Here is a 64,605-nt window from a genome sequence, read left to right as displayed (position 1 = left end):
AAAAAAAAAAAAAGAAAGAAAAAGCTCAGAGTATCAAACAAGTTTACTTCAAATAACTTTATTCACACTAAGACAAGACTATAGCCAAAGAATTATACAAAACACAAAACAAAAGGGATTTTTACAACTTGATTGAAGACTATTTCACGCCAATCCAATTCTTGTATATCTATAACCAACAAAAAGTTTTGGAGAACAATATTACTTAACATTACTCATTGGATGCTTTCAGATACAAAAATGTATCAGGAGAATAACAATAAYCCACAGGCTCCTTTTACTCATACAGAAATGTTACAACTGACCTTTAAAAATTTTGTCCTTTGGGTTGGTCCCACTGATGCTTTCTCGCTTAGAAAATTCTCTGACTAGATAGACAAATCACAGATAAACTTCTAGTGCTCAGAGCAAAAGGACTGTTTTTTATCATAGAAACAGATAGCAACATCATTCCCCCCCCCAAAAAAAAGACATTTCAGCTSTGCATTTCCAGACCAAAAAGGCAGTGTTGTAGAAACCCAAAACAATAAGCTTGCTTTAGTCATGATTTCACCAGGTATTGCTTTATGCTTTCCTACTGCATCCTAATGTAGACTATTAAGCCAATAAAGAAATTTAAAATAGCAGTAAATAAAGCAGCAAGAGAGATGAGYGTATACTTGTTCCTGCGACCCGGTGGATACAGCCTTCTGAGGCCCGCTGAAGTCAGTGGGAATATGCCCACACGTGTCAATGCTCTTTCAAACAGTCTTTTGTAGAAATACTAGAAATGGGGATGTGCAGTTGAGCTGAGACCTGCACCTGCACTTTCCTGCAGTTTGGGTGAGCGCAAAGTTAAAGTTGCTTCACCAGCCACCTCCCAGAGCCTATCCACAGTTAGAGAGGAGATTTCAGTAGTCTTTGCACCAAAGCATCCTATGGCTCTGCTATTGCAAAAGTGCCTCTAGCCATTCACGGGTACCATCAGGAAGGGGATAGTGGCTGGAGACTTAACACAGGATCACTCTCACTGCAYAGTACCAGTGCCCCTGGGTCCATGCTTTCTGTGGCTATAGACCGTCTATGTAGGAGCAGGTATTCCCTGTAATTTATAGCCCAGCTTGCAGTGGGCTTCACATTAACATCCAAATAATAATGCCTTTGATTGTGCAGAACAATTTATACTTTGCTATAAACTGTTCTCATATACTGAACCACACAGCAGGACAAGAGATYGTGCAGAAGAGATGTGATATTTTCTGGAACGCCCTTTTTGGTGTTCGCTCTGTGTGTGTTACTTGCTGGAGATTAAAGCTGAGCTAGTAACAAGATGTCATGGGACAAAAAAACCTTTTGGATCAAGCAAAAAGATTACATTGTTAAAATCAAAATGGTCCCTTCTGAGGTTAGAGAGGAATGCAAGTTTCACAATTTCTTTTTTTTTTAAGTCAGCAGACAGCCAGCTAAATCATACTCATAAAATATCACTCCAGTTTGGATTTGTCACAAAAATGAAGCATTTAATTGCTGCTAGAAGTAACAAAGATAAGCTATTCTCATTCCCACAGTGAGGAATGAGGCATCTGTTGGAAGAGACAGATCTTTTTTTCTGATTCTGTGTGCTATGAGGGTGAATGCAGGTAAAAACTGAAACAACTGACATAGAAAGTAAAAACCTAAGTAAGAATCCAAACTCCTGCAACTGCAGGTTGAAAAACAGGTAGCRGAAGGCTGATTTAAGAGATATTACTTCCTAGCAGGATCCCCCATACATAGCACACGTTCTGTTTTACTTCCATATGGAATCTGTAAAAAAAAAAAAAAAAGAACGGTGACCTTTAAAAGTAAAACAACTGTGCACTGTTACACTGCTTTTAAAAGGCCACTATTGGAAAAGCCCCCATCTCCCCTCTCTCACTCATGTTGCACAGTGTCTTCTAGAGGCTTATTGCTTCTTGGGCAAATACACAGGGTACATCTCAGGGCAGCACACCTGGCTGCTGTTGTGTATAACAAAAAATTGTGTAGTGAGGTTCCTGCCTACGCGCATGGGCAAATTTGTGAGATGGAGGGGCATTTCCTAAAGAATAAATGTTTGCTGGGCACCTATTTGCCCCTGCAAGTTAACAGAAGTTAGTTGCCTAATAGCTACCAGTGCCTTTGGAAAAGTTCCCTCTAATTCTTCGTCCCAGACACATTGCCCTGAAAGTGTCCTGCTGTCTGTCTGCACAAATTAGTCAGTCTCTACATTCTTGTTCTCTACAGGACTTCTGGAGTTGGCTGCAGCAAAAYCTTTCTAATATTTCATCTCTGGTTATGACTCTTAGCTTTTTAGGGAGGCTGCACTTAGATAAGATACCAAATCAAATACCACATACTTCAGAAAGGGATTCATTTAGCCACTTGAGTTCAGCTGGCAGCATTTTTTTTTGACTTTTTTGCAATGTAAAGAAACAGTCATTTTTGTTTACATAGCAGTTATTTATAGTTTTTGTTTCTTTCACAATGTTTATTTAAGATAGTTTAATGATTTTATTTTCCTTAGATTCACTTGCCTRCAATTAGTTACTTCATTTTCACTGAAAGTAAAATTAGGAAGGTACATAATTAAAAAGGGGACTAATTTGGTCATCTTTACACTGGCGAAATTCCCATGAACTTTGATTACGCACTAGGAATTTTGCCTGAAGAAGGATCATATAATCAAGCATTTCATTGCTGCAGATTATATTAAAGCCAAATGAGCACACACACAATTCCTACACACAGAGTCTAAAAATGAATGGCAAGACACTCAGCTTTTAGCAATTCCAAGATTTACTATTTGTTATTGCTCCCACTCCAGCCCAGGTAAGAGCATTTAGCTGGATAAAAATCACTTTTTCTTGATATCTGGCTTCATGTCACTCTAGCTTTCAGTTTCTAGTATGAATTTAAGGACCTAAGAACAGAAAAGCAGTCCAAAATCTGATTTAGCTCAATATTCAAGCTCCAATACTACGGAAGAGTGGAGAATGGATCATGCATTTTTGTGGTACTTCCTGTGACAGCATCTCAGATCTCGAAGATCTGTGGCTTGGGGAATGCTTGATCTAGTGGTGGAGTGCAAATTCCTACATACTTCCCCTATGAGGCAGGGATTTGCTACTAATGGCCATGGTTGTCTGGGGGTGGCAGAGCAGTGGGATGTCCTCCTCCAGGCCTGCAACTCTCCTGCATGCCAATGTCAGCCGGAGGGTCAGCCACAGCACTGAGAGCTCTCTACSACTTCTCCAGCTTCACCTTCCCTTGGACTCACTCAAAGGAATCATCAACTAAGCCACACTATTTATCTATTTCAGGCCATTTTTGGAAGTAACCTAAATTCAGATGTTGATATTTTGGCAAGCAACATGAAATACCTAGGATTTAATTTTCAGAGGTGTCAATCTCATTATGCTAAGCTGAGGTCCATGAGAGACATGAGACTGTGACTTCTCTTGAAAAGCAGCTCCTATGCCTCTGAATTTGGACCTTAGAAACAAAAAATCATGAAATTAACGCACCTTTCTGAAACTTCTGGAATTTGTTGTCAAATCAAGATAAAATTGGACATTTTTAAGAGTGACTATGTGAATGTTTTCCTGAAAGTATGGCTGAAATCACTGTTTAAATGGGAGACATTTTAACAGCAATCCRTAGGGAGCTATTGATGGTAATAAAAAATACTGTGAGAAGAAAACAGCAGCAAGTGAAACTGCCCTCTCGGAAAGGCCAGGTCTGCTTTGAAGGAAGTGTTGATATTCATCATAAGCCTCAGTCATTTCCCAGGGGGCTGTACGGTGCCTTGTAATGACATAATCAAAAAGTAATGGTGTTCTGCACTTAAAAATACAGGGCCTGATCCATCTCCYGGTGAAATCAAAGAGGATTTTGCTATTGACTTCGGTGAGAACAGAGTTCTGGATACAATCTGTGTGCAGTTTATTTGCACATTTGTTTATCCAAACGAGTCTAACTTTAACCAATAGTGTGTCTAGATACATGCCTGCACACATGCATGAGTGTGAGTTTATAATGTGGTTAAACTCAAATTATTCTGGCATTTTAAAAGCATTTCTAGCTACAAAGGACAGCTTTAGCTGATTTCCACCCCAGAATACAAACTTTAATTGGTAAAGTTTGTAACTCACATCTCAAGCTGCAATTCATGTTCAATTTCACGCAAGCTAAAAGACATAAATAGATTTTGCATTTGTGGAGTTAATTTTAAACTGATCCTACTATGCAGCCAATTAAAATATTGCAGTCATTATTTCAAAATATGAAAAGCTTTACAAATTCCCCAACTCATCAGCTATGGTCCTTAGTTTCCTTGAAGGGAAGCTTCTTTGATGACCACAAGAAAAATGCAGTAAATGGCAAGCAAGATTGCCGTCACAGGTTTCCTGAAAATACACAATGAACTCCTGATTGCTTTAGTCATGTGAACAGCCCAAATTCAGGCAAGGTGATTTACACCAGGAGTTAATTTAGCCTGCTAAGACTCTGCATTACTAAAATGAGCTACATTTTTTCTTGTAAATGGTGGGTAGAATTTTATTTTATTTTCTAACTGAGGGGCATACATTCATTTTAGAGCAAGCCTTTCAGAATAAAAGCTTACTTTACATTATAGGAAATGACATTCCTTTTTTAGATTTCCCTTTTCAAAGCATGCCTCAGATTTCTAACTTGTAGCAGAGAGCTTTTGTATAAGTAATAAAAGTCTTTAAAATTAAAATGCTAATCGTAAACAAACCCAAATGCATGAAAGATATACTCTGACTGCATAACAAAAGAGAATTATATAATTCTATTTGAGTGAAATCTTTCATCTTTGATTTACAGGTTTGAGTCTGTCTATAACTGAAACCATATTGTTCCATATCTTTCATATCATGCCCTTTCCCAAAATCTTGTTTTAATTAAGGTTTCTTTCAGATTTCAGAATAAAAAGCATGACAGTCTTCACTTATGGCTTTAATATATCCTTTGAGCTTGGAAAATATGTAAAAGATGAACATCACTTGCTTTTAAAAGCTAAGCGAGCTATCAAATACTGCAAGTGTTCACTTTTAGGTAAAGTAAGACACCTCCCAGGGTTCATTAGGTGAGAAAGCTGTAAACAAAATAAGAATTGCTGTAGCACAATTTTGTTCATTTGGAGTATGCTAAATACATGCCCTATCTCTTTCTCTGACGGTAAGGCAACATGTGTAATAGTTTAAGCGTTCATTATCAGCTAAAGGCACAACTCTATGCTACGTTCTCAAACATGGATTTAAACAGCTAATATCACATTGCAGGGAAATTTGCTGCATTTGGGGGGATACAAAATAAAGCCAAACCCTCTGAAACTTTTTAAGCAACATCAACTTTCTTGGTGCAGGACTACATAAAAGAATCAGTTTGTACTCCTGTGACGACCTGCAAAAAAATCTTCGAGCACAACCTCCACAGAAACACCTGAGCTTCAAATGAGCTGCACGCAGGATACTTAAGATTGCTGTTCTTAGAGTCAGGACACAGCAACATTTCAGAACAAACTAAAAACACATTTGAAAAGCCATCCATTTCTCAGAAACTACTTGATCTCTGCTGCACATCTGTTGAGAGCTACTGTCAACTACGGAGGGTACCGCACTTTTTTTTTTAAAGGCAGAAGATCGCTTATTTTAGAGAATCGTAAATGTATTTTTATGATAAAAGATTACATTAAATGGAGAGGATCTTCAGGAAAATGAAAAATAAAATAAAGCACCATCAAGCACAGTACTTTGGGGGATTTATAGTACAATAAGAAATGCTTCCCCTTTAGCTAAAATCCCTCATCTTAACTTGCACACCCTTCACTTATCCAACCAAGAACTCATTACAGGGCCTAAAAAATGGCACAGAAAATAAGAAGATTTTTTTTTTTTTCATTACACAAAGCAAAGAAAACAAATTCTATTAACAGTTTAACACGGTATGAAAAGAATTACTCAGTAAAAAGTGTCAAAGTGATTCATAGAGTTTACCGAGTATTTTGCTGGCTATTGCAATTCTCGTATCTATAATCTATCATGTAGAATTTTGTAATATTCTATTTCACAATTTATGTTGGTGAGTGGTCAAACAGCATATAAAAAGCATGCTCTGGGCTCTTTCTCCCAAGCCTGTTTTACTGTAACTTTAGAATTGTAGCGGTTACATTTAAGGAATCTTTAGGGCCCTTTCAAGTCCATCCAAGGAACAAGTGAAGCTGCTATTCAGAGTTTTGTGCCCAGTGTTTATGTTCCATCTGATCTGTGCCACCCAAGCAGCAGACAAGACATGTCTGAGGGTGCTTTGGGGGGATACACAATGATGTCACCCACAGGAAATATCAGGGAGGACTTGGCACTTCACAAGGCTGGCTCTTCTTCCATGGGCTCGCCAGCAGCTCTGTAAAAATAAACAGGCAATCAGAATACGGCACAAGAGTACACAATGACATTGTAGATTTTCATGCATAATCAAAGCTGATTTTTCAGCTCTCTCTGATGTTTATTTGTGTTATTCAGTTATCCATAAATAGAGTTTCTTTCCTAGGAAGTATAAACAAATGTCAAGTGGAAAAACATTTTAGATCCAAGCAATCACTGAAAATGTTCCTGTTTATATTAAAATATGTCAGAATATTTTATAACTTTTGGTCCAGAAATGTACATGCTTTGTGTCAACAGAGTCAAATAATTTCATGAAAAAAATAGCTGTGATAGTTCTATTTTACAACCATTTGCAACTAAAAATACATGCACTTAGTTTTTCAAATGGGTCTTTAAAACATTGGAACCATTAAAACAAAATAGTTCTCTAGAATTCAAGTAGTTAGCAACATTTCTTCTGTGTTTGTCATACCAGACCTCCGATTTTTGATTTTGTGCTTTCATAAAGGCATTGACTGGCTGCTTGTCTGCCTGCAACTTCTGACACCCAATTCTGAATTTGCCTTGCAGATCACTGCCATGGAAAGGGTGTCTATTAATAAGGTCTAATTAGATTATATATATTCTTTAGTAGAAAGCTTCTGGTAAATATTCAGCCCAGGTAAGATAAGCTTTCAAAAACATCCAGTGAGAAAATGATGGGGAATTATGCCGAACTGGTGTAAAGTGCCATCATTCTTTGTAGCTAACAAGTTATTGCACCTGAGGATTATATCAGTAACTATAAAATTGAAAGCTTCTGAGAACACGATGAGACCTCACTGTTGAAGGGCATGAGAATTTGGACATAATCATTTTTCACCTCAGCCCTGCAGAATACCATATGAAAAAATGAGCTTAAAATCTCCTTAAAAGTAATCACTTCAAGCAACTTTGAAATGAAAGGAGAACAAAAGGTAAATACAAATAAATAAATAAAACAGACATTTACCAGTTAAATCTCACTTAATGATTGACTTCAGTAAAATATCCCCCAGAAGGTACATGTTCATGAAATCCCGTAGAAAGAAAGAAAGAAAAAAAAAAGTAATTAACGGGGGCTTGCATGGGCTTTGGTGGTTTATTCAGCAAGGAAGCCAGGAATTTTAACTGAATCTGGACTTTATTAAAGTCTTTCCCAATGAAAAATTCAGCAGTGTCTCTTTAAGTGATTTTATACAGATTATTCCTTTATGATTTGGAATGATCTTAGCTAGCATGATGAAAAATAAGTCAGATGAACGCTATATGAAAAAAGTTTTTCAGACTACTCACTTTCCAAAGGGTTATTGACCTCAAAAGATTATTAATCTATAAATCTCAAATCCTTTGTCCCTGCCCACACCAGGGAGAATTTTCCACGCGCGCGATACCCGCTGCAGGCTTGCTGCTGCTGCGCCGAGGTGAAGTCAGATTTGCGCGCCGGCTGCAGCGGGGGCCGCCCCGGCTGGGCAGAGCTGGGGTGGGAGCACCCCACTGCCCGCACACAGCTGCAGCAGATCGCTGCTTCCCCCTGCATCCCCCCAAAAAAGGCAGAGCAGGCCAGGAGGGCTGAGCAAAACACACATGAAAATATTTATCGAAATCTCTTTCAAAAAATGACTGTCATCACTGTCTTCTCTCCTCTTCTTTTTTTTTTCTTTTTTCTTTTGTTGTTTCGACTTGCAGCAGAGACCACGCATTGGCAGCGGGGCGGAAAGGAGCCCAGCTTGCCGCCGCCGTGATCGTGCATCGGTGCATCGCTCTGGTTACCAGTGGTCGAGGTGGGCGCGCAAGTCACTCGCCACCAACCTGCACCCGCTACAGCTCCTTGCAAAGTCATTCCTTGGAAAGAGGGTAGCAGGTAAAAAAAAAAAAAAAATTGGGCATTTGTGTTATGCGGAAAATTCATAATTATGTTGTATTCTTGCCACTTTGTTGACCATAAGCTCTTGGTTTCTCCGGTCACTTTTGGAAGACCTGAATGTTTTCTGGCAAAATGCAAAAGTACAACAAGCCCTTGTTAAACATCCAGGACCTTATGGGACTGTCTGAGAAGAGAATAGCCTGGAAGCACATAACAKTTCAGGTTTTTTAGGTTCTGCTCTAAGTGAATGAGAAGAAACAATTGTCAACAGATTTCAGTTAGAGATTGTCAGAGTAGAAGGAAGGGGAGCTCTGGAAAGCTCCTGGAAGTGAAAGGGGCAGTTATTTATAAGGAGGTTGGGAAGCAGCACGTGCAGCACTATGTTTATACGCATTTGGCTTCCGGCTGTGACACTCCCATGCACAAAATCTGGCTGAGAGATAATATCTTGTTCRGGATTTGAGACCTGGGTAATTTTTCACTGAGGAAGGAAGACTCACCCTGGGTGCTGTCCCACTCTTCTGAGGCAGAAGCGACACACAAGTTTTCATGTGTAAGTGCAAGATGCAAGGTCCTTTATGGGATCCTGGAGGAGGTTACAGCACCCTGGCTGTAACCATCATGTCTCACCCAGCCATCATGTCTCCATGCGGTACTCCAAAAGCCTTCTCCAGGCCTTTGAAGACTTATGCAGTACATGCTTTAACTGCAGATTATTAGTGGCACAGATGTCACTGGATCTATCCAATGGCTTATCATTAAATCATACRTTTTTATAGAATAATGTCTTAGCCCAGAATTTTCTGAGAGAGCTAGTAAAATTTTAGGGCATTTCATACAGAAAGAAAAACACTGTAGTCACGTAACACTGAATGGTATATCAATATATACCCATTCCACTGAAATCAAAATTTCCCCCACAGAAAAACTGAGGGGGCAGAGTTTGACAAGCCAAATACATGGTGCCTCAATTATGTCATTGTTAGTTACATCAGTTCAGTCAGTCTTCCTGTAGTTGACAAGAAGCTGGCACAAAAACATAAAACAGGCAAAAATATCATATTGTATGCTCTGACTAATTCCTCAGAAATGTGACTCTGAGTTTGGGTCTGATCCGGATTGATTCTGTGCGGCTGGCAGATCCAGGAGAACCCAGATTGGGACTGTGATCACTGTAGAACCACAACTGTAATTTTTCATTATATCTTCACTGTGGCTCATTTAAACTGCACCTTCCTATGAGCAGAGCCCTCTTGCATTTGGTGTGTTGTAAAGAGCTCGCATCTGTAGATCTATGCAAATACAATTCATACTATTGCACATTGAAATAATATAATCTCTCTGCAGTTACTGCTAAATGAAATTATTCTAATTACACCTTAAAATGAAAGAAATAGTTGAGATAAAATGCTGCCATATGGATCAAATCTGACAAAACTTGTGACAMTTTATGTATTGCTCTATGGCAATTGTGAATAAAAGGCTACCATATTTTGTAATGAGAATATTATTAAATGATTCAGTATTTAGTTTTTTTTTATCAACTTTTAAGAATACAGATAAAATCCTTTGCATCATCCAAAAAAGTAAATGCTTCTCTTACCTTGTTTTATAAATTAGAATTACAGAGATTCCTCATATCTATATCATCAAACTTGTAAAAATAAAAATTCAAGTTGTGTTTCCAAGTCACAGAAACTGCTGAACAGAAGATAGATTTTCTGATGTGCTAGAGCTCTTTTATGCCATAATCTGTTCCTAATTTAACTCAGCTGTCTCAGGAAAGATCATTGTAATTGAAAAGTGATCCTCTGGTAGCAGAGAAAAAAGGCACATTTCTGTACTATGGAGATGATTTGGACAGTGTCTGAAGACATCATATTAGAGATCCTGAGTAAGTGTATATCCTAGTAAAAATGGACCTTTTATGGATCAAAGGAAAAAGGAACTAAAAGCAAGMGCTATCGTAGTTTAACAGCAGCATAAAACTGCAGAAGGTAAATACGCACACAGGCTCRAAAGAGGAAGTCATGTCCAAATATGGCAAACAGAATAAAGTATAAACTCTGGCGAGTTCAATGTAAACCCACAATGAGGAAGGCCAAAGGAGATTCTGAGGAGCAATATGTTAAAGGCATAAAAACTACTAATAAAAATATCTTTCAAAAACATCAGAAGAAATGATCAAAGCATAAAAGGAGCATCAAGGAAGGTAGACCACAAGAGCAAAATGAACTATTTCTATCTGGGTTCACTAGAAGAGTGTCAGGGAGATTTTATTATTTGCAGATGAACTGTCTTAAACTGAATCAGCCCTAGAACAAACTGATATATTAAACATTACCAAATTGCTAAAAGCAGAAGACATTTGTCCACTGAGTTTTGAAGAGCTGTGATCAGGATGTTTCTAAAGAAATAAGTGTATTCTGCTGTTTAAATCAGCCTCCATGGCAGAAGCAGAGAAGGTAAGAAATGCAATCCCTCTGCTGGAAACTACAGGAGACACAGAAAGTCTGCACCAGGCAAATTAACAGCAACTAGAATCAATGAGATAATTAGTAGTCATTTAGACAATAATAATTTGGTGAAGAGTTAAGTTTTAACTCTTACAGAGAAGTCAAGCCTTACAATTTTCTTTGATGTTTCTGAAGGAATTGAATTGAGAGAGATAAAGGGATACCACCRTGCAAAGAAAATTTTCCAACAATTTTATCCAAATGCTTGAAGAACTTGGGTTATAAGAGAAGATCTCATAAATTAACAATCCATCAAAAAATAGGAAATAGGTAACAATACTGTTCAGTTTTTTACCACAGAGGGATGCTCCCCAGCATCTCCAAAAAATGTGGTGGTGTACCAGCACATTTTGTGATAAGCATGAAAGCCTAACACCATTTCTGACTGGAAGACTAAAGGGGAAAAGAAGGTAAATAAACACAAATTAATACACTAAATGGTGTGTATTGGGGACAGCTTTAGTTATTTATATACAGCGATGGTCTATGACTAAGAGTTTGGAGTTACYGGGAGCGGAATAGAGAGCAACAAAAAAAAMCCCAACAAAATACCCATATCATTAAGCTACTTTATAAATCCATAGTGTGCACAACATCTTGAATCCTGCATGCAGTTCATGGCCCATCTCAGAGAGAACTGTAAAAGGCATACCAAGGGGCAAGAAGAATGATCAGAGGCAAGAAATGATTTTCCTACCAGGAGGAATAAAGTAGGAGTCTTGAGAGAGCTGAGGCCTTTAACGCCAGAAATGGAGCAGASAGTGTGAATAAGGAATGAACTACTTTTATTTCTCATGGTATAAGAACTAAAGGGCACCCAGTCAATTTATCATGTTTAAGACAAAGAAAAACAAAGCACAGTGCCTGATTGTATTGTGGAATCCATTACCTGATGACCAAAAGTGCAAAAGCTGGTTCAGTAACAGCCTTGAAAAGCTTATGCCTGGATAGGTATCCTGGTCATTTTTACGTAGGATGTGCCAGAAGCGGCTACTGAGATCTAAGAACTAATCAGGACAAAGTAGGATCCAAAATTCCTCTGTTTCTGGTTCTTTTTCCCACACATGCACTACCAGGGGATGAGATGAAGCTGAACTAGGTAAGGCTACAGTCTGATCTAACATGGCCCTCTTCAGTTCTTGAGCCTGGTGGTGATTTCAGATCATGTGAGTTACAGCCAGGTAGATGCAGGTTATTCAGCCCAGCTGAGGTAGATACCTAAAAGAGTGAAATGCTAAGTGAAGCTGTATGAATTGACACAGAAACACAAAAGATGGACCCTAGGTAATGGCTAGCTGTACCCCATAATCTAACCAGTCATTCTAGTATACAATATGTGACTGAAACTACAAGTGGTAGCTCAGAAACACTAAGAGAAATATCTAAAAAAAAAATCACACTTTGTTTTCATTTCCATCTATGCCAAGCTGAATGAGAGCTATAAAGTCAAATTCTGTTAAATGTTATTCTCAAGATTTACTGTTTGCTGTAAAAATAGTAAGTGCCAGAGACCTCCCTCCACACCCTTTTATTTTTCCATTTTAAGAAGAAATGTACAGAAGCTCCAATGTTTCATGGACAGCACTGTACTGAACATTTTCACAACAAGATTTCTGAAGCAGACGTCTGGCCCAAGCAAAATTCTAATCAGCTAAATCTGCATCTCACTTAGAGAATAAGCAGTTACCAATACACAAAAGTTATGGTAATTAGAAATGTTTTGTAGGGCATACTTGTTCCTTTAATTGCATCTGTATTTAAATCTCTGTTAGCATCATGCATGTTTTCTTTCCTATCCATGAAGTCTTTTYTCTATCTCTGTTTTCTTCTGAAGTCTGTAATCAAGTTTCAATTGGATCTTAAAACACAGAGTTGTGCTTTGGTAAAATAAAATACTAAAAGCATAGCAGCTTTTCACAGTCTTCTTCATTTAGCATGTCAGAGGAAAACAAATTAAAATTATAATCTGCATTGTCACTTGAAGAAAAGAAAGAAAAAGAGAAGTAAGAAACAGAAATACTTAAAATGGGCCTTAGCCAGGAGCATTTTATCCTTTATTCACCAGTGGTAAATGAGTCAGATATGCGTTGGCCAGGAAAAGAGCTGCTTTACCCAAAATCAGAGTTTAAAATGAGTCATCTCACTCTAAACACCAACATATCCTCCAACACAACTGGCAAGAGTTTCCTGCAAAGTGACTCTTGCTGCTGCTCTCTTCATCTGSAGACCTGACCATCCAAAGCTGAAGTCAATGGGATCACTACCATCAGTTTAGCGAAACAGGGTCAGACAGGCAGACCAAAATTATTAGCCTGGCTGACTGTGGTGCGAAGTAAGAGAAACTAAATTGGCTCTTGGCGTAATGCAGGCACTGGCAGGAGCCTCTCTTGTTCAAGGAAGCCTCTTCAAGCTGCCCTGCCAGCCACAGCAGTTTCTGCTCTGATCTTGCCCTACCAGCCAATTAAATACTCAGTGCAAGAGCTTGCAACACGTCTTCTGAAGGCTATATGGCYTCCTTTTACAATGGCCCTTAGCAAGAGGACTGAGAAGCCCTGATGTTGCTACAACCTGGTCATTTGTCATAGAAAGGGGCTGGAGAAGGAGTATGGCCTACTTGGTCTTTAGTCATAACCAGTGTAACAAATGTAAAAAAGTTATGACTCATCACTACATTACTCCGGTTTGTGTTGGTACGTRTCTATGAAATGAATAGTATGTTTCTATGAAACAAAAGAAATTATACTGGCATGAAGCTGGAGTATGCAATCRTGAAACTGTCCTTGGACTCGTAATTTCATACAGGAGTTTCACTCGTGCAAAGTGCAGTCAGCTCCTCTCAGGAGACTTCCCACAGCTCAGAGGACTGTGCCCCAAAAATCAGACCTTGCAGGTGAGTGTTTTTGATTCCCTAACAAACTTTTCATTCAACAGAAAGAAAACAGAGAGGGTGATGTCTCAGAAAATCTAGCTCTCAGTTTTGGCCCACTGGCATAACACTTATGTTGTCCCGTTGCTCCCTGACGGCAATCTGGTTCCGTGTACTTCTTTGTGGGTTATGAATGTGGAAACAGAATTAGGAGTGCATGCATGTAAAGGTTTTTCGTGCTGCTGAAAAAACCCTACAGCACCACAAAAAATTTTCAAACGAAGCCATTTTTCCAGAGAACAATTCATCATGATGGATTCATCCCTCTAAGAGTTCAGAACTGATGAAGTGTAATGAATCTGGCAGCCACATGAATTCCAGTTGTGTACATTTCAGCACATCCGTTCCCCCCCRCCACCACCATTTCTCTCAGCTCGACTTTGAAATTCTGTTTACAGAATGGGTGGAAACTGTCATAGGTTATCAGTAGGTAGGTAATAAATACAGTAATTAAGTACAGCATTAATCATAGTGTTCTTTTGTCAAGTCACATAGGGTCACACTCAATGACTGTAGTTTTAGATGAGTGGAGCTCATAACAAATACAATTCCTGTTATTCTAAGCAATAAGTAAGTAAGCAAAAATTAACTGTACCCTTCTCCAGACAATTTAAAACTTAGCTTTGACTATATTAATGAAAAMTTCTTTATATTAATGAAAACTTCTTTATATTCCAGAATTACGCATGCAGGAAAAAACACCCAACTTTTCTGTCACTGGCTAACAAAAGTATCTTACAACTCTCACAGATTTATGTGACAAACCTTTACATTGTTCCTTAGCTGAGTACTGATTAACAATCTTACAAATTTAAAATATATGACCTGTTYATCACTGGCTTCTTCCCTAGGCATTTATGAATTTTGTTTGTAATAATATTGGCATAACAATAGCCATATCATTTTAAAATGTAATTATAATACAAAAGGTAATTATGCAAATATAGAAAACTTTACTAGTTAGCTCTGCTCCCTTTTTGTCCTTTTGAGCCACATCTGCTAATTTATTGACAGATCAATGTTCTTACTATTGTGAGAGACACACACTTCCAAAGGTGTCTATGGTTTTTCACTGGCACTAAACTATTCCCCTGGATGCTCTCAGCTGGCCATCAGTTAATTTCTGATTAAAAGAGACAAGGCAGAAGAGGAGAACCAAATCAAACAAGTAGTTCTCATGACACACAAGCCATGGACCCTTTKGCTCCAATCCCACCTCTTTGCCTACCCACAGCTCCCTCCTTTCTCTCCTGTTGTGCTGCCATTCAGCTTCACAGCATGCAGGGAACTGATGAGTCTCCTTAAAAGGTTTTGTTCTCCTTTCCTCTTCTCTCCTCTGTTTTCTTAGGACAATGGAAACTGATTGGTTTCACTAAATTTTGGGTCTTCCTCCAATGGAACAAGCCAGGAACGTTTATCCTTAAAATGAGTAAATAGGAAACTCCCAAAAATTCTGCAGTAACTTACCTCACTCCTAACAACTCCTTGAGGAAATACTGTTTTGTAGATGGCATTATTCAGTGGCCATCAWTTTTTTCATATCTATTTGGCAAAAACACAACAGGAGTTTCCATGTCATTTTAACAAACTGTGAAATTGAGAGCAATCAGAAACAGTCGACAAGTTACGGAGAACAATATTTTCTTCGTTGRGTGGTATACCATCATCATGGTACATAGAAAACATTGGTCCAGATTCTGTTCAGTATTGCTCTGAGTTTTATACTGGCAGTTTCATAGCTTCCAGGGAAGTAATTTTAATGCTTATTTAATATCATTTAATAATGGTTTAAGTCYATCATTTTTAAATTTATCTGACCCTCTGCTTAATGCCTTCGTAGAAAGTTAAAATTATGACAGGTTTGAACATCTTCCTATAAAAAGCATGTGGTTATTGAACTTACCAGGTCTATTTTTTTCTCATATCAATATTGTACTTTTTATATAACAGGGAGCTTTAGAGATGTGSAGAAAATAAGGCTCATGTGCCATCATGAATCTTAGTAAAGAACTACACATTCTGAAAATATCTGTTAGCATAGAATGCCTCCATTTCAGGTGGTCACCTAGAAATAACACAAATTCAGGGACCACAAATTCCAGGTAACCCAATCATCAGATAATTTTGAAAACAATCTTAATCTAGAAGACCTGTGCATTTCACATCACTGGAACAGAAAGCCTTGCTCTCTGCAGTGGTGGTGTGCACTTACCTGCTGCCTCCCTGAGGGAAGCACTGCTCAACATCCACTGAAAGAGAAGCCATAGCAGATACAGTTTCTGTCTCCTCCCTCTCTCGTTTCTGGGTCTCAGCCAGAGCACAATCCACTGGCACAGAGTATGGTTCCACTGACTTCCAGTACTTGCCTAAGGAAAACACACATAATAATTTACGGGAATTTYAGCTAGCATGGTGGTACAAGCACAGTAATCACTTAGTCCATCCCTGGCTGATTATAAGTTAAAATCACTGCACTGTAAGCAGTGCAATTGGAATTTCAAACAGCAGTGAAGAAGTATATTTCTGGACCAAAGAATGCCAAGTTGGAAAGTGTTTTCATTCCAAAGGGCTGTGTCACACCCTTCCCCAGAAGGTAATAAACTGGAGGAGTAACATGAAGTCTAATGAACTCATATTGTCAGACAGACTGTTGGCTTTATCTACACTAGGTGAAGGGAGTTCAGGTCAGGGTTAATACCTAGAAGCTCTGATATTGCAGGCAGTAAATGCATGTACAACAAAAAAAAGACTAGAAAAATGAACATTATTGTACAAAGTGCTCACACGGCACTGTCTTGAAAAGGAAAAGAGTCAGAAATGCCAGCTTGGACTGAAGTGATGTTGCCAGAACAATCAGATTTGTTAGTCCTGGACGTTCTTTCTCCTCCAACCTCAGGGCGTACACTAGAACAGTAATTTATTTAAAACTTGCATATATGACCTGGCTGTTGCTGGAAAACTGCCAGATATCATAAGGAAGTGAGCTTTCTGGTTTGATGTGTAAAAACACAGCAGTGAAATGGAAGAATGAGCATTCTCAGCTTTTTKCTTGCAACAGAAAGAGTAGGAAGCTTCACCAGTAAAATAAACAGTAATGCACAGGTGAGTCATAACAAGCACATCAAATGGTCTACGATTAGTGGCAACCAGGTAAACAACTAAGAATTTGCATACATACTTTTATAGTTCAATAATCCACGGAGTGCGCACTAATTGCCAGGTGGATGACACCTGGAAATTAGAAGCATTAGGGAGGCTGAGAGCTCTGGACCAGGGCTTATGCAGCGTTTAGCAAGAAGCTTCCAGCAGCTGCTGCAGAGGCTGGGTCAGGGTATTTATCTGGGAATTAGAGGGAGGGTTTCAGCAGCTGTGAAAGAGAAGGGATCAAGTAGGGGACTTTTCCAAGGACTAAAAGGACAATTTTGGCAGCTGGGCAGTGGGCTGAGTCGAGGTGCTTATCCAGTGGGTAGCTGGAGGCTTTGACAGCTGGGAGGCAGGGCCAGTGGTGGTGCTGTCTGTTCAGCCAAAAGGCTGCTGAAAACTCCCTCTTTGGTAACACAGCTCTCAACACAGTCTCAGACTTTTCGAAAGACGAATTTTTTCCTCCAGTGAGAGAGCAGCTGTCAATAAAGACTGAAAATGTCTTTATTGAAAAATATCATTGCAAGATGAAAGCCCAAGTTAGTCTGCAAGAACAACCAGCAAGCGTGGCTGGTGTCTTTCTTTGAACTGTAATAGTGTGCACGTTTGAGTAGTTAGCAGAATCTTTAAATAGCGGGGACCTTCTGGGGACAAAATGTGAAATGTATTAAGTATCCTACAAGGTTGAGATTAAGTGTTAGAAGGCTGGCTTCACTCCAAAAGCATGAAAGCCACAGCTAAAAAGATATCTACATAACAGTAGGTTCAATGATTGGAGCCTGGCAAATTTTATAAAAACAAGAGAAAAATATTCTCTATTATTACTGTGTTAGAGACTAAATTCTCTATTCATTAAAAATATGCTAAAACCAAACAAAAACTTATATGGGCATTTCACAATGTTCTCACAGATCATATGTGCAAAAGTCAGCCCTTGCAATATACACCCAATTCAAACCCTATAATTTATGGACTAAATGTTCACAGAGTGGGTGGGGTTTGTGTTGCAGAAACAGATGTGCAAGAAAATCAGATCTGTTGGCATGGGAATAATACCCCCTCTTGCCTATAAAAGAAATGAACCCATGTTCACTGCTGGTGTTTTCAAGGGCTCTTATTCATAAAATAAAATATTAGTAACCAGCTACCACTGTGTTGCTCTCCTGTAGAAATAATAAAACAGCATCAGTGAAGATTGCTACATCGCATTCATTCATTCACACACTCACGCACCAGCTGCCCTCTGAATCCTGACTTTCTTGTAACATTAAAACTCGGGGCCAACTCAAGCACAGTAGTGAGCCCTTTGTGCCCACTTAATCGCCCTTCACTCCTCAGTGATCAGTGATTTTTCTTGTTTCCTTGAACTGAGAATTCTACTATAAGAGGGGCTTCAGTGATAAAGAGGGGTACCACTGTAAGGCCAGGAAGCAGGTGGCAGCAACTACGCTGCTGCTGCAGAAGGGTCTTGGAGAAGGGGAACATGAGGCAGGGTGTCTGTGGTTTGTGGGAGGAAATTTTAAAGCAATCTAAAGTAGGAATAGATCAGGTAGGAGTGGGCACCTCACGCAAAGAGGGCTTTCTGATTCTTGTGAAAAAATAATGGTAGATTTTTTTCGTTAAAACCAGAAAGCTGTACCTTACAAACACCTGTTAGAAGCAGAACAGCTGTGCAAGCCTCTTTTTATGGAGAGCAGCGTTGATATGTTGTTGTGCACAAAGCATACAGGGCTTGCATGTGTTTTCAACTGGAGGTTTTTTCCAGGCAAAATCTTGCGGAATGGGCATACAAGGCACTGCATGAAGTTGCACAGCAGCTTTGGTAGAAACACAAGGTATGTTATGGATTAACAATGAGATTAGCATCTTAAACTGCTGTGTCTCTGAAAATGGCATTTCTACTGCATTATACTGGAATGTGAAATACTRCTAGTCCTGTTAACATTCATTGAGAAGAACGTTGTGGAGCTCATGGAAAWGAATGAACCATACTGCTGGTTTCATTCATACAAAACTTGAAGTGCAATCACTGCTTGCAAGAACAAACTGTGAAACCAAAYCAGTCTTCTAGGTATGCTTTTCCTTTCAGTGTGAAAATACGCTTAAGTCTCTCTCAAAGATTTGTGGGAGCACTGAATATTTACAGGAAATAAAAAAAGCAAATGTTTCTGTTACTGTTGCAGGATTTTGTAATTGCCTTTCACTGACGGATTTGGATATGTTGTACATCGCTTGCTTGAAAAAATCCGTTTGGGAGTGGCGTACAGTCTAGTGAACAGGATTTGTTTAGAAATAGCATATTACATGGGCGTAGGAACTACTCCTTTCAAATGTATTATCTTTCCAATAGAGCTTTAGATCACTATCACAAACAAAGTATTTATACAAATTCCATTCTTCTTAGAAAAAAGTTATTTTCTCTTACTGTTTAAGCACCRTATCTTCCTTTCTTTGAAGCAAACACAGAGGAGGGACCTTTTTTCCCCCCAAATTATTACCAATATTCATTATCAAAGCTGGATCATGGAAACACAGACACAACATAAATGTGATCAGTCATCTCAGCAAAGCAGGCTGTCTCAGTATTTCATGAGGTGCTACTCTACAGCCTAACACTCCTCCGTCTGCATAATTCTCCATTATGTCGAGCACATACTGGCCTCACTTACTTCCACCCTCTACAAAAATGCATTAAACTTCCTCAATGTTGTTTTCCATCACTCACTCCTTTCTAGTACTTGGAGACTTGTAGGGCCTCTCTCTCATCCCAGTGATTTCTTAGGTAGAACGATATGTGCATAACATTTTAGGCAACAACTACAAGAAAAGACAGAATGCTATAAATAGCTCCAAGCCCTGAGCAGCCTAACTTAGGCGCCAGAAGTACAGCCAATTTGACTGCCATAACTGTACTGGTTCTGCTCAAACTGAAGCTTGTTCTGAACAAACTAAATTAAGCTGCTCTGCAGAGCTCTGGGTTTGATTTTGTAGGCATATGTTGTGTCTTTCTTCCTGAATCTATTYCTTCTCTCTGAACTTCTGTCATTTGTGTGTATTTCTAGCAAGACACTATGCGTTAGTGTCTAAATCCACTATTTTTTCCCTCCAGTTCACTTTTTTGGGTGTTTTGGATTCATTTTTCTTCAAATGTGTGCTTTATTCCAGCTGAATTGTATATTCTCTCCCCATGTTTATCATCTCTTTGGTGCCCTGTGTATTAGTTTTCTGTCCTTATTGTCATTTGTGAATCAGTTTTACCTTGTATATTTGCATAGTATGTGAATTTCCTTAATTTCTGTTTCCTTCTAGATCATTAACAGGGTATTTTAAGGAAGAAATCAGTTCATGAGGTACCCTAGACACATCACTCATCAGAAACGACATAGTAGAATTTATCATATTCAGCTAATTTACTTAGAGCTTGTCTCTATCTGAGTGMGTATCTGATATGAAGGATGAGTTATAAACCTACAATGAGTTTTTGTTGTCTCTTTACAACTGAAATCAGGTTGAGAACAAACTACTAATAACGCATGATGCTCCTTTTAAAACTTCACATATTTTATAAAGATGAATCCCTATTATTTGTGATGTATCTGGTAAGTAAAATGTTTATTATCCATCTGCCGTTGTTAAAAAGTAAGCAAACAGTAAGAGTCAGGAAGCTACATTTTACCACCTAGGTAAAATAGCAGAGAGTAAAAAATTAGAAAAATTAAGGGAAGTCTCCTCAGCTGGATTAAAGTAAAGAGAAAATTCTTCACTGAGGTCAGGGCGAATGCCCTAAAGTATTTGATTAGGGGCCAGGGTACACAAGTGAAGCAGTCAAGTACTCTTTGCACCAGAAATAGAATAGAATCACAACATATATGTTAATGATGTTCCATGGATCAATGTCCATTTTAAGCTTCTTGATTTTTCTCATACTCCTATACATCTTGAAGTGAGTGACTTATAAAGGCCTACATAAGCAGAATCTAAAGAAACTATTTGTTATTATCTTAAATTTACCTCTTTTTGTCCCTCACTGATAAACAACTATTTTGCTCAAGCTTCTCTGGAATGGAAAGATTAGGGAATATTCAGGAAAGAGCTCTAAATAATTTCAAACACTTAATTTTTCAGTGATAAGTTTTTAGCAGAAATGAAGAGATGTCAAAGAACCAAAAGCAAAAACACACATATTTGACATAGCATGTGGAATTACATATAACACGTTTGCCCATATTTTTCACTGAAACAATAGTATAATGTCTACAACATTAATGATATTAAAAATAAAACTCTCAGAACACAAATTCAGAAACATACTTTGAATTTCAGTGGTCTTTTTTAAAGAAGCTATTGCATTCGTATTGGGGATTTGGTGCACAATATCTTCTGGGAGAGGCTCCAGCTGCAAGAATAGAATAGAATAATATAAATTTTCAATAAGCCACAGGGAAGTAAAGCAATCTGAAACAATCTAATCCTCAGGAAAAGCTTAGCCCAAGAACTGGTTAACATTTTGCTGGTATCAGTTCTAAAAGTATAGCAATGATTTTGTTTTCTGTTTTTCAGCCATGTAATTGAATTCCAAGGGGCTTTTCTATTGGCTGCAAGACTAATCTATGGAGTCTCTGAAGCAGGTGCATGTCTGTGTATTATTCATTAAAAAAATGCTAGTTATTTGTGTAATTTTTGTAGGTTCCTCACAAACCAAATTCCACTGCGTCTGTATACGCAGCTGGGTACTCCAAATAAAACCTTACTGAAGCCACACTGGAACCAAAGTGTGCACTCTATTATCTTTTTTCCCCCCAGTTTTATTACTTCTAACCATCTTACACATTTTAAGATTTACAGAGGAAAACCATAAAACACAGCTGCTTGTAGTAGCTTTGCATTAATTTCAAATAAAGTAGTAGATAAAAAACTGCTTATGCAGATCAGCAGTAACAGTTCTCTCTACGCAAGAATTTTTAAGGTTCAGCTGCATTTGTATTAGCCAAATGTACTTCTATATTTTTTGAGTAGGGCTGCATCACAACAAAGTCAAAGAAGGAAGACTGAGTGCAGAGTTACTGCACAAACTTATTTCTGCCCTGTTGTAAATATGAGCTACCCTTTCCAACTCTTCGTGAAGGAAGATTAGGTACCTAAATATCTTAAGAAATCTGATCTCTAGACACTTGACACATGCACATTTTTTAACCTCCAATTTGCCATATAAGTGTCTCCCTCTTTGTTTCAAATCCCCATCTATAATCTGAGAATAATAGTATTTTTTTTCTATTTTGCAGTGACACTTCAGTAAATGGGGACATATTAGTATTTTTGTTCTGATCCTTGAACATGAATTAGTCCTAATTTGGATACTGAAATTCATGAAATATAAACATATCATTGTAATGAACATCAGACGTGACTGTATCCTATCAATTCACGAGGATTATAACCAAGCAAAATAGTACTTATTTTGAAATTCATCCACTTGTGCTTTTTTGTCCACCTTTCACACATATCAGAGGCAAAAAAAAGTTGCTAATTCTCAAGGGTTACTGAATTCTCAAGATAAATGAATTTAAAATTGACATACAGAATTCATAGAAAAATGTAGTAGACCTGTAATTTTCTATATATGCTCCCCAGAAACATCTGTACATAAATTCAATACAAGTTCAGAAATAATTATGCAAACAGCTCTTTGAATATTTATGGAAAAGTAAATTATTGGAATATATTTATTGAAAACATCAGAATACATTAAGTGGGATTTCAAAAAGATTATAGATATTGGGGGATAGGGAGGAAAAAGTGAGGTAAATTGCTCAATCTGTTCAGTATCAATCATTGGATTAGACCTAGTCTTGACCTCCTGAGACAGAATGTATTATACAGGATGGTATGATCCAGCTGGGGGTGTGTGGGTTGAATGTGACCCACAAAACACTTCTATCCAGTATGGAAGGGTTTTTTCCTAGAAAAAGAGTAAAACATTTTTTGGGGCAGCATTCACCCTAATAGTTAAGTATCTTTTTGTGTGGTAATAATGTAATTCTCCTCTAACTCTGCTTAGATATCAGCCAGCTTTTCCCCTTCTCCACACAAGATGCTAAAGCTGGGCATGGAGGCATGCTTTCTCCAGAGCCAGGAGTAGCAGCTGTGTCAAGGTGGACATGGAAGAGTGATATCAAAACCAATCTTTCTTTTCTAAAGCCAACCATCTTTGATAGAAGGCACCTATACTGCAGACAAAATTCCTTACTTAAACATTCATCAGCCTCCTCTAGACCAAGTCAGGTGAAGCYCACCTGGGAAGCTTCTCCTGTGAAGCAAAAACTTTGGTTGTCATCACAGAATCACAGAATGATTGAGGTTGAAAAGGACCTTTGGAGATCACTTAGTCCAACCACCCTGCTCAACCAGAGTCACCTACAGCATGTTGCCCAGCACCCTACACAGATGATTTTTTAATATCTCCAAGGATGGAGACTCCACAACCTCTTGGGGAAACCTTTTCTCAGTCACCCGCACAGTAAAAAAAAARGGGGGGGTTCTTTATGTTTGGTTCGAACTTATTTTGTTTGAGTTTGTGCCTGCTGCCTCTCATCCTGTCAGTGGACACTGCTGAAAAAAGTTGGGCACCATCCTCTTTACATTCTCCCTTCAGCTATTTATGCACACTGCTAAGATCCCTCCTCCTTCTTCTTTCCTCCATGCTGAACAGTCTCAGCTCTCTCTGCTGCTGCTCATATGAGAGATACTCTAGGCCCTTAATCATCTCAGTAGCCCCTCGCTGGACTCACTCCAGTAGCTCCGTATCTCTCTTGTGTTGGCGAGCTCAGAACTGAACACAGCACTCCTGGTGTGGCCTCACATAGAACATAGATTATTTGCTTATTAATTCATACCTTGAGTTGTGCAGATAAATAGCACTTGTTTTTTTCTTTCATTATTTTCTATTTAAAGTGATCTATAAATTGGCCAGGAAGAAGACAAAATTCTGAAGCCCTGTTGGATCATACGTGGTGCAGGAACACAGAAGAGGAAGTAAATAGTAGCTTAAAGTTCTGTTTTGACAGTTTCCTAATTCTTAAGGCCTTGAGGACCAATGCACTCCCCTGAAGTAGGACAGAATGCCTCCAGATTTGAACAGCAGGAATAATTGTACAAAGTATGATATTGCCAGACTCAGAGATTAGAGAGCTGTATCTTGCTTTTCTCCTTCAGTACCTTGCCAGTCCTCTGAAAAACCTCTTGTACTAAATAACAAGCTGGGATCAAGTGATGTAGAAATAGCTAGAGCAGATTTCCTGTTAAAAGCAGGATCTTTTGTTACCTCTTCTTCAGAGATGAATTACTGGAGCCAAAAGTTGCCTTCATTTTTCCTAATGTATCAGTGACACATCTTTATTCAGTGGTGCAGAAAAAAATTGTTTAACATAGAGGCTAAATTTGAATATCTCTGTGTATCATCTGAATATTTAGAAATGGCATAAGTTTTTTTCAGAAATCAAGATAGTCAATGAATCACTAAAGTAAAGAATAAAAAAGATAAGATGCCTAAAAAATATTATTTCAAACGTGGACAACKCTACTAACAGATCTGTAGATGATGTGTGTAAAATAATCACATTTGATTATTTCCTAGACTCCTTTTCCATAACACTTCCATATAACTTTCAAAAATTAGCTTCTGCTCTGGAGATGTTCTGCTTCCTCATCCCAGGTGGTAGACAGGTAGGACCATGTTCCACATCAAGGACAACTTATAAGATTCCAGAAGTAAGTTCATTGTGTTGCATACCCTGTTCAACCCAGATGCAGTACTGTTACAAATGCACTGTATAAATAAAGCCAATGGCTTTACTTTAATTGCAGTTATTTCTATACATTTTGAAATAAGATTGTCTGTATCAGAGAGAATGATTTCTGTTGGCAGCTATCCACTGTTTGGATACAACTGTATAGCCATAGAGGTGTGCCTGGAAAATATRAGCCAACTGTGAACAAAAGAAGTTACTCTACACCTGCCATATATGGCACTATCACCTTCTCTCCTACACTTACTGGCAATCAGATCATGAAGTCTATTAAACCCCAAGGCTAACAGAATGGAAGCTGAAAAGAACACTGGAAATATATTGTCAGGAAAGAAATCTTTCAGAGAAGTATAGCTCAAGTCAGCACAGAAATAATCAAACCACTGGAGAGAGAGTTTGGACTAGATACAGAGAGTTACATTTTCAAAACTTTTATACTGCTGAATTGGACTTCTGTGCCTAAAGTAGTGGATGAAAATAGAAATTACATCCACCAATCATTTTTCAAATAAGAAAAACAATGTAAATAGGCAACAATCATTTGGACAGCCAACTGCTGCCAGAGCCATACCAAGAAATGTCTGAAGCAAGAATTAAGGACGGAATTTTCAAATGCGCAGAAGGTCGTCTGAAATGAGCCAAGGCAGTGCAGAGAAGATCTGAAGCTACAGCAGCCTGTACCAAGATGGAAAATCAGCTCTAGCAATATCTGCAGTGTCCTTAGCCCTGTCGTGTTTTAAAGCACAGAGATTAGCTTCAGTGAAGACTACTGAATGATACAGCTAGAGATAACTGACAAGTGAGGCAATTGCAAGTGTAAAGTAAGGAGCATGGAGAATTCTGACAGAAACAGATGAAGAACAGAAGGCAGGCCATGTTCCTCAAGGATGCCTAGGCTTCAGAGAGAAATGTTAGTCTTTTTGCTGAGATATGCTGAGCCAGATGTATATCAACACAAAGATCTGTCTTTTCTGCTCAGAGCAATATGATTATGGAGGACTAAGGTCAAAGATCCCTGAAATCCTCTGTGTTGTTATATTAACAAACTTCTCAAAGTTTCAGCATTTTTTCAATTATATTTAAACACTTTATGCAGGTCTTTTGGTGATCCACTGTTATAATGGGGTACATAAACTACTTAGTTTTCACTAGGCAATATTTCCAAGGCACAAAGATCATTAGCACCCACAATTCCCTGAAAACCAGTGGGTGCCTTGCCTTGGAAATATGTAGCTTTGGATGTGGATCCAAATATTCTCCGTCTCCTTGGCCATACTGCTTCCTGACTAGCATAYCCATTTTGCAGACTGATGTCACCATTCTGGTACATATTTCATACTGCTCTATTTTTTTTCCTCCTATCTAATTTTCTATTTCTGGGCCCATTTTCCATGTTTATGCAATCAGCACTTGACAGGTGATTTTGATTTGATATTAATTATTTACTAAATTGTAGGAATCAGATTAAGAATGAGGATGTGAGATTGTGACCAAGCTTAACATGCAACTTCAAATTTATCTCAGACTTATATATTCACTTATATGAATATTTCCATTTTGGAAAGAGAAATGCTTACCTGCTCTGGCAAATTACCTCTTTTTAACGCAGTCCAGGCCCTCTTGGCAGACTCACTGCCTACCTGGCAAGCAGCCCCAGATTCACGCTGAATTCCACAAAGGAGAAAATGCCAACTTGTCATCATTGAAAGGAAAGACGGAGAGTGCAAGCTTTCCTCTTAAATTGCCATCCCCTCCTAAATCCCAGCTCAACAGATTGCAAGAAAGAAGTACATACTTCACACTCTGCAAGCAAACTGCCCAGTATAAGTTTTTAAGCATGATTGGGAGCCAACCAATCACAATGTTTTGTCAAATTCTACTTTAGATTGAAATTCAAGCCACAAGAGTATATACTAGAAGAGGTTAAATTTAGTCATTTAAAAATATTTTTGCACTTAGGACCAAATTCAGCCTTGGCTGCCACAGTAAAGAAAGCAGACATGCATCCCTCGTTGCGGAGGTCGTGGTAGGCAGAACACTCTGTGGACAGAACTTTGTTTTTTCCTCTGTGCAGTGGAGAGCATGACCCCCTCTGAAATTAATTATCACCTGTTACAGACCACAGCAGACCTGCTGTATCATGTAGAGCTAAGAGATGCTACCAAACCTGYAGACAGATTAGAGGGATCATGATATTAGACAGACTTCTGTGTCTCGTGGAAATATCCTCCCTGGCTACTCCAAAAGGAGCGGAATGAAGGAAGAACTAAATCCCAGCTTTCAGTCCAAAGGATTTTGTACTTGAAGGAATCCTTCCTCATTCTCTCCGGACACACAAGAACACCCAAATCAATGCCATTACATCGGAAGCGAGTTACAAGAYTGAGGATAATGAACTCAAGGAAAGCTTGGCCCTGATGACTTTTTAAATTCAGAGAGTACCTTTTCAAAAAGAAAGTGGAGGAAAGAAACCAGGACCTATCTCACTACAACCTGGCACTGAATGTGATAAAGGAAGTCTATACGGCACTGAAGGCCACGAGGATGGACAAAATAGCACGAAATTTCTATTCTCAATGACAAAGAATCTGATAGAATATTCAACCTAATTTTCATATACTGGAAGCATGGAAGAGAATTCTACTCCTTGAAATAGCATTTAATAATAACTTAACATTTAATGATTTTTAAAATGAAGTAATATATATACATGTATGTTTTAAAATATATATTTCAAATTAAACAGATGATCCATGATGSGAAAAAATAAAATCATTTAAAGATTGTAGCAGTGACTGAGAGAATTGAATTCTGAGCACAGAATTACATCATCATCTCAAAAATGCCAAGGTTTAGTAGTAAAGTCTCTTTTTTAATTATCTGAAACGAGCATTTCCTTTGTTTTGACAGGTGCCCATTCAATTGACAGGTTCTAAAATCATGCCAAGAAAATGCATAGGGATATTTTAAAGCAACTTATGCCCATCCTTCCTTTTACCTGTCAGAAGGATTGCTATGTTTTCATTTTGGATTTCAAGGGAATCCAGCTGCTTAATCTCTTCTCACCTCTTGGGGAAGATTTCCTTCCAAGGAGATAACCTAGGGTGCTCCTAATTAGCTCTCCAAATGGTCRAAGAGTTTTTTTCTCAAAGCAATATGGAGATTTTCTACTTGTGCATAGAAGTATGGATGACAAAAACTGAGATYTCTAATTTTTTATTTTTTATATTTTTAACGCAAACTTTCTAATTAATAATTTTATCATTATAAAATTTATCCTTACCTTTATCTCTATAACTCCTTTTTCTTTTCATTGTTTATGAAAGGATTCAGTTGCCTAAACACAACCACATCGAGCCATTTCAGATAATATAGAATGTCCTGCCTGACCTCCAYGTGCCACTCAAGAAGCGAGGGCTCTCTGAGTTCTGTGTTTTATCTACCGGTCCTGTGCAGATATCCTGGATACCCTAGGGTATCTAAAAAGACACTAGGCACCACTGTTTAGAAAATAGTATTGGGTCAATTATGAAAATAACCACCGMAGAGAAAAACAGCAGTTATTATAATACCATTTCTATTTATGTATAACTTCCAAATTATTGTTCAAAAGTACTTCTGTAGAGAAGTTCAAAAGCATTCATCACACATTGAATGGGCTGATAGCTCATTTAAATTCTGAGCTCTTCCAAGAAAGAGACACATTTTTATTTTTATTTCTATATTTTGGTTAGCTTTCAAAATCAACAACTGCATGCAGGAATTTCCTGTAGCATGCTCAAATTATTTAAAGAAGATAAATTTGGTAGTGTATTCTTTTCCTACTCAGTACACTTGCATTTATTAGGAAAGGAGTAAAAAGTTATCTTGAAAAACATCACTTTTCTACAGGGCACATGTAATCAAATGGAAAATATGTCTATTTTGGGTGYCAATTTGTTTTTCATCTTGTATTCAGAGAAAAATTAAATAAAGCAAGCATTTCTCACTTGTAAGTCTGATGTTACCTCTCTGTATCAGATCAGCTCCCCATGAAAATTGGAGGTTGCTGCTAGTTTTATCATTACACTTTTTGTTCTATGTTATTCTGATAATAAGACATATGAAGCAGTGAATTGCTGTATTGACAGGGCTTGGCCAAGAACAACAATAAAAAAAGAAGGAGTTTTCAAAAACCCCTGCAAAATGTTTGTGAATTCTAATCTTCAGCACATGAACAAATACATCTGACAAACTGCAGAGCACCTTACAAAGGCCTTTCCCAACCTCTCTAATTTGAGTTCAATTACATGTGCAGCGTTTAGAAGCTCAAGTTCATGTTGCCAATGTTTTGAAACTAAGGTTGCACTGCTTACYATTAATTGTAAAAGTGAAGGGCAGGTAATAAGTTATAATTATCCTATTAATCACCCGTAAAGAATTGCATTCAAAGAAGAATGCATCCTCAAATTACAATAACTGGTGGTTTGAAGGAACATATTTTTTTCTATCTTTGGCAGGAATACACTYGGAGTTTGCTGTGCAAGTTCACGAATATTGTGCTGAAATCAAGCAGTGTATGTACTATGCGCCATGTGGTGTAGATTGCCATAAATCCATGGCTGTCAATGGACACGTGCGGATTTCCAACTGCTAACTAGGTATCAGACTTCCTCATTAGTGTCTGCTCCTCAGTGGCACCTTTGCTTATTTGCTTAAGCAAAAGTCAGTTTCTCATGCTATAGTTGGTAATGGCATCCTCTCTGGAGTCTTTTTTTCTTCTTAGCAGCCACAACACATATTTTCTCTTGGAAATTCCTCTGCACCAGCACACACAATGCATGTCCCTCAAGACAAAGCTGTGAGTAAGAGCCCTTGAGAATAAYGCTTCCTGCACAAGAAGTTTCAAGTTATTAATGATCATGTCCTTCTTCAAGTGAATTATAAATGGTTGTATGCTTACTTTTGTCTTCATTCTCAGTTATTAAAAGTCTCTCCTAGAATTCACTTTGCTATATTTTGCAAACAGGTAAATTCAAAACTAATACAATTTCCTAGGCTCTAGTTACTCTATTAAGAAATGGAATAATGCCTCAATTCCAGTATACATATCTTGTTCCTGTTTCTCATATTAAGTATTTTTTCTGAGGTGATAGATAGCCAGTGACAGGAAAAGTGATAGCCAGATATGGTATAGAGTTAAAACAAAACAAGGCCTTTTTCATAAATGGGTAGCACCACCAGATGGCCWTAACTGAATAAAGGGAGTCTGGCACCTACACAGAGGAAGACATATTATATTAYTAACCTTATTTACCCTGTGAGTATGGTTTTAGAAGGGCTATCAATGCCTCAAGAAACTATTGCATCCTGTCAAGGAAGATCATGAYGGAGGATGTGAATGACAGCACCTAGGTACAGAAGCCAATCTACAGAGCAATAGGGTGCACTCACTAAGATTTTCATATGCCTCAGGCTAGGTTTCTTAATTCATATGTCAGCACCTAAATAAAAGGTCCAACACAGCTGAGCAGCCATTTCAAAAGTGCATGCCAGCATACACTCCTTACAGGGCTTGTCAAAGGTGACAGCAGATAAAACACAATAAACTTAATTTTTTTTGTGAATGTTTCTATTTTTCTGTAGAGTGTGAAAGATCTTTTGAACAAGTCTAGCAGTCTTCACTTCTGTATCATTTTCTTTGCCTTTCTCTCCACATTAGGCTTTTATTAATTTTTAGGTAACCCTACCTGCTTCCAAAAAGAAAATATGAGGAGCTATTTGACATTATTTACTTGCCATCTAAGTTTCTAAACATCAATATCTGCTTTTTAAGAAATCCATTTGTTCCTTTCCCTAAGCCAGGGTCCCTGTAGCTTCTGAACACTGCAGCTAGTTCTTAAGAGCGAGCACAGTCTGTAAAACCATGTTACACAGACTGTAGTAAAAGTGCATCTAGGCTGACATGCAGGCCAAGATCAAGATTTCCTTAATCAGAAAAAGAAAAAAAAAAAAAAGAGTATGTATGGGCTTCCCCTCCCCCCCTTTTAATGATATTTTAAGAATATACAAATTTTATGGCTTAAAGTTAGGGGAAAATTTTAAAGTAAGGAAGGAAAGGTAACATTTCTAACATTAAAGTCGCTAGCCTAGTCCTTAGAAATTTCTGTGGCAGCTGAAGAATCAGTGAAACTAAGATTTGCTAGAGGAGCTAGCTTAAAATCTCAGCAGCTAAAGGGGGAAATTGTCTCTGACAGATCGTGACATCTATCCATGTCCACTATCGAAAACAAGTTTGAGGAAAGGATGTTTCCATTACATCTCTATTGCCTTGATTTTTTCCAACTAAGTTTGAGAACCTTAAGAACACCTGAGAACTCTCAAGATTTGAGAATCTTAAGAGTTCCCTATGAAAAAAATACAGAAAGCTGCTAGTCCATTAATTGTGTGTATAATGAATAAAAACAAGCATAATTTTTTTATGGTGGATCATAAAGATGGAAAACAAAGATTAACAAGAGCATTCAGAAAATCCTTGATAGGTTATAGGCAATTTCCGTTGCAAAATATAGTATGTCACAATCAGTCTCATAGGCATGAAGTCTTAAACTTGAAGTGAACTAGGACACTAGCTTGCAATTTGGTATTAATTAATACATTTGATTGGAGATATTATTTAGCTATTGCCATTTTCCCTGGGGGAGAGGGAGGTAATGTAATATTACACTTTACAGCAAGATCTCAAAATTATGGCAAGAGAACCTGTGATAAATTCACAGTTTATAGTTAAAAACAYTTGTCTTTGCATAACTGATTTTGTCTACATCTTCAGCAGGTTTACTATTCTCGTGAGACTTAAGGGAGAAAAAATRTTTCAGTGGACAACAGAACGATTTTTCACTAGCACACTACCTGGTGTGATGATCCGTACTCAAAAGCTTTTTAATAGTATATTGTGTTTCACAACTCCTAGACACCCAATTTAAATTACATCTAGGTCAACTTGAATCTTCATTTTTATCTCAAAAAAGTCCACTGTTTTTGATGTTTTGGGCACATTTTTGTTATTGTTCTTCACTTTCAAGAGCCTCAGAAATGTGTTCTTCCACATGGCAATTGAAGAAAGTGTCAAAATACTGCAAAAAATATTCCTTTCAATGTTCARTATCAACATTCAGTCTCTAACATTAACAGGTGCCTTGCAAAAGTTCATTTTTCCATGCTAGCTGGCGAAAAGTCTGATCTTGATAGATGATATGTACATCAACAATGACCACTGATGTCAAGTCTAATATTCAGCACATCACCAAAAGCAATTTTAAGATATTAAATCTTGCTCAGAACTGGGAATAATTTAGGCAAACACTAAATCATTCTTATAATCATCTTATTTAGATGTATTTTTCTAAACCAAAATAGTCTTTTAGCTTATTTGAGGTCTGTTCATCTCTAAGACATGTACAAATGGCATGGTTTCTATATCCAACAAAAAAAAGTCTACTGCTATTGTTTATTAAGTGTCAGCAAACTTGGCCCATTCTCTCCACCTTCTATGATTTATATTTTACCTCATTTCCCAAGAGGGCATTTATACAGGCTTCAGATGCATCACAGATGGCAGTAAGGTCATGTCCTCCCTCCAGTGCCAACACAACACGGCCATCCGCTAGCTTCAGCAATTGCTTGGTTAGATGACCAAAACCTAGTATTCAAATACAGTAGTGCAAATAATTAAAGCAGAACAGATATTACAGGTATGTTTCACATCTGCAACATGAGAACGTAGAAAACTCAAGAATATTGCMCAGGGAGTATGGGATATATTTAGTCCAGTATCCTGTTTCTAACTGTGGCCCACACCAGATGCTTTGGAGATAGGTATATGGAATTTTGTATGAGGCAGATGTGAGATAATGATGTCCCTCATGCTAATCCCTAAGAGCTGGAGATTAGTGGAAATATGAGTTTGTCTCTCTCTTCTTACTGTCATTAACTACTGTCACCCTGGATTCTCTTACTACTTGCACATCATTGTAGCAAACACCCATGTTATTTAGAGATACCTGACATGAGTCTGGAGTAAGTCTCAGTTATCATATCATCAATATGACAAATAATACTTAAAATTAAAATATTATAGAATTTAAAAATATATTTTTTCATTTTTTTCATTGTAAGTGATGAATTTTTGTGCAGAGATTGCTTCATCTTCTGTATTTGGGGCTCGATTCTAATTTACATCYATAGAATGAAAAATAGTCAAAATGTTACATCTCAGCTCTATTCTGAAGTGTTTTTGGAGGTAGCATGAATAATTGGATTAATAATTGTGATTCAAGGTTTTGATAAAGGCTGAAAATGCCCAGAATTTCCCAGAAAACTCTACCAGCATCCCTTGATCCTGACTCACAGTGTTCTAAGCTATTCAGTATCATGGCTAAAAATGTTCATACTTTGCTTTCTGTGGTGATATATAACTACATAAATACTACCATAAAGATTTCATCTATGATCAAGTAAAATTAATTTATTTCATTTTTAATGACCAGACAAACTGTATGAATAAAATGTTCATTTGGAGAGAAGAGAGATTTTAAATTTTATGGTAGTTTCCTAGGATAGCTCTTGTTTTTGATTAATCTCCTTTCAGTGAGCAATGATAAGTGAAGCTTTGAAGTAAGTTGAAGTTAAGTACTCATCACAACTTGTTCTTAACATTTCTGTTTGCTCTTCTAGCTGTTCTGCTCTTGGTCATCACTACTCATTTTGCTGCATTTCAGAGCCTTAAAAAAAGCACTTAGAAGACACCTACTAAAGCTCAGGCTCTATACAAAGAGGAAAAGCAGTATTTTTTTATGATGTTCCAGTGAAGAAGGTTGCCAGAAATTAAAAATTTTTAAAATTACAAGCATACTTTCTAGAGAAGCCTTCCTAGTCACAGACTTAAGCCCTGACCCTCCAAACAAACAAATACACAATTAGTTCCATTAAGCTGATAGGACTTTGTCAAGCATATACATAACTGTTTTTGAATAGAGACCTTAATGATACAATTTTCTTTTAACTGTTCTGAAAAAAAAATCTATTTGCCACTTAATCTATAGATGATCACAGAGMACTTGTGGTAAAATATTATTTCCTTATGCCATTCCACAATCTTCTGGACCATCTAAGAACTGCAGTTTTGATTCTAGCAAACTACACTGTGGTTCAAATTACATACAGGATTGAAAAACAAATAAAATCTTAAATCTCTCATTTAAGCACAACCTTTCCTCATGGACCTCTCTACAAAAGACCAAATTTAGACAGGATAATAAAAGTGAAGGAAGGAGTGGAATGGGGATAACCTTTGATCCTTAGCCAATTTCTACTTTCTTTTACCTACAGGATTTATTTCTGTCTGCACGTTACACATGTGATCTTCAGATCCACAAGAAGAGAGTGCCAGCAGCATAGAGTGAGTTGTGCATACAGATTTTAAAGGAAAAGAAGAAGAATGAATAGGCACAGACTTCCCACATCCACAAACTCTGCAACTCACCCTTCAGGTCTGTGAAAAGCCCAGAAGCACTTTTAAGACACCATTATCCTCACATTAAACAGCTTCTGTTAAGAGAAGAAAGTTCTACAGTATTTCCCCTGCACATTTTGAAAATATTGCTTGGCCACAAAYGCTGTTGTAGCCACACTTCAATTTGGGGGGCATGTGCGCAATAAATTTAAAGACTCTCTCAATGCTTTTTCTTCTTTTAGGCAACCATACACAGTATAACTKATAGACATCATTACAAAGTTAGATTATCTTCCTGCTTTCCTAATGGTATTCCTAGTATCAACGTTATCATAATCATTCCCAGCTAAGTCAGAAACCACGCAATGAGAAAGYGTGATTTATCCATACAGAAAGCATCTTTTCCAACAGAGATCCTGGTAACAAGATAAAGTGTTGCCAAGTAAACAAACATGATGAGGTCTTTTCTTCAATGTAATTACCCMAAGATAGCAAAGGTGACTTGCTAGAAGGGGAGGAATTTACTTTAGCTAACAGAACCAATGTTGCCTTTGACTGAATGAGTTAAGGAAATTCTTAACAAAGAAACTTGGATCCCACGTCACTGCAGCAACCTAAGAAAGATATTAGTCTCCTCGAGGAAATCCCCTGGAGTGCAGAAGTAACAAAATGGGAAGAAAGGAATCCCATTCAAGTAATGGTTTTAAGATGGGCTGTAGTTCATGCCAAATAATTAAGAAAAACAAGAAGTAAATAGTAACAAGAACCATGAAAAGAATCAGTCATCTCCCCTGATATAAGATGTGATGCTCCCGACCAACTCTAACGTGAGAAAGGAGCTGGACAAGTATTTTGAATTCTCYATCTGCCAACTTACATGAATCTTCAGATTTCAGCAGCAGTTCTTGGCTCTTCTGCTGCAATGGACAACAAAGGTGCCAGCTGTGATGCTGGCTTTAAAAGACTATTTTAGTTTGGATTTACTATATTCTGAAACTGTATGCTTTTTCTGTGGTGCATAAGATTTATAGGTTAATGACATTTTATAAAAACAGAAAAAGTTCAAGTATAAAAGAAAAGTCATGCTAAAACATGAATACTTGATTTTCAGTCCAGCCTTAAATTGCCATWCTCTTTTCTGAGACAGCAGTTTACTACTGCAAATGCCTTCGGTCCTTTTAGAATCTGAGTCTCTGCCTCAATAAAAGACACCTATTACTCAGGTCTTGAAATAGCCCAGGTAGAATCCGCAACGATTTGTGTCCAAGAGGATGGATACAAAATTCACATGCCATTAAAAAATGAAATAGCATTTAAAAATCCAACTATTTCAGTCAATAGGTGAAAAAAGATTAGACATTCTGGGGTATTTATCAAATGTTATTGCAAATGTGCTGTCTCAGTGAATTTGTACTTCAGAGAAGCAGCACAATTTTAAAAAATTAGGCTTATGTTGTGTGCCAGGAAACTGTGAGTATGGTTTTGTGCCAACAATTATTTTCAGACATAATTTTAGTAATTTAAATGTTAAAAGTACCTGTTTCCTTCACAGATCCAGTATTTAGACATCCAGGGTGGAATTTGCAAAAGCACTTAATATTGGCTTGCTATGATCCTAGTGAAGACAATGATAAATGTTCAATTTACACAAGGAACAGCACTAAAATGCTACTAAGTAGTTTTGAAAATCCTATTTGCTAATTCCTTCACATTTTGCTGATGAAAAACAGTGGGTATACAACTGCACCTCTAAGCAGAAAAGAAGACCAGATTATAACTGAAATGATTATAAGACCCTGCTCAAATATGAAAAGCAGAAAATGCAGTAAGCTCTTTTTGAAAACCTACAATTGTGTACACTGTATATGGAAGAACAAAAAGCAAAAGGTCATTTAAAAAATATTGCTACTTTTTAAGTACTAACAAAAAAACCCTAAAGCAGCCAATCTACTGTAGCATTTGAGTACTACTACTGCATATTTTCTTCCTGATTTACTATTTACTAACCTGAAAAAATTTTCCAAGAGACACATTTCTAAAAATTGCTGTTCGTTTGGCATCCATGCTCCTGGATGCGAATAATTGTGATAGAAGGTAATGTTYGAATCTGAGTTACAAACTGCAACTCAATCATTTAAGTAGTATATTGCATACAAACAACACACGAACAGGCATGTACTTATAAACCTAGAGTAGCATACCTAAACTGTTTTGTCATGGATTGCAAACTATAAATTATATTTTCTAGTGTATAACTTAAACTTTTGTCTTATTTTGTTATATATTGGAGAAATATACATYATGGAAGTTATTATCTGATGATTTTTGCAGTGAATATATAAACTTTTAAAATGAAAACATTTTATATATTCTTTATTTGCACCCTTTTCCCTCCTCCAATACTATTCACAGAGTATTCAGCCTTATACTAGAAATATATGAGAAGGCAGCAAGAGAGAAAACTAATACTACATTATACTAATGAGAAAGCTGCCAGACTATTGTTAAAGGATACAATGTGCTGATCACTTGAATTACCACCTACTCAAATAAGGCAGCTTTTAGTGGACTGTTTGATGGCTCGGCATAATAGTAAAAGTTCAAAATTTTTTTTTTTTTTTTTTGCTTTTGCAGCAGACAGCCTCCACATGTGCTCCTTCTAGTTCTGCCAAACAGCAAAGCGTGATGTAGGAGAGTCTTCCAACTGCCTCATTCAACTAAAGATGCTGGACTTAAAACAAGAAAAAATATCTAAGACTATAAAAAGAGAGCACTAAAGCATTCCATCTTTTAATTTTTGTTCCTGAGGTATCATTACTCTGACAACCTGAAATAGAGAGAAGGTAAAAAAAATGTTTGAACYGCATCAGTTCGTCTCCAATGGATTCATTACACAATTTTATTTTGTACTATGGCTAGATGAGATAAAGCTAAGTCAGTATTTGTGCATATAGTCTCTCATTCTGAGAAGGAAACATTTGAGAATGAAGATTCCTTGTAAAAAATTTTTTTTTTCATCTTTTTCTCAGTAGACAGGACAAGGAACTGTATGGAAAGGGAACACTCCAAACAAACCTTGCAACACGCCTGGTCTGCTTATAGCATAATATATGCAGCTTGATTTGCTCTTCAGTGAATGTGCAAAATCCCAGTTAATGGGGACTAAACCTTCTTCAGAAGAAGACAGACCCCTTTCCTTTCCCCGCTGCACATAAGGAGAACAGATGTCTGCCGTACAGTCACTCTCTGGGCAATGGCAGGCTTAGCAGAGCMGTCTCACACAGGGGAGGTGGCTGGTGGAAGGAGAAGGACACGTCAACAAATGAAAGGATGGTGAAGCTTTGGAGAAAGTCTCAGTGAGGCTTCTGCTGCAGTGGGGCCCCGATAGCTCTTCCAGCTTAGCATCTTAAAAGCTACAATCCGACCCTAAATTACAGGCAAGGTTCTGGTGAGCTCCTCTGGCTATTCAGAGCAGTCTGAGAAGAATACATTCTAAACACAAAAACTCCACGGTCTCTGTCCTGGACCTCCAAGCATGTATTTAACTATTATTTACCATTTAATCATGTCATTACTCTCTAATTTATTTAAGAATGTGTTTTCCTCTCATTAAAGCTGTTGCAGTGATCACTGCCAAAAGTCTACCCACCAGTGTTCTGCTCTCCTTCCCTGTGGTTCCTTCGTGACTATTTGATTAATTTTCATTGATATTCTTCCAACAATAGCATCTAAAATTAACTGGGTCAGTTTTTACATAACTTCCTGAGTCATCAGGCTATGTGTCCTAAATAAATATGTCCATACAGGAGTCAAATGATAATTTACTCTTCCAGCACTGGCTGGAGCCAGAATATTTTGCAGAGCTTGTGTTCTATCATAAGAAAACATGTTATATTCTCAGGTCTTAATTCAACACCTTTTATTCAGTCAGTACTTCATTTAGATTAAGTCTGAGGTTTGACTTAGTTGGCAGGATCTGTCCCTGAGTGAGGGGGAAGGAGAGATTTCAATGCCAAATACATTACGGAAAACGTTTTCCAAACAGCAGAAGTTATGAATGTTAGCATTAAAGTACCTGAATTTAAAAGGAAAATATCTAGCCTCTAGGCATTAGCTGCTGATTTCTTGCTTTTAATACCATAGATGGAAGCTCAGTAACACTTTAAATTACATGTCTCAAGCAGGTATTTAATTTAGATTAAATTAGACAGTAATTGTACGTTAAATAAATACCAATGGTCTCAGAAACACATTTTTTACAGATTAACAATTTATGTAATAGATGTTTTTATTGCTTGCCTATTAGTTCTACAGTAATATGTTTTTCATAATTAACTGCTCTTTAGCTGCTACGCTGACCATAACTTATTAAATCTCCGTTAAGTACATGTACTCAAGGGTACACAAGATGCCTTCCTGAAAACTARACAATGCAAACCTGCCTCACTCGATACGTCCTGGGAGGAAGGAGCAGATAGAGAGGGAGAGACCATCCTGCCAGTGCTTAAAAGGGTATTTGGACATCTTCAACTCTCTAAAGATTTCTAGGCAAGTGGATCCCATAACTGATCACATTTGTATAGTCCTCCAGGAAAGGGAAACCYGTAGACCTCCACCACATAATAGCAGGCTGGCCATCTGATAAGACGTTCATCAGAGAAAACACAGGAAGGAAGAAATTTCCTCAAAACTGTTCATTCTATATTCATGCTATAAAAAATTTTCTTTTGTATTTTATATTATCARTTAAAAGGGATTTTGCATCATCTGGCAAAGGTAGTGGCAGTGCACAAAATGAGGGTTATGCATTTAGAGCTGTTATAACGCTCTCTCATGGGCTCAGAAAGAAAATGTCTACAATAGATTTCAGCTGCAAGAGACAAAACAAGAGTCTTTGGATGTTTTCAGAACTGGAAATGGTTTTGACTGGACATTTATAGCTTTGTCCTTACAACCTATTTGCTCCATGTCTTTCTTCTCATTTTCCTTACCTTTTCTTCACCTCTCCAATACGTCACACCTAGCTCAAGTAATAACTTCTCCACTGTCCTGCCTTCCTCCTCTTTCTTTTTTTCTTTTTTTTTTCTTAATTTTGCTTCTTATTGAGCAAATCCTCTACCAAGTAAATCTAGAGAGGGAGCAAGATTATCCATTCCACAGATTTTTTTGAAGATTTTTTGGGGGAACATGTAGCTATTCAGCATCAGAACGAAGAAACTTAGAGGGAAAAGGTAGAACTGCAAAAAACCCAATGGCATGTCAGAAACTCAGATTCAGATCTCTCTTCCAAACCAAGCTGTTGTTTTTTCTTGAGGGGGTGTTCTCTGTGGCATATGGCAGGGGGACGTTGTTTTGAAAAGAGATTTAAAATCCCTCAAAAGGCATTCTGTGGGGGTACCTTCATCAGCCTGATATATATCAGCTTAAAATCCATCCATACTGTGAAATTTGCCAAGCTGAGAGTGCAATTTGTAGCACTGATAGCATGATAGGTTCTTCTAAATCTGATCAGGTTATCTGATTTAAACTGATATACAATAYATACATATACTGCTGCAATTTACAGATGATTATATCTCCAAATCTAAGTCCAGACTCAGTAAAGAGTTGGCTAGAAAACAAGACATCCAACAAAAAAATYAAAATATGAGGAATTTGTTTCTAATCCACATTGGAATGAAAATCAGATACTAATATTGGTTATCCAATTAAATCAGACACCTTGATTAAGTTTGGAAAATGTTATTATAATGCTACTGCCTATAAAATCAACCCGACATTTTTTAAATACATGGAGTTTCTGCTGTTATAAATCAGTATAGCTGAAATATGGACACTAAGTTATGACTGAAAACAATCTGATAGAAGATCTAGCTTTATGTTTTTTAATTGAGGAAAAGCCAAGTAAGTCAATTTTGAATCAACCCAAGAGACTAACATAAAGGATCTAATTTAAAGCCCGTCACTCAGAAGCTGAGAACTAACTGCCATTTTCTGAAGATGGTCTACAAAATTCTGCCAAGAAAAGCTGCATAGACTGAATGATCTTTCCAACATATACAGTTTCTTGGAGTCTATGAATTAAGGCTCTCACTTTGTCATTTATTAACCCTGTCACAGCAACAAATCACATTAAATTAAAGGTTAGTTCCTTAGCCAGTGATAATCAGCATATACAATTATCTAAAGACCTGGCCTCCAGATGTGGCTCGTTCATCATTCTAAGACTAGGGACACAGGCACAATGGGCATATTAGGGATGGGTTCTTGTACATGGATGGAGTTGAGGTAAATACTGGATTTCCTAACCAATTTAGTATCAAGTCTCCTAGTGAACTCAGTATAAGTATCAGAGGCCTCGTGCCTCTCAGAATTTGGATCATATTGTTTAATAAACATCATTTTATAGTATCAGGAGAGAATAAGGCAGTGCATTTTAAAAGGATTACTGTACATCTCAAATAGTTACTCACATTCCCCCTGGCCTTGTGCCCATTAACCCCATCTGGCACACGCTATAATCACCCAGAAATGCACTGCCTGTCACCACTTATTGAAAAGGTAATGTGTAAAACTCACTAAAGGAAACAGTACTGAAACTAGGTTTAGGTTTGACCCTTTATAGTCTTCTGATTAATTGCAGTTTCCTAGTAAAATACATTGAACAACTTTCTATTATAATCTTCTGTTACAAAAGTGTGTAAGAATACAGGGTATGATTTCAGTCCATCCAACAGGCTCTTTGTGCCTCTTCATACTAGTAACGGGACACACAGATGCTTGAAAAGGTGGGTAAAACCCCCACAGAGTAAAAGAAAGTGTGGCTACCATTTGAATGACATAAGTGGCTCTACATAGCCTCCCTCCCAGACGGAGAAGTCATGTCAGAACCTCGTCACACATGTTATTATACAATAGAGCCTGTGAGATTCATAAGCTGCTGGGAGCACAGAACTACACAGACCTCAAATGAAGGCAGGTGTGATATCACTTTACTCTGAGTCACAATCAAGTAAACATGGTTGAAAATATTTTTACTTGCTGTTTCCAAAAATTAAATTTACAACTTATCCTCATCACAGCTATGTAAGATTTTTAAAACTTAAGAGTAACATTTTTTTTTTAACTCTGTAAACATTAGGGCAAGATTTAGATGGCTCCAAGTAGGAGTGGCCTCTTAGTTCTCCAGAAAACTTTCTCCCTGAATACACATATAAGAATAAAATCTTTCCTTAGGATATCCCTTTCCTGTCCTTCCAGTCTTCTGAAATGCTCATTTCTCAGAATGATCAATCCATTCTGTGAGCTCCTGTGGCCAAATGGTGATCCATTTACTGCCACTTGAGAATGGATGCTCCAGAAAGTCTCCTGAAATTCTTCACGCAGTGGGTTTCCACCTTTTCAAATGATGAAATAAGAATGAAATTGCATCCTCAAAAGGCTTGAGTGAAAAATGCTTTCAGACGGCTGAGCAGTTATGCAGTACTACTTTCTGGATTTTCTCAGAGCAAGGAGCAGAGTCACTCAGGAATTACTTGACTTTTAGGATCTGTAGATATTAATGGTCACTATCTCTCCCGTCACCATAGCATGAAAGCAGTATCAAAGGCAGCTGGCAGACCTAAAACAATCAGTAATCTCCCTCCAGCAATAGAAACATCAAGACAAACAATGAAATTTCTGTGCTACACTCAGGCCTACACCCAGCTAAGTAGTGTCAAGGTAACTTGAGGACTCCAGATGTTGTTGCAGCTGCATTACCACAGCCATCTTAATCACTCTCCCTAAAAGTGGGAAGTTCAAAATCAAGCGAAAATCAGTCAGTCACTCTGTGAGGATACTGTTTCTTGAGTAATATCAGCAATTTATTTTTAAAGGAAAAGCAATATATTGGCTTTTCTAAATGGAGACACTGAAAATCTACTACCAGGATAGCTACTGTTTCTCCCTGCAGAGTCTTAACAAGTGGAAGTAAAAGAACCTGCTGTCAGAGCGAAGCTCAAAGCTCCCTAGTGGCTCCAGCAGCTTAGCAAACTTAGCAAATATACTGAACTACAACATCAGGATTGCATTTGTTCTTCCTTCTGACAAAGCTGAAGAGCCACAGCAGCTGAAAGCCTGGACAAAAATTATGCAAACATAATAGTAAATCCACTTACAAACTTTTGACAACAAAAGCTTTTAACTGTCTCGCTGCAGATAAACAGAGAAGCTCAACAAGGAAAAGTATCAAATTCAGAACAGCTCCGTATCAGAACATGCAGTCACCCTCACAGAGAAGGAGGCACTTCTCTGTCATTCTCAGTTTTGACAAAACCACTGGTTTCATTGATCTCTATTTCAAAACAAACATTCATAAACCAAAATTCTAGGATCCTCCCACTGTCCTTGTCTAAATTTTAGAGCTGGCCACTATGATAAAATAATTAATCAATTAGTATTAATTACACAAGAAAGAGAAAGAAGAAGAAAGAAAACACAAGATGAGACATGGGAGAAATGGGAAAAGCATAAATGTGTGATGGGTCGGCGAATAAGACTAAATAAGATAAAACTAAGTCTGCATCTGCTTTTAAAGCATAGACATGTAAGGGAAATGCCTGAATGCCTGAATGCCTGAGTCAATGAACAAGAACAAAAATGAATGTGAATATGAACCTAAGCAGTGTCAAGGAATTAGATTTTCCTATGACCATCGTGATGGTTAGAACATACAGAGAGCAGAGAAGGCTTATGCTCCTATTTCTGCAAAAAAATACAGAACATCTCTTAATTCTTCTATGGGGATATATTTTTGTGTCCTTTGCACACAAATGAACTGTGARACGGTTCTATAGCTATATTAACATAGAAACAATTTAAGTTTGCCCACAGTGAACTCTGGACACATCAGTGAATGCTTACCAACTTGTCCAAGGTCTAAATAGGCAGCTGGTATTGAGTTGAAAGCACCGTGTGTTTGAGGTGACAAGTTTGCATGTATAGGCAAAAGTGTTAGTGACAACACTCATAAATAAGGGAATATTTAAATATGCAGGTATCTGATAACAAGCTGGTCTCCTGCAAGCAATCACGTCATATGCCATTTATTCAGACATACTATGACTCTATCATAGAGATAGAAATAAAATCTGGATTAATCTCACAGCTACAATGGCTTTGTACCTCTGGAACTGTGGGCAAAATCTGGTAAAGTAAAGGCAGATATGTCTGTTTCTTTAACCACAATAGAATAAGTTTAGAAATTGTGAATGAAATTCACGTAAAATCCAAATACATTTTTGGAGATCTGTATTTTATCAGTCAGAATAGAGATATTACAGTTAACACATAACAGTTTCCTGAATCCATTTGGACTCAAAGAATCAGTAGCTGTTGCTGTTTCTAAGCTTTAAGCTACTTCTGTGTCTTCCCACACGATGCTTTATTTTAGCGGGCCATCGTAAACTCAAACTACTTTTCTACGTTTGTTAATCTTTAAAGGAAGCGGAAAGCAAGACTTCCACCGCCCTTTATGTCACACCTGACTCAGTCTGAGGCTGCTTCCAACAGCAGCCAGCTCCAGCGCATACGTAGCCTAACCTGGAACAGCTCACAGTTCCTGGAGGGAACAATGATTACCAGCAAAAAACATTTGTTTTCCTTTCCTGTTTCACCTACTGAGAACTCAAGTAGTGAAACTGGCTGTATTTCTTGTAACACTGCAAGGCCCTAGTGCTCAGATGAGAGTAGAAAACACTACTGAGCACAAGTGCTTGCACATAGGTAAAGAACTGATTTCCAAATTAAAGATGACTTCTAGTGATGGTAGCTATTAATAATACACACTTATTTAATGCTAAAATCTATACAATTCAGAACAAGACCTATATGTTGCCTTATTTAAAAGGTGTGAGATCCAACAAGCAGGTTTGTGTGGCAGCAAGGAGCCCGGGACATAAAAAGACATGACTTTTTGCTCATATTGCTCTTTTTCAGTTGCCCCCAGAACAGGGGGAATGGTCTATGTGATCCTCTAAGATCAGGGGCACATGGTTTTACTTCTTGCATGTGCTGCATGGGGCYTTTCTAGATCCTTATTGTATCTGGAAATGCTCAAGAGAAATTTGGCTCCATTTGACTATTATCAGTTCTATTGGATTACTATACACTGCATATGATTTAATATTTGGATCAGGGCTCTGCCTAAATTTCTGCTGTGGCTCGTTGTGACTAGTTGCAATGTATAAATGACAAAGAATTTGGCTTGCTGGTTGATTTTACTATGGGGAAATTAGAAAAATGTTTTATTAATTTTTTTAAAATTTTATCTAATTTGAAATTATGATTGAAGAAACAAAAAATGTAGAGTTTTGCAGTGTCATTTTTATATCAGCTCTTAAGAATGGAGCTTGTACTGTTTTAGCTTACATTTCGTTATAGAAAAGAGGATAACAGAAACAGCAGAATACAGAAAAAATGCAGTGCAATATTTATTTTTTAAGATTGTAGGCAAATACTTTGAGGTACCAGTTTATAGTTGCAACTTTAAACTTACCCTCTCTATCCTGAGGAAAGTAAAGGTCCAGAATAGTAGATGTTCATGTAATTAACCATTCTATCATAAAAAATATGCAAAAGGAGTCCGAATAAAGGTTGTGCAAGCAAACATAAATCTCACTTGGCCTAACTTCAGAGCAATTGACCTTACAACCCAAATAATGTTCCTTTGTGCACAGTTTTTATATGCAATTTCTAGATTTACTGTTTCAAAGAAAGAATGTGTAAACAATTTCAGCTGAGCTTAAATTGAACAATCCATTCATCCTACAGCTGGATGAAGRTTTGCGCCAAACTGGTAAACTTATTTTGGAAACAGTCTCTATCGATGCTACTTTCAGATCCAGATTCAAAAAGTTAATTTATTTATTTTCATATTATATCTTAATTAGGAATKAAATTAGGAAAAGATAAATAATTTTTAGCAGTTCATTGGATAACASAGAATATAACAGGAAAAAGTAATGACACTTTGCCAGCCTGAGGGTATTTCCTTGTAGGTCATCAAGAGACTGTCACAAATAAAGTTTTAAGATCTTCTCTAGGAAAAAGGCAGAAGAGACAACACAGGCAACATATATAAAAAGGTTGCTATTCATGCTCCCTCTTACWACCTAAGATCTTAAACTTTAGGTACGTCCTTTTTCTTTAAACAAAAATTTGAGTCACATTTTAGAAAATTCAGTACCACATACCACTTCTAAAAGTGTGTTCTAGGTGACATTTATATTGAAACTACAACAAATCCYTTTGCTTGACTAAAAATGTTAAAGTTTTTACTAGACAATTTACCAAAAATAAAAATATATTATCCACATTAGTAGTGCACATTAAAAATCTCAAAATATCCAGCTCCAAGARGAATCTTGGCAAACTCTGAAGTCCATATGTGGGAGAGGCAAGTTTAGCACATACTAAATATCCCAAAATCTGCAATTAACCCTGAGATATTCTTCAAATCTCACTTAACTTGACAGCTTTTTTGGTCAGCCACATTTGGAGAACTCTAGTATGCTGAGTCAGCCTGTGGGAGCTCCACTGACCATGTACTTCTAATTCAGACACCCAGGTCTGGAGTTTAAAGTTAGGATRGTGTTAAGACCTTTTAGGAGAGCCCAGAAGATCTCAAATTCATTGGGAAATTCTTCCTGCACTTAAGTTTCAGGTAAGTATAGCTAATCTTTTATATATCATTAGAATTGTTTGAAGTATTCGTTACAGATAAATTATTTACATAGTGCAGCCCTGCTCCATGTTCATAAAATTGTTTGGGAATATATCTACCAACATTTGCCAAATGTTATGTTCGGCTTAGAGTTTGTCTGCAAACTGCTTACTTTGACTKCTTGCCAGTGATTTTAAATTTTATATTAAAGCCCCAAAAGCGACATCTTTTAGTATCTGTTCTCTTAATGTGTAGCTGAAACTTTGTGTGCAATATAAAAGGTAATAATTAAGATAAAGTGATGTGTAGCAAATAGCCAGTCCTCTTGATTACACAAATATTTGGGAATCTTCGAAAAGAAAAGCCCTCCTCAACATTAATGAGAACATGAATTGGAAGCGGTGAATATTTCTCAACAGGAAATAACAAGTGACAAGAGCAGGGATGGAATGAATGAGTTTTAAAAGTGAAAGAAATGTTTACTGGAAAGACCAGCACTTGCATTCCTATTTACCTGGACCACTTACCCCTTTTGCAACCTGGTAAAGCAAATGAGTCAATACAAATCAAGATGACTTAGTAGAAGAACAGCAAATGGCCATTGTAAAAGTAAATGCCAGAGGAAAAGGGACGCCACAAAGGCCCCAGTCAGGCAATTTTTTGCAGGCAGATTTAACTGGTTTATTCTGGCCAGACATCTTTAAAGTCAGACATGCCATTTCACTTAAGAAAATAGCAAGATCAGGTCCAACGAGAGTAAAATAAAATAGAATTGTAATTTGACCTGTTACAAAGTTCATATTTTGAAAAGAAAATAATGAAAAATTTGCAGTTTTCATGAGAATCAGTCTATTCTTCAACCAACCTTATCTGATGAATGAGGAGTGTTATTTTTTCCTTCACAGACATATCGCCTTTATTTTCATCAATTTATCCTGACTGTCACAGAGCCTTCCAGAAAACTGTGGATAAGCTGAGAATTTATACAGTCCATATTCACTATCAGACAAATCATTACAAAGTTTCATTTTCCTCCTTGCATGTCGGACAAGACTGTAAGGCAGCCAGATACAGGTGTTCAGACATATTCAGACATTCTTTTTCTTTCTTTTTCTCTTTTTAATATAATAGTTTGTCATTTACTCTGGTGAAAACATTTGGGTTGGTAAAGTAAGATCAAGCAATAATTCTGATTTTTTAAAGCCTCTAAAGCAGTTTTTGAGAAATATGGGAGTTTAGACAGCACATTTATTTAGTTTTAATTTTTGTGCTGTCATACATCAGCACTGAAGTCCTGATTTAGAACACATGCAGCTTTCCTTTGAAGTTTTGGCTGCTTTTTTAACAATGGCAAAAAAGATATAAAGAAATTAAACAGAAGCAAAAAAAARTCATAAAACATAGCTTTTGTGCTCTTGATTTATGTATTGTTTTTTATGTTTGCTTAAAAAAACTTTTATTCTCAATAATCTTTCACAAGAAGCTTTGCTCTGACACACCTTTATTCATCTAACCCATTTCTTCTATGCTGACCTTTCTTTTCTCCTTTTTTTCCCTCTCAGTCTCTTAATAGAGCTTTCTAATTTCATTCAGTAGCAAAATGAGTTTGTAGGAATTTTTTTGGAAGCAGAAAAAGCAGAAAATACACAGTGGTACAGTAAACTGAAGCTTCTGAATGAAAACAGTAAATATTCCAAGTAAACAGGGCCTGCACGTAAGTACTGCTTTATTCTGCCGGTGCTTGCTGGCCTCCCCGTCCTGCGTCTGAACCGGCAGCAGTGTCCTTGGTCCTTTACACAACAACAGCATTTTGCAAAGCTGCACGTGAAAGCAGCAACTGCCATTGTTCATTTTTTGTCCAGTGTGTCATAAGGAATACAAGCCAATGCCGCATTCATTTGTTCTGTGGCCAGATTTTCCTACTGCTCTCCCTCTCTTTCAACTCAAAGACTAAATAAGATGCCTGGTCTGCAAGCAGCAAGAAAAACACCACAACTGGCTTTATACTGCTTTTCTCCCTGGGTACTTGCATTCTCCGGAAAATTTTAGTGCCTAGTATCGTCTAGAGGTACTGATGTCACACGCTGCTGAGACCGGTTTTATCCACAGCCTACTTTCAAAACTCATTGAAAGTAATGTCAAGTCAGACCAAGGCATAAAAGTGTCCAGATGTTTGAAGCAGAATTTTTATAAAAAATATAATTCTTCACCACCAGTCCAAATACATACATGTATAGAGTACCAATGTGCAAGCACAGAAGCATATGCACAGGGCAGTTATGATAGCCGAGGTGGCTGGAGAAGCAGKGACTGACCTATGGAGCTTGTCTGAAGTATTGCAGGCAGGTTAATAGCTGCACATCCAGGAATTTACAGGGAACCTCCTCATTTATGGTATCTCTTCCCTTGCCTTCACCATCTCATACCCATCCGCTTCCTCCCTTCTATTACTCCTAACAGCGACATAGTGAGGGTACTGCATCTGAGGTGAAAGTCCTCCTGTATTAGAGCTTGCTCATAGATTAGTGCAAAGTTATAGGATCATTAGAATCTTACGTGACCAACATTTTGCTTTCTTTACTTTTTACTGTTTACTTTCATCTGTTCTTTGGCATCATGAATACAGTATCTTCAGTGAGAAGCTCTTCAGATATATACAGAAGTAGTCTTGAATTGCATTGAGATTAACCAGTATATTCCTCTTTTAATACCTAAATAAAAATTACTATTTTTCTTTTTTCTTGATATTTTGTAAGTTGCAGATATCTACCTTTAAATTCTTTATTTTTTTTTTAATTTAAGCAAGTTATAATAGTAGCACACTCATATAGTATTGCTATATTAATTATATAATTACATGCAAATTGTATCTAAAATAATTTATATCTAATAATTCTATATAATACAGTATAATATATTTATAATAATCATTCATAGCTCTTAAAGTAGTAGAGGTATTTTTATATAGAAATTATGGAAATGATGTAGAAATTATGGTGGTTCTACCCCTCCTAACACAGAACAAGGCATATTAGCTTGTCATAGTAATAATCCTTTTATCTTTAAAGTCCAGTCACTTATGAATACCTTGTAGAATATTTCCAGATTCATAAACTTTGAAAATAATTATATGCAGAGAAGGGATTTCTATGCCAAATTTGTTCCATTACTCCCAGTAATAATTCCTTAGACTACACTTCTCCTTCTGACTCAAAATATTTGTTATCCTATCTACTCACTTTGCACCTTGCTTTCTTTGGCTAAGAAACACATCATCAGCTCTTTTAAGCTCCTCTCAGTACTTAGCTCACTTTTCCCCTACCACATTTTTATTCCACTGTTCTATTCCCTTGAGTATACTGGCAGTTCTCTGCTAATAACAGGCTAAAAGTCTTAGATCCATTTTAACTAGTTCTAACTTTCAAACAGATATGCATTTACCATGGCAGCTTCTAAGTACCCCAGGAAAAAAAAATGATTTGGTCATTTGTCCAAGAGTTTTAAATGTTAGGTCATCCAGTCAAAAGAACAGCTCCAGCTAGGATGTCTAACACCTCACCGTCTTTACACCTGRAATTTCCCATGCTGAAATACAGGCCCTTGTCCTCCTTCATCATACAAGTATTTGCTGCTCTCAAGCCCTTTCTTTTAGATTACCACAAAGGTCTATGCCAATTCAAAAAGGAGACATTTGGAAGAGAGGAAATATTGTTTACTATAAAGATCAAAATTGAAGCATATGAAAACTGAATCTCTAGGAACATGCTCCAAAAGTGAAGCCTGCACAGATCAGTCTTCAAACATAGTAAGTAGTATTAGCCATCCATCTGGAACTAAAACAGAGGGTACTTTCAGTAATTCAGTGATATTATAATCTCTTCTCATTTCCTTTTTCCTTTCTTTTTTCCTTTCCTTCCTTTTTCCTCTCCTCTCCTCTCCTCTCCTCTCCTCTCCTCTCCTCTCCTCTCCTCTCCTCTCCTCTCCTTTTTTCCATTACTCAACTTTACTATGTCTGTGATAAAGTACTAAGTTTGGTCAGGCAGATTTAATTTCCCGTCCTTTTTAAAAAGCACTACCTAAAAACTTATCTTCATTAAGTGCCACTGGGAGTCTGGCACCACATAACTAATCAGGGAATTCAGTAGCTTCATGTCCATGTGATGCCTCAAGTTCAAAGGGGACCAAGACATCCTGTTTGGTGTTTTGTTTCACTCAAGCTATTAAAACTGCTCCGACCCCCTTAAGTGTTTCTTAAAGTAATCTTCTTCATTATTCATCAATAATCTAAACCACTAAAAAAAAACGGTGTCAGGCTAGATAATTTTCAAATTTGTAATATGATTAAGAAAAAAAAAAAAGTGATTCTTAATGCAGTGGAACTGCATTACTGGGTAATGCTGGAACTCCTAGTGGATGCAACCATTTCAGATCTATTACTGTTTTCCATATTGCTTCAAGATTTTTGCTTAGGAATTTTGTTCAACTTTTGTGACCTTGATGTTTTTCCTGAAAAAGCCTTCTGGGAAATTCCCAGAGGTGTGTACTACGTGTGGGAATGTATACAACCAAAAAGGGTCATAATAAAAAAATAATATGGGTCACTAGATATGCACTGTCTTCATGTATTTTCTGCAAAGCTACAGCTGATGAAGCTGACACCGCTAGAAAAAATAAAGTTTTGTTCACAAGGTCATATAAACATCACAATTTTTTTAGATAACTGCTTTGATGTAGCACATCTTCTAATTAAATTACAAGTTTTGAAATCTTATCACTTGTTCAATAGGTTTTCCTTACTCCTTTTCCCAGGGCTTGATAAAAGTTTAAGACGACTGATTACTTATGAGTTTGGACAAAAGAAAAAATTACTTTTAATTTGTTTATGTTGCATTTTAAAGCTTAAATAAAACTATAGTCCACATTTACTTTTGTTCTAAGATGCKTTGAGATCATGGAGGTAGATATGCAACTATTTACAAACTCATTACATACAATTTCTTGAAATTCCTGATACACTTATCAGTATATAAAGCAGTTATATTCAAACGTGATTTTATTGCAAATAGTCCTTCCAATGTAAGTACTATAAAAAATATTTCCTGTATTTGGAACAAACCATAACTCTAACCTGAAAATAAAGGCTTTCTTTACAATAGTCATGTCTGAGATAGTGATCTTTTATTAGAAACAAAAGAGATACAGGTAATAACAGCTGGATTTGGTTTGTTATAAGTCAATAACTTTTCTGCAAAAAGCTTGAAAGAAAAAATATTCATTTTTCTTAAAGTTTTTGTAGAAATTATCATTTTTGAGAGAAAGAATTAAGCATGCTTTTGCTCTTTAACTGAGAAAACTCTCAGAAAGAAATTCATTGAAAATTTTCTATTGGAGATATATTTGTGAAAGTACTATTTTTTATTTATTTTTTTTAATTTGATTATTTATTTTGGTAGCATAAAAATCCTATGCATTAAATTGTAAGTTATTCTTTATAATGTTTTAACATTATTTAATAGTAGGAAAAAAATGCAGAACATATGCAATATGTCTAAACCGTAGTCATAAATGTAAAGATAAATTCTATGGTAAGTGATATATGCAAGTGATCACCTTTCCTCACACTATACTCACTAAAATCATATCTGACATACGTTAATCACACATAAAAATTAGGAAAATTATTTTAAGCCTAGCACTTTCACAACCCAGACATTTCATTAAAGGCTACCTGTTGTTTTTTATATAGCAAAGTTTTTTTGTTTTTCTTTTTGAGAATGTTAATCCATCTTAGGTGGGTAAAAACAGCTTTTGAAACCAGCCATCATAACCAAAGTATACCTAAAAAAACTTGATCACTATATAGGTAAAGGACCAGCCTTTTTTTGCAGAAGGTAATATGAGACTATGGATCAAGGTAAACAAATATTTTTGTATTACCTGCAATTTTATGGCAATTAGTTGGTAGAGACGAGAAAAAATTTCATTAAAAAAATACAAATGAAACTAATTTAAATACTGAAAAAAAAGTAGTGATTTTTAAATGTACTAGCAACTTGCACTATTTTTTTACAGATTTCATGGTATTTAGAGTTTGCATTAAAACTGTTGGGATCAGGAAATTACAATGGAATCTCGTTATTTGGTTTATAAAGAAAGGCTGCAGGGAAAAACTTTAAATATGACGGAAGTATGTCCTAAGAGCTCCACAGTAAAAAAAGAACTTTAAAATATTATTTTAATAATTCTCATGATATTTTGAACATTACTTCTAGAATCAGCAGTGCTGATATTCTACCTAGACAGTTACTGAAGGTGAAAACATGTGATACTGCATAACATATGCCTTTTTTGAAACTACTGCCATGAGTCAGTGTTTCAAGTTTAATCATATAGCTAAGCACTCATTTCCCTTTATCCACAAATAATTGACAAATTTGTTATGAGTTCTTTCTTTGTAGTTTTTTTTTTTCTTTTGATTTCCAAAGGGAAGCCAAAATTAGCTTGGACGTCATCTTTCAAAATTTCATAACCATTTTATTTTATATATTTACTTGGTTAAAAGAAAACACAACAGCAACTAAGACAACTGCCTGGGATCAAAGCTAAAAATACCAATAAAAATCTCCTGAGATCAGCAAGGAATTGCTGGTGCTGATATCAGTCAGGCCTGAAGTGTACTTGATACTGGGATAGTGTGAAAAAGATGAGTTTGCAGACCAAAAAAACAGATGGCCCCTTATCACCCCGTGGGGCTAGACACACAAGAGCAAACTTCAGAGACGCCTTACCTTTACCCTGTCTGCCCCTATCAGGAGAGACTGTTATATTAAGGGTTATTGCCTCTCTAGCCCTCCCTGTGATCAGCTTTTGAAGTCCACGGCCAAGAGGCCAGTGTGAGAATATCACCCCAGATAAGAGGTGTTTGCTCTGTGAAATATTCAGGACAAGGATCCATGGGCCTTGTGATAGTTCAGCAGGGAACCACAAACTCCAGCTAATATCTTCTAATCCCTGTTGGTTTCAGAACTACCCACCATAAAAAGCATAACTGACTGTTTATTTGCGCAGGCCAGAGATAACATCTTAAAGTTACAGTCTGCCTTAAGTAGTAGGGATGTGAAGCCCGAAGAAATGAGCCATCCAAGCTCATAATCAAAATTGTGTGTGCTCCCTTCTTCTCTGTCTAATGAGATGTAAACATTTTGGCTGATGTTTCTTTTAAAAGATATTAATCAAATATATTGGTTAAGAATCACAAAGGGTAGTCCGGTCTGCAAATTAYATGTCTTCTTTTATAGCATTCTGAAGCTGTGAACAATATGTTAAAAATTTTCCCATGGCGCAACCAAGTAAATACTTGTGGCACATTTCTATTTATTACAGAGAATAGTTAAATTCTAAGACATAAATCTTACTCTTCTACTAAAGTCTTTACAAATTCCCAAGGACAAGCCTAATTCCCAATGCAATGATGCTATAAAAGATCAGACACTTTATTATGGAGAAATCCACATTTGGAGACATCTTTCAACAATTTTCTCTCAGGACCCAATCCTGTGAAATGCACATGCAAGTTGCTGAACACTGTGTCAAGCTCAATTAATTTCAGAATGGTCCTAAAATCTTATATTTAGTTGGCAGTATTTAAATTGTAATTTGACAAGATTAATACTGCCTATGGATAAAAAGTGCTTTTTTCCTTTCTTTGTTCCCTTAAATGACAGTCTTTTGATTTTAAGAAGGAAAAAGCATTCATAAGTTTGAATTTCAAAACAGAGAGAAGATGCCACCAGTTTTATCTTTTTTTGCACTCCTCCCATCGGCTATTGTCATTAGCCAGTGTCACTACTGCAGCAGGAAAAAAAAAAAACAAGAGGTAGGTGAAGAGATAAGGGAAGATAACTGAAAAAGGAAAATAATTCGTAATGGTTCTGTGGAACCTCTTTTTTCTATTGTAATCTATCCTCCACCCTGTCCCCAGCAACTACCCTAAATCAAGTAACTGGCATCTGATGTATTCTGCAGATGGGTCGGCACTGCGTATCTGGAACATAGCATACAGGTGGTTTTTCACTTGCACTAGTTAGTTAACCAGCCAGCAGGCACATCTTCTATTTGTGGGGCAGGAGTGGGAATGGAAAATGGGAATCTCTCCTGGCCGATTTACAGAAGGAAAGACTAAGTGAAAGAGCAGGTCAAATGAGTGCTTACTTATTAATATTTCTAATTGCTTTCACTTCTTGCTTTGGCTGTCCTTTCCTGCAAGGCACACTGGTTAACCAGACAGTCACCAAAAACACTAAACAATAACAAAACCAGTGCTGAGTTTTGCATCCTTAAGATATCTTTTGAATGTCCATTTAGTAAGAGATGAGTGCCCCACATTCCGGAGATGAGTATTTCTCTGAACACAGCAAATGAGGTGAAATGTTCACCGATCTAATTCTGTTTCCTTTGGTTCAAATGGCAGTCTAAGCCATTGACATGTGCTTTCTTGACAGCTTGTGAAAGTAGAATCCTAAAACCAGCATCAGAATTGCCCATCCACCACTTTCATACATTTTTTCTGTATTTTTCCAAATTTTTATCCCTTCTTTAAAAAGAAATGTACCAAAAAAAAAAAAAATCTTACCCTCTTTACCTTTGCCTTTTACTATGCTATGTCCTAAGAGGATGCTCACGTTTTCCAGTAAATTTTTCTCTCTGTTCAATTTTCACAGATTACTCTTTCCTCATAAAACAGTATTTCTGGAATTTTCCATGTTTCATATTTATTAATGTAAATGCAGTTTAAATGTCAATAATGCTGGAGTCCCTAGCAAAGAATTCTGAACTGAAAGTTTCAGTGCAAAAGGATATTTCAGGGGTAGAAATGCAGGAATAAATGTAGCATAATCTGACCTGTAAGGCTGGGCAATTCAGTGGCTATTTCCAAGCCATATGAGATGGCTAGCCAGTGCTAAGAGACAGGAGAAGAAAGAGATCAAAATATTTCTTCCCTCAGTAAATCCAATGAAAATACTCATGACTGGTGCAATGTCACCAGTAAGCTTGTCATCTGCTTTGATGAGGTGTATGTATGCACGCCTTCTGTATTATAGCAAGCAACCGTTCAATCAGCACTCAAGAAATCACCCTCAAAAGCAAACATGGCTTTCCAAAGTGACAACTGGAAGCAAAGTTTTGATGCTAGATGTTCATGCTGCCACATTCAATTCCCTTACATTTTCTAAGAAGCAAAAGGAACAAATGAAAAATCTCTGATGTGAATCAGGAGATTCTCCAAAGACACATATCATGAATGTCCATTTCTCCACCTCCAAAGTTTTTAGCTCAGAGTCCCTCAAGACACACTCCCCAAGCCCTTGCACAACCATCTTTTCATCTCCAGTACTCCAAAAGTAAGCAAATGATGTTAACTGAAATCAATCTCTGAACCCAGAACACAGACAAGAAAGAAGTTGTGGCAGCTGAGTAAATTTAACAGCCTTCTGCTACCAAAAGGTATCTTCTCCTTTCCCATCCTCTACTCTCCTGCCTTGCACTAGTTTTCTTACTCATTGGTTCCTCCATAAGCTGATTTGGCTTGATGGCCTAACAGAAATCTATCCACCAATTTTGGCGAAAGAAGTCTACTGATAGTTTGAGGAGTTAATATTGCATTTGTTTAATAAGAGATTGGACAAGAAATAGAGTCCTTGCAAGGTAAGTAATGGACAATTCAGTAGTGGAAGAGGCATGCAATCTCCCATCCCCTTTTCAACAGCAATGAGCTGCTAGAGTGGCTCACACCACTCTGGAACTGCACTCTGGAGTAGTTAGTGCCAGACTTTCCAAGGTCATAGCTTCTTGGACTGTCAGGTAAGTCAAAAAGGCCTTCTTGCTTGTAAAGAGAAGGAATTAGAGATGGCATCACAAAGGCCTGCAATGCTATTTTTAGAGACTTGAATTTTGTTTAAACCACTACCAAATCAAAACTCCTATTCTGTTTCATTAGCTGTGAATTTACACATGCTTTCTTTACCTGTCTTCCTTTAACAGCTATATTACTTTAGCACTGAAACCCTTTCACACTAGATATTCTACAGTTATAAGAATACACAGCTCCTCCCCAAAGACCTTATAATCACTCTATCCTAAATAACTCACAGTCAGCTCAAGGTAATGTGAAGTAGATAGTTATAAAAGTATTTGGGGTCCCTTAACAAATGTAAAATAAAAAACAACAACTTTTATTCTGCAATACTTGAAATATTGAGAATTGTTACATAAAATATTTTATAAATATTGAGGTTGGCACTTAGCAAGACTTTTATTTGATATGTATCCGAGATGCCAAGCTTAGACCCAGATCAATTCTACATTCAAATTCATTGATATTCACATATAGTATATATGAAATACAGCTGGAAACTCAAAAGAATTCTGAGATACAGCAGGATGATTCTAAAGATTCAAGAGACTGTTGATAAAGAACCAGATCATTATGTTTGGTGCAAACTTATTTGCTAGAGGGTGAAAGTAACATTATATAACACTCCCAGAAAGTTTATAGATCTGATGATCAGGCATAATTGCAGACATTTAATCTGATCTTTACAGAAGAGGCTACAAAATTTCACTAAGTGACTTTTACATCAAGTCTCTAGTGTCTGAGTGCACTGTAGTACACCTGTTTGTAAGGATAGTATAAGAACCTCTGGTTATAAGTCTCATTTAAAGCATCATTAGGTGAGGGTAAAGGCACCACAGCAGATCATTCATTTCAGTGATCAACTATCTCATTATTAAAATCTGCAAATTACTTCTGAATTTGTCTGTCCTTAGATGCTACGTATTTTACCTTCCTATCAGGTTGTATGCCACATTCAGAGACCTTGTTATCAAAAACATTACCCACTGTGGGAAGTTGGAAACTGTGATTAAGCATGTGAAGGGAAAGCAGGAACCAACAGGAGAGAAACCCAAGTTCAATCTGTTCGCAACTTGTATTCTGAAAAGGCACTACCAGTTCCTACTACAAGAAGGAGTATTTCTAGAACCGAAGACCTTTAGGCTATGTGTAAGTCAGTAAACTTTTCTACACATTAATTTCTACCACTTGAAATGGCATATTCTTTGTAAAGACGTTGATACTTAGAGTATCTCCTCCGTTGTGACTAATCAGATACAGTGAAGTCCTCTAAGCCCTGCTTGCCACTGGCTCAGGAGGAGGAAAACTCTTCGTAGCTTTACCACATATTTCACTGGTCCCACTTGAACAGAGAGTCTCGTGGCGTAATACAACTTTTGATAAGTTAAGGAAGTTACTGCAATTTGCCCAGATAAAAACATAATAAGTTGTAAATTCACTTATTTGGAGTCAGTTACATTTTGTATTGTGTATTTGTGATACTGAATCACAAATTTGGCATAACAGTAAACAGGTATCCAAACTGACACTGCAGGATTTACTCCTTAAATGTCTGCAGTGGTATCTTTTCCTACTGCTAATTGCTGCTCTTATTTTGCACTCTGGTGTCAAATAGCATCCTTGGAATAACAGGGTAAAACAACAGGAAAACTCCAGTAAATCATGATGGCTTAACAAACGCAGTGCTTTGGGAAGATATGTACCCTGAGCAGAATCTTAAGTGTTGTCTGACATTTCTCTGTTTATTTCATTCTTTTTTGTGGAATGATCACCATTTAATGAGCAATTGTGTGCAATATTTACTTGAACAGTAAAGAGATATTATGGACTTTAATGCCGRCATTATCCTAAGAACTGATCTATAAAACGAAGAGAAAGTATTTCAGATCAGGATAATGTTACATGGAGAAATTCTAAAGTTAGCAGAGTTAAATTTTAAAATACCGCACTTACAGGATCTAATAAATTGCAAATTTATGATCAGATCTGGTAGCTCTTTTTCAAATTTGTATATTTTAGAAAACTGAAATTGCATGATGATACAGCATAATTTACAAGCGTCACAGAAATTAACTGTAAAATAAAGTACAGAATATATCAGCTCTACTTGCATTAGTTCCACCTAAACATCATCAGGATGAGATGAAACAATAACATTTTATTCTTTAAGCATATCCTTCCTATTCTAAATATAAATTCCTTTTATCCCCTATATTTATTTTCCACTATTTTTCTTATATTTTCTTTGATGCAATTTTTTACTACTCCAGTATACAAAGTAGATTTTATACAGCTATGTTTTCATAATATTTAATATATTATATTGATATTTTATCTGTYACTTTATTAAAAATTAGTGCTAGTCTAATAATAAAAAGGAAACACTAGGTTAGTAAGAAACTAATGTATGCTTTTCTCTTAGCTGATTATATTTTACATTAAAATTAAAGTACCTTTATAGTCCTTGATCTAAACAAAGGCCTCCCAATGATATCAATAGTCACTCTGTATGAAGATCAAAACAAGTATAGATTGTTCTCATTTAAACAATTCTTTTACTGAGTGTTGAATAAAATGAACAGTTAAATACCTAGAGTGATACAGTAAATAAAGCTTAGGTAGTGAAGGATACTGTTTGAATATATGAGTTTACATAAATTTACATCTTTACAGTTTCATAAATTGTGAAATGAGTTAGTATCGCTAAACTATCAGAAATAAATACAACTTTTCTAAGAGTAAAGCAAGTAAATAAATACCTATGTAATTCACACATAAACTTACTGATGTTGTAAACATTGTTAATATGTAATTAGGACATGTCTATGTTGCTATCTTATTTTTTGTTACATTATGTTGATATGCTGCAACATACTACTTAAGTTTTTAGGGCAGATCCTCAGCAAGAAAAACTGGCAACGATTTTCAGTCGTACCAGTTTACACCAGTGGCGATCACCGTTCTCTGCGCTGAGCTGCTGCATTTGCCAGCAGCACCTTGAGTAGCTAGTGCTGCCTATTTCGCTCTTAACAGATTATAAAATCCACCAATAAATTTATGCATATGGACTTGAGTATCTGTTTTGGGTTGTGTTTGCATAAGTGTATGCACAGACATATCAAATTCTCATTCTCTTCTCTATTGAGCCAAAAATAAATAAATAAATATTTATTAGACTAGTGAGAAACTTCCTCCTCAAAACGATCAACGGACAAGGACTAATTGTAAAGGCCAGTTGGAGAAAAAGTTTGGGAAAAAATTTTGAAAAGTGCAGAAGGAAATGACAGGTTCAAACTTCTTCTCCAATCTTTTTWAAACATCATTATTTTTTTCAATTGAAAAAAGAATTAGTGATTTATATACTGGAGTGACTGGAGATAAATTAGGCAAATGAGATATCTTCTAGCTCTGATATCATCATTGTTCTCTCTTAGCCATTTTCCATGCTTACGCTCTACTAGCGCAGATGAGGATCATTTCACTTTGAGAAAGCCCAAGCTACACAYCAAACCTAACATTGAGTTGAAACCAGCTGCAAAGATATATAAAAGTATTTTGTTGCTGATGTATTTATTTAGCATTCATAAAACACAACTGAGCAGTCAACTAGATTGAAAATAATGTCAGTAAAACCAAAAATTGTAATGCAAGGTTAAGAGAGGTTATAATTTACTCCTCTCAAACTGAACAGATGTAATGGATCAAATTATTCTTTATGTAATTCCATTGCCTTCTATATAGTTACTCTAAGGTTGTAATTTGTCCAGAGTGTTTTCTTCATCCTTCAAATTTATGACTGAGGAATAGTGATTGGTTAACACTTCTTATATTTTCTTCTCTGTGACTGTACTCTGAAGCAGAGACATAAATAATTGCTTATCAAGAACTTAGTGTCTCTCCAACACTCTTTAACAGGCAAGGTTAGTAGCTAAGAACCCAACTTCCCTCTTTTTGTATCTATGTTTTCCTAATTTATACGTATAAAGTTTGTATGACATCATCAGAAATGAGAAAATCCAAAATATTAAGTGTGCATAAAGTGCTAGAGATTTATAAAGAAAGATTTTTTACATGTTAAAACTTCACTTTACATATACTTGCTTTGGATATAATATCTGATTCTTACAATGAATTATACTAAAAATTTGCATAAATACCTATTTGTAGTCTTTAATATGAATATTTCTCTTCAGACTTTAAATGATTCTTGTTATGGATTGTTCATTTTTCTACATACCACATATAGTATGTTATGTTCTGAGAAGGTATGGTGGAATGTAGAGAATTTTGTTTTGGGGAAATAATAAATTCCTTTGGCTCTATACAAAAGGCTTTATTCATCCCTCAGGTGCATGATGATTATCTGGGTCTATCTGGGCTTTTTCCTTAATTTAAACAAGAGCCACCTACTGTAAATCACCTTTTCTTACTTATAGATACATGTGCAACTTGCAGATCTGTAGCCTCTTAGATTTAAAAATGTACTATCATTTCGAACTCCATGAGAAGTTATGAAGAGTTCATTAATTCATTCACAAATGAAAATTAGCCTGAGCTAATTCCAATGTAAAACACCCTTTCTTTGTTATCAGGGTGAAATTCAGTTTATCCTGAGAGTAAAATACGAAGCTTATCGCAATTTATAGGCAAGTTGTTGAAACTGCTATGCTAGAAGATATGGCATGGTCCCTTAAGCATGCATTCTCAACTGCAGATAAATATCCAGTGCTACTCTACAAAATAACTATTTTTAAGCACATGGAAGTTCATCTCCCTACCATATAAGCTCACAAAATGATGCTTTTCACCAGGAACCATACTGATGAAGAAAAGTGATAAGCAGCCTATGGAGAACCCTTTCATAAAGAGCTTTCTCATGCATGATATTTGATTAAAAATTGAAATACATACATAAGTAATACTCAGACTTGGGATATTGTGTTTTTTCTTCTCTAGTGTAACCACCACATGAGCCTTAAAATCTGTGCAAAAACTCAATAGATAATACTCCAAGCCACAGAAACATTTTCTTTCCGTTTGTAAATTAGCATGCTTGTGAGAGTGTTTCAGTAAGGCCTTGCACTGTTCTTTGCATGTGCAATTTCCAAAGCACGCCAGTATGAACTCTCAGTCTAGCTCTTCATCTGTCTCGGAGGAACCTGTAAATTGTGCAGTTAAAATAAAAATAAAAAATATGTGGCTCATCCCTACTCCTCCTGAATTAAATAGAAAAAAGTCAACTTCATTCCAATGACCTGCAATAAAAGGCGGAGGGTCAGAGGATAAAAGCCCTCTGAGTTGGGGTCCATTTGTGCATGGTGTCAAATTGCTCTCATTGACTTTCCTGGACTTTTCCCCAGGCAGTTCTCATTAGCACCAAAGAACAATATTTTATACATTATAATGGTATTTCTTGAGAATTTCTATACTGAATAAAATTATGCACAGTACTAAATGAGGACACTATTTTGTGTCAAAGTATGGAAACTGATTTTTATATAACGATGTTACATTGCACAGCACTGTACAGGCTGTTACTACATTATCCTGTCCTTCTGGACACCCCAAGTTCAAATTCATTTTGGTCACAATATCTAGTAAGAGCTAGTTACTTTGGAGCACTAGATATGCAACTCCTCAAGTAGACCTGTCCTTTAGAAAGCATTGAATCTCTGCCCTGAATACACTTTCTAGAAGACTGAAATGGACATTCAAACACTGAGACACCCAACAAAGTAGTCTTTTTAGAAAATTTTGGCCTTTATGAGCACTGATGTAATTCAGGATTAATGCCATCGATTCGAATAGATTACAACAAAAGAGCAATATGAGATTGGATTTAGGCCTCCAAAGTTTAAAACCTCCAGTATATTTTTGAAGAAAAATAACTTACTCCAGCATTTGGAAAATGGGGTCTATTGAAAAGCATGAAACCTCTAAAATGCTCTTTGAATGCCAGCAAGTAATGCTTCAAAAAGCCAATACAAAAATGCAAAAAGGAATAAAAAGGAGGGAGCCAGCAACACGAACACATTCATTTCCGCACTGCTGCATGAGCTGTATGGGACCCCAGAGCACTGTGCCTATCTATGAATATTAATTAATGGGCAATCTCTGCCTTCGATTACACATATGTAATCTCACAAAGTAGAAATATGTACATGATTTGGACTGAAAATAAGGTTCCTAACTAGAAAGGATGCCAACTCAGAAACATGCACCTTATGACTAATACCTACATTTAGCTGTGACTTTATACCCGCCTAGCGGAGGGTCATGGCCTTCTACAGCATCGAATCCCGCTGATACTAGGACAATCTCTGGATCAAACTCGTTGGCAGCTGGCATAATCACAGTCCTGTGGAGTGGGAAAAAAAAAAGCAGTTACAAATTAAAAGAACTTATGTCTTCATGACATAAGTTGCTGCAGTTTCAGAAATCCACAATACAAAGAGATTTTATACATCAAAGATATTAATACTTTCCTTTAATTAAGGTTGTTTTCTTTATAGCTATCCAGAAACAAACAAACTCCAGGACTTTAGTTTGTTTCTTTCTATATTCACTCTTCTTTGCTATGTTTTAGGGAAAAAATGCAGGTACATGTGAAAGCCTTTAATATTACACACACATCTGTGCCTGTTTTATCCTGCTGCCTATAAAAAGCTGCCTCTTCCAGGGAAGTGACTAATGGTTTACAGAGAGCACTCAAAGCCTGAGTGGAAACCCGGACTGCTCCAGTTAGTGCGAACTTGGTGTAAATTTGAACTATAAATTTCTTTTGGGAAAATGTTTGCTTTCCAAACTTTTTTTTTCTTAACATTTTTAAATGTTTGTCGAGGTGGGGGGTGACTCTAGCAAAGGAAAAACATGAAATTCCCTTAATCAAACCCAGACTGTGTTGTCAAGCCTTTCCAAGGTCAAGCATAACAGGAATGTGACAACCACAAACTAGTGACAGCAACCCCTGCTGGTGTCAGTAAGATAATTCAGTTCTTCACAGTCACAAAGATTCCACTTTTTTAACCCCTTCCTGGACAAACTTCAGTGATGATTTTGTTCCTGTGTTGATTTAGTTTTTCTCTAAACTCAAAGTATGAAAAATGTATTGAAGGAAAAGATACAACTTTGCATTCTGTATCCACAGCCWCCTTCTTTCAAGCTGACTTTCCACAGTGAATGCATAAGGATAATTTTTACACTAGCTTGACAGACAAGGATGTAATGACTCTGTTAATGCAGGGAGATGTCACCAATTCTAAAAGACAAATATACTAATGAATGCTCTAAATCTAAATGTATTAATTCCAGGAAATCTCATTTTACAGTGGTCAAAATCTAAAGATGAGCTTTGTATATGTGCAATATTACTTGTCTTATTTCAAGTAATATTTATTTATTTATTTATTTATTTAATAAGCATAGACAAAAGATTTCTAAGTCTCTATTCCATGACCTTTGATTTCCTCAAAGGTGTTTTTAGCATTAGGGAAGTGTTCCTTTTACTCTTTACTGAGGACAATTTTTCTGGTCATCTCACTGCAATTGCACCAAAAATGTCTGTGTGGCAAAATGATATATAGGACAGTTCATGATATATTCATTTTTTTTCCCATGTCATTACTAGGCCTCTTCTGAAGCATGGATTCTAGTACTGGGCATTGCACTTCGAGGAGGACCTAGACCAATTTAAGAGAATCAAAGAGAACAACAGGAAAGGTGCGAGTTCTACAAAGTGTAACCTAAGTGGAAAAAATGATGGAACTGGAATTCTTTGGTCCACAGAACATGAGAGTAGATATTATAAAAGTCCTCAAATATGTAAGTAGTTGTTGCAAGAGAAAAGAAATAACCTGTGTTGCATTTCCACTGCAGTAAGACAAGAAAAAAAATGCAACAAGAAAGATGGAGTTCATACACTAGGAAAAACTTTCTGATAGGAAGGATGGGTAATCATTAGAATAAAATGCTTAAGAAAATTGGAGAGTTTCCATCTATTTGAGGATTTTAAGAACAGGTTAAATAAATAGCCATCAACCCTGCTACGAGTTCAAGGTGATATGGCCTTGAGGTAGGAGAGAATACATCTTCTCCAGCTCTTTGTTCCTGTAATATTATGATTTGCAATATACACACTCCACATATGAATAGTTACATTAAACTCTACACTGACTGAATATTTTTGCAAATTTAACTCCCCAAAATTAGGGAACAACATCAAGAATAAAGATCTCTCATGCAACCATATCTTATCTTTCTTATGTACATACCTTCTGACACTCTCTTTAATTATACACTCATTGTCTCAAGCAACATCTACTTCCCAACGTCTGCAACACATGTGGCATGGTTCCTGATTAATGATGAGGACTGTGGCTGATATGCAGTCTTGATCTGTCCCCATAGCACCTTATATCTTATGCACTGGAAGAAGGAGGGATCCTGTGGAGAGCCCTCCCTATCTGCAGCCACTTGAGTTTTGCCCTCCTCCTCTCCATTCACATATTCTCAGGCTCTAGTCAGGCTTTGTTTTTTTCCTTCTTTTTCATGTCAAATATAGTGGCAGCACCTTGAGCACAGCATAGTCAATGTGCAGGAGGGTCAGGGGATGGAGCATGTTCAGAGCAGACAGAGTCCTTAAAGATGCAAGTTGCCAAGCGCTAACAAACCTTGTTAGGCTAAGAGTTACATAATTTGGTATCTTAGATAAAATTTACAATATCCCTACCACATTTTAAGACCCTGCTTAAAAGCATAAGGGTGCCAGGATATTTTTTATAACTTGGGCAAAATAATGCATTTTCCTCTTAAT

The 64,605-nt window shown here is 36.8% G+C and overlaps 1 protein-coding gene across 1 annotated transcript; it reads right to left on the bottom strand.

The window, feature by feature from the left end:
- Nucleotides 1-5,970: 5,970 nt before the first annotated feature.
- Nucleotides 5,971-62,144, bottom strand: LOC146591686 (histone deacetylase 4-like). The gene is made up of 5 exons (XM_085312429.1): nucleotides 62,033-62,144; nucleotides 32,231-32,364; nucleotides 21,190-21,274; nucleotides 15,950-16,103; nucleotides 5,971-6,426 (listed from the first exon to the last, which is right to left on the bottom strand). Exons 1-5 carry the CDS (start codon nucleotides 62,139-62,141, stop codon nucleotides 6,387-6,389), a joined length of 522 nt encoding a protein of 173 aa, XP_085168555.1. The 5' UTR covers nucleotides 62,142-62,144; the 3' UTR covers nucleotides 5,971-6,386.
- Between the last annotated feature and the right edge of the window lie 2,461 nt (nucleotides 62,145-64,605).

This window comes from Rhea americana, unplaced genomic scaffold (assembly GCF_003343005.1).
Source record: "Rhea americana isolate MKP2758 unplaced genomic scaffold, rheAme1 scaffold_363, whole genome shotgun sequence".
In the NCBI taxonomy this organism is placed as follows: Eukaryota; Metazoa; Chordata; class Aves; order Rheiformes; family Rheidae; genus Rhea; species Rhea americana.
This window is presented reverse-complemented; position numbering and strand designations above follow the sequence as displayed.

Excerpts from the sequence above, each read along its gene's own strand:
- LOC146591686 (XM_085312429.1), bottom strand. The coding sequence starts at position 62,141 with ATGCCAGCTGCCAACGAGTTTGATCCAGAGATTGTCCTAGTATCAGCG. Across the intron at positions 32,365-62,032 it reads GTATAAAGTCACAGCTAAAT|GTTTTGGTCATCTAACCAAG; the intron begins GTAGGTATTAGT and ends TTTGAATACTAG. Across the intron at positions 6,427-15,949 it reads TTCCCTCAGGGAGGCAGCAG|AGCTGCTGGCGAGCCCATGG; the intron begins GTAAGTGCACAC and ends TTATTTTTACAG.